General features: G+C 39.8%; 1 protein-coding gene across 1 annotated transcript; it reads right to left on the bottom strand.

The window, feature by feature from the left end:
- Positions 1 to 16766: 16766 nt before the first annotated feature.
- SLC17A6 (solute carrier family 17 member 6) lies at positions 16767 to 50638 on the bottom strand. Its single transcript, XM_058546312.1, has 12 exons — positions 50277 to 50638; positions 49965 to 50217; positions 48364 to 48482; positions 32307 to 32421; positions 31115 to 31202; positions 30501 to 30587; positions 27260 to 27402; positions 24441 to 24590; positions 20712 to 20844; positions 20176 to 20286; positions 19580 to 19707; positions 16767 to 18862 (listed from the first exon to the last, which is right to left on the bottom strand). Exons 1-12 carry the CDS (start codon positions 50636 to 50638, stop codon positions 18527 to 18529), a joined length of 2025 nt encoding a protein of 674 aa, XP_058402295.1. The 3' UTR covers positions 16767 to 18526.
- Between the last annotated feature and the right edge of the window lie 21451 nt (positions 50639 to 72089).

The raw sequence follows: 72089 nt of genomic DNA, 5'->3' as shown, positions 1-72089 counted from the left end.
CGCAGAGGCTGAGAAGCGGCAGTCCTGGCTCAGGGTCTTTCCCTTGTTTCCTCTTTCTTGGCTCCCTTTTAGATTATTTCTTTGTTTCTCTGAGTCTCCTAGCTGATGACTTTTCTCTCCGATACTTCGGCCACTGCCGCCTCAGCTCCTGCATCTGCCCGAAGCTTTGTTTGCCTAATAAGTAACATGCCTGGAATTCATAACAGGTCCATATAGTCCAACCAACTCCATCTATCCATGCACAGCGATATTCTGAAGATTTCCTTCACTCACTCAGGACTTTGCGAGTCAGCAAATCCACCCTGTGAACTTTTTTTTTTAGAAAAAAGGAAGGTCATTTTAACACAACTATATGCAATGAACTATAAATAATACCCAGTGCAGATTTAATTTACAATTTTCTTCCTTTTCCCCTGTTGTTAGTTCTGGTCCTACCCGATTCTTTCTGGATCTTTCTCTTCTCTTATTGACCAGGATCTTTCTCTGTACCTTGCATAATGCCGGTTAACTCCTCATACCCGTTCTTCCTTTTTTTTTTTGTTTAATAAGAGAAATTTTAGTTGCGTATGTGGTCACTCAGAAAAGACTACATTTTTCAGCCTCCCTTGCAGATATGTACAGCCATGTGATTAGGTTTGGGCCGATCGAATTGGATCAGAGCAGTGTGCTTAACTTCTGGAACATGCCTCTTCCTGCAGACTGGCCTGTGGAAGTGGAGGAGAACCATCTGTGAACAGGCAGATGGAGGAGATACCCTCGAGACGGAAGAACAGCCAATGAACAGGGCTCCGTCCTCAGTATCGTCAGGTCACCCTCCCAGCCGCGGACTCCTTCCTCGGAGATGAGAACCAAGTAAGCTTTGATCTTGTTTAAGCCTTTTAAATCACATGTCTGAAGTCTTATTCTTACAACACACAAGCCTACATCCCAACTACGGTTCCAGATAGCACAGAAAATCAAACGAATAAAGAAGAGCATGAAGTTTAGGTAATTTCCCAACACCCTTTCCATTCACCTTTTCTTAAAATACAGCTTCGTTTATAGTATATAACATTAGTTCATTGTCACCAAAAATTTATCTTCAATCCCACAAAAAATAATTTAAAATTGCCAATAAGCCGAGTACCATTCATAGTATTTTAGCTTGTATTTTCCTATTTTACTTCTGTTATTTTTCAAAATGAAAGTAATAATATATGCTTTTCATATTTAAAAACTAACTCAGGGGCTGGCCCAGTGGCGTAGTGGTTGGGTTTGCACGCTCCGCTTTGGTGGCCCAGAGTTTGCCAATTCAGATCCCGGGCGCGGACCTACTCACCGCTTACGAAGCCATACTGTGGCGGCATCCCATATATAAAGTGGAGGAAGATGGGCATGGATGTTAGTTAGTCCAGGACTAATCTTCCTCAGCAAAAGGAGGATTGGCAACAGATGTTAGCTCAGGGCTAATCTTCCTCACCAAAAAAAAAAAAAAAAAACTAACTCAACTGTATATTATGTGTTTTAGTCAGGGTATGCTAATTGCTGTAACAAACAACTCCAGTTGTAATGCTTAACATAACGAAGGTGTATCTCTCACTTAACTAATAGTTGAATATGGTTCAGTTGGGATATTTAATCCATTTGGTCATTTAGAGACCCAAGCTCCTTTTCATCTAGTGGCTATGCCATGTTCTGGTGCTTCAAAAGTCTTACATTAGACTCTCAGGATCTGGCAGGGAGATAAGAGTTAGCGTGAAGGAGTGGAGGATCTCATAGGAGATTTCAGGAATCAGGTTTGAAAATGGCGCCCATGACTTCTGCCTACATTCTTCTGACCAAAACTCAGACATTTGAGGACACCTAAATGCAAGAGGTGGGGAATGCAATTTGGCTGTGTGCTTAGGAAGGAAATGTCACAGTTTTGGCGAGCATCTGCTTATCTCTACAACATAGCATTTTCCCATGTAAGTAAATAGTCTTTGAAAATGTGACTTTAAATGATTACATAGCTGGTTCCTGCCTACTCCGATACTCATATCCCTGCTTCTCAGGTTGCTGACCGTATATCCCAGCTTCCATTGCTGTTTTTGGAAGTATCTCATTAAATTTCCATTTTGTCTATCTATTTCTTGGTTCTGTTCTCTTTTCTTGCTGCAGCACCTCACCATAGTGTTAGTGAAGAATTTTCTACTCTAAATCTGAGCCTGTAGAAAGCTAATTAGCTCCAAAAGTTGACGTGAATTTGGAAGAATGGGGAGCAGAATAAATATTTGGAACATGTTAACCATTCATCTTTTTGTGTTTGTGAATAGCCTCCTATTTTCTTTTGGGAAATCATGCCCTCCACTGCTCTTGGATCACGAACTTCAAATGGAGCTGACTGTACCCGTAATTCCAGGGATAAGATTTAAACCTATGTCTGGTTGTTTAGAACATCATATTCTCTTCTCCAACATAGTTACTTCAAGGAAAGGAGTCTGTGTGAGAGTAGCTGAAACTTAGAAGAAAGAAAAGTAGACAGATTCCTAATTTCAACATTTTAATTATTGGATACATCTATTCTTGAAATCTGTATACCAATGGATTTTTCTGTTTTGTATAAACAAATACATTCCAATCAGGATTCTGTCTCTTTCAACAAAGAGTTTCAACTAACAATAAATATGGAGACATGAGGAATAATTCAGGTTTTATCAGTGCAAGGAGATATCACTTAAGGCAAAGAAAACAAAGTGGCATCTAGGAAACAACAGAACATATCAAAAATGAAAAAAAAATTTAAGAAAGCATTCTTATCAAGTAACTCAGTAAACTGAAAGAGTAAAGCAAAAGAAGAAGAGAGTTTTGGAACAAATCTCTTGTAGAGAAGATGAACTTTCAAAGCAAGTTCAGTAATTAATTCCAAAAATATTGAGCATCTGTCATGGTATCCTTTTAAGCATGGCTAGGTAAGCTTCACCAGTTAAAACACAGGTGGATTCCTAAAGTGTCAAGTTAACATAGCCACTTGGTATATTTTTGTAAGATTAGGCTGCGTGTCTCAGGTTATCAAAAAAAAAAAAATTGTTTAATGGGTGTTCCAGCCCAACTTGGGCAGAGATTGAGTGTGGACTTGGCAAGAAGTTCAGCTACCGAATGCCCAGTGATTCCCCAGAGAAAGATTATGTGGAAAAGAAAAATGGATTCTCTATTGCTATCATCTCAGTGCTTAGATTCCTTCCTGGGTCCTGGGCTTAGGAAGGGTTTTCTTCTTTCACAGATTACTAGATGAAGGTTTACACTGAAAATCTGGCTGATATTACCCCTGGGATTGTTTAAACCTTGAAGGAAAAATTGTCATAACAGTTACTTTTCTATTACACAAGAGGTGGGAATTTAACTATACCTTTGTGGTAGATCATTTCTTGGTTCTTGGAAAACCACACAAATGGGTCATTCACTCATGCAACAGCTTTGTAGAGATTACAATCAGAAATAGAGGTGTCTCAGAAGCTGTGGAATTCGGGTGCTAAACTGCTTGATGCGCTAATGTGAATGTTTGTTGAAGTTGGGCATAGCTGCATCTCTAAATACCATGTTCCCTTCAGAGAAGGTTTAATTTCCAAGTATGGATTTAGAGCAGTGTGCCTCCAAAATATTTTGTGGAGTTATACGGGCTCCCTTTGGACTGCTTTGTCACAAGAGAACATTTGTCAACATCACCGACAATTTCCATGTTGCAAAATCTAAGCATTAATTTCCGTCCTTCTATAAATTACTCTCCGCAGCATTTGACAGTGTGTGGACAGTGTGGTCACCCCTTCCTTCCTGAAATGCTCTTCTCTTCTGAATTCTGCATCAACTGGAAGGCCTTGGATTGCAAGTTACTAAATGATACAAGATCTAGCTTAAGAAATAAAAAAGATTTATTGCCTTATACAAATATGAAAAGTTCAGAGGTAGCATAGGATAGATTCAGGTAGAGTTTGGCCCAGGCTCTGGGTCCATTTATACACAGTTCTTTCAACTCTGCCCTTCTTCAAGAGTCAGTATGCTCTTTGTGGTTACCAGATAGCTTCCAGCCACATCTAGGGTTAATGGCTTCCTCATTTACAACCAGGAAGACAGCTTTTCTTTAACTGTGGAAAAATAAAAACCTATGTTTCATATTGATCGGAACAGACTAGAATGGAATTCTAGAGTCAAGATAATGTCATGCACTACTTGACTCAAGCCAGGGCAACCAAACCAATTACTGCGTCAAGGAAAATGAGCTTATCCTGACCAATTCACACTAATTGGGACTTTCTATGGGGTGGAGTCAGTCCTACCCAAATTCCATAGCCACCACACCACGGAAAAGAGGTGAAATCAGTGATGGCTAATCAAATACAGGGTTAGTCAAATACTACTTTGGTGAGATAGCCTCCTGTTTCTCCATTCCCTTCTTAGTGTTCATTACTGGCTCCCCTTCCCTACCCAAGCTGTAAACATGGCATGTTCCAGAGCTTGACCCCGGGCCTTCTCTTCTCCAAACTCTCTCCCTGGCTGATCACACTTTCTCCCATAACATTAAATATCATCTATTGGTTAATGACTCTCAAATTTACGTCTATAGCCCTGACCTCACCTTGAGCTTTAGACTCATTTATCCAACTTTTTATGTAACATCTGCCCTTGAACGTTGAATAGGTATCTCAAATTTAGCATGTCCCACATAGAATTATTCATTTCCTTACTTTAAACCTTCTCCTTTTCCTGTCTACCCTATGAACCCATCTTAATTAACACCACCATCACCTAGCCAAATGCCAAAAATTCTAGAGGTCATCCCTGACTTCTCTTTTTCCCTCACCTCATAATCCAATCCATCAGGAAATCTGTCAGCTTTTCCTTCAACTCTAACAGCTTCTCATCTTTTCTATGGCTACTGGCCTAGTCCAAGCCCCATTGTCTGTCAGCTGGGCACTACAGTAACCTAACCGGTCTCTTGCCTCTATTCATGCTTCCTCTACAATATATCCTCCACAAGGGAACCTCAGCTCTTATTCTGAAATTTAACTCAGAACATGTCTCTGCTCACTTAAAATCTTATAATGAGTTTCCCATAGCACTTACAAGAAAATACATATGGGTCTTGGTTCCAGCTGCATTTTATCCCACGCTCCACAATCCAACTGAGCCCCAAAAGAATTGACCAAGCTTGTTCCCATTATGGAGAGGACACTTGTCTCTCCTGCCTGACGCACTCTTCCTGCAGATATGTGCACGACTGGCTGTTTCTTACTTCCAGGGCCAAGATCAAATATCACCCTCGATAGTGAATATGGTCGGTGCCTGCCCATATCACAGCTGTGCTGGCACACCCATCCCCAGCTGTTGGGTGTATTGGTTGTTAACAGCTCACAGCTGTCACCTTTTACAAAGAATTGCCCTCAGACCCCTTGCCTAAGAGGATATGTCCCCCCACCACCACCAGGGGAAGGACTGAAGCCAATGACTGACTGACAGGTAGATACAAGAAGCCAGCCCTCTTGCTTCAAGACGGTATCAATTTTATGGTGCTATTCATTTTCTAGAGCTCCTGGTGGGACCAGGCTTAAGAGACCTACAGCTGAGACCACATCCCTACTTCACTTTCTTTTACTACCCCCTTTTTTCCCTAGTTTCCCTTCTTCTGAGAGCATAATTTCAACAAATCAGTCAGGAATCCCCTCTCAAGCTCTGCTTCTAAGAAACTGTCCTCAGATTCCTCTCAGAGAAACTTTCTGGACAACCGGACCTAAGGTAGAACTCCATCCTCCCACCATTCTTCTCTATCTCATTACCCTCTTTTATTTTTGCCCTATCACATACCATTCTGGAATTACCTTTTATACTGATTGACTATAAAAAACCTGTCTCCTAGACAGGTAATAAACTCCATGACACACACACTTATGCTTGGAAGCGTACCAGCCTGTGTGTGGTCCCACAGCCCGTGTTTGTTGAATGAATGGAACGCAAATTTAAACTTGGATAAGGAGGGTGATGCACCCTCTCTCTGGACTTCCATCTCTCCAGCCTGGGCTCTGAAGTGGTTAGATGTTTTGAGTATAGCTGCTGGTGAAGGGTAAAAGTTGACCTCTGCCACAGAGGCATAGGCTAAGAGCAAGGCAGGGAGTTACCCCTAGAACTTGCCAGGAAATCAGGCCTGTAATGAGTGTGGGCCACCCCAGAGGAGATGCCTGAGGAATTCCCGTGTCATGTGGCCTCTAGAACTGCCAGCCCAGGGATTCCCACATGCGAGCCCGTGCGCCAGATTGGCCTGGAGACATTTTGTTTAGCTCACATTGTTGATTAAGTTGCCATTATGTTTGCCGATATTAAAGAAAAAAACAATTGTGAGATGTCACATAAATACCTGGATTTTCAGCTCCTCTTGAAAAAAGCGGTGTCATTTCCATGTAGCTACAATTAACTGGAACTGAGGGGCTGCAGCCCCCTTTCGGCTGGGTGCGAGTTTTCCCTACACCACGGCCCCACTAGCCTTCCTCCTTCCTTTGCGTAATATTCTCGGTCCCTACAAGCCTTTGAGTTCTAATCGCGGCAGTGACCAGCCTGTCTTGAGCTGTGCTGTGAGTAACTAAAGGAGAGATTAGAGACGTAAAAGAGACAGACTTGGGGAGCCACTGGGGTGGAAACCCAGCCAGAACTCTGCATGCCAAGCAAGGTACCCTGACACCAGGCAACCCAAAGGAAAGGGGTCCCTTTCAAATCTCATCTGCCTCTGTCATTCGATGGCCAAGGGCAGGCCATGTGTAGAAGCTATGGCCATGGGGGAGCAATACTCGTTTGGGCCAGCACGTTGACAGCAGGAGTTGTTCCTGCTGGAGCTTCTAGCAGTAGCATTGGCAGTGACCCGGGGGTGGGTTAGCTCTCTGGCAACAAATACAGCAAAAGCCCAGTCAGTGACACAGATGGATATGGCAGCCCAAGGGGAGCTCCCCAAAAGGAAAGTTGGACATCGAACCAGGAGTGGACTTCAGGCTTAACTGAATGGGATCTCATTAGAACCCCGAAGTAGAATGATCTAGAAGAAATTCTGGGTTTATTTGATTTTCAGGCAACTTTTTCGTTTCGTATACTCTACAGATCTCTCACTGAGATATGCAGTTGTTGATTCTTAAATAAATACTTACACCAAATGATAGCTCTGCCTTCTGCAGTGACTGGTGTTGCCATTATATTGAACAGCTTCACTGAATTTTCTGAGTGATGTTAAGCACAGACCAAGACATAAACCACCAAGTAGAAGAAATCAGGCTCTTGAGTGACTGGGGACACCAGTCACACAGCCATGTACACTTGTTTTGTGCGCTTGTCTCCAGTGCTCATTTTATTTCTTGCCCTTTGATCTAGGACTTCTGCCATTTGATCCTTGAAGGGATCAACAACATGTCTTGTCAGACCAACTCCTTGTTGGCAGACGTCGTGCAGCGTCTCTGTGATGTCTTCCTCGCTGTCCAGAGAGCGTGTTCACTCTCCCATTTCTGGCTCTGTTAATGGTGGGATCAGACGATCTCACCCCTGCACGTCTTGGAAAACATGCTGGGAAAACAACGCCCACGATAAGCTACCTGGTACAATGTTTTGCAAGAGTCTTATTACCCACAATAAAGGGGAGGAATGGACAGATTATTAAGAATAGCTGCTTTCTGGTCGCTAATCAAACAAGCTCTTAAAAACTGAGAGCCTTGTAGGTTCTCTTAAGACCAGAGGGAGGTTGTCATGGGTTGAATTGTGTCCCCCCAAATTCATATGTTGAAGTCCTAACCCCCAGTACTTCAGAATGTGACTTTATTTAGAAATAGGGTCATTGCAGATGTAATTAGTTAAGATGAGGTTGTACTAGACTCGGATGGGTCCTTAATCCAATATGACTGGTATATTTATAAAGAGAATGTCATGTGAAGAAACACACAAGCACACAGGGAGAAGAGTGCCGTGTGAAGGTTGGAGTTACGCTGCTATAAACCAAGGAACTACCCCAAACCAGGAAAGAGCCTGGGACAGACCATTGCCTAGCACCTTCAGCAAAAGCATGACCCCGTCAACAACTTGATTTCAGACTTCTGACCTCCAGAACTGTGACACAATAAACTTCTGTTGTTCTAAGCCACCCAATTTGTGGTACTTTATTATGACAGCCCTGGGAAACTAATACAGAGGTGTCTGAGTTTCCCTCCACTTGATTCTGTATTTTTTAGGTGGGAGGCATAGTTTTGGGTGCTGCAGGAACATATGAAGAGAAATAAGACATGATTCCTACCTTCAGTGAATTTCCTGGGGAGCACAAATTTAAGCACGAATAATAAGACAATAATAAATAAGGGCTACGTGGAAATAGAAGTAATGTGCTGACAGTGAGCAGAGAAAAGCATGACACACAAGCCTCCAGACCTACCCCCTTCCTCCTCAGTGCTCCCCTTGTCCTCACCCCACATGGGTTTTCCATGTAGTCACATGGCTGCCCCTGCCTGCCCCCATCCAAGGGTGTCCCTATGAACCTGGCCTTCCTGGAGAGCAGCTCTTTCCAGTTACCACCCCTCCTGGGATTGGTTTCGCTTGGGTTTATCCCATCCAAGAATGAGTCCTGTGGTGTGTCTGAGTTAGAACCAGTCCGGCTTCAGCCCCAAATTGGACAAATCAAAGACTCTCTCTGAGTCTCAATTTTTTTTATTTAAAAAAATGAGAATAACGACCCTTCTCCATTCTACTCCAAAGCATTGGTGCGAAGATGAAATCAGGGAGAATGTCTGGAAGCATTTTGAAAATCTGTAACATGTGACAGAATATTCCTCATTACCAGTGGTCTAATATGTTTACATCCACATACTTCCCTTTTCCTGGGAGCCTCTGAGAGGGCTGCTATCTCCACCCAAATGGAGGAATTTGAAATCCCCGCATTTGCTTGGCACCTTATGAAGATTTACAAAGCTTGCAAATCAAATCATCACACTTAATTTTTATCACAATTCAGTGAACTATGCATTGTTAGGCCTGTTTGCCAATGAGGACATTGAGCTCAGAGCAGTGAAGTGGTTTGCTTAGAAGTGGTTAGAGGTGTGATGTGAAGCCAAGGCCAGCACTTGTCTCATTGCATTTGGCAACCCCTAGTGAAGGGGAGGTTTGGGGTCACCCAGACCTTTCTATGTTTTTTAAAATAAATCCTTAATACAGGCAACCATAATGTCCATCATTATTGATGAAGTGCGATTTCGACCTTGAAAATCTTCTGGTGATACATCAAGTTTTCATTTATGTTTCTAAACACATCACAAAGAACCATGCTCTGTGAAGAAAAAATAAAAAAATACAATGTAACAAAAGCACAAAAAAATGATGGGGCTATGGTCAAAGGTTAAGGGGAATCTACCATTAAGATGAGTTTACTGTTCCCTGGGTTGAGCGCATCGATTACCTTGAGGAAAGAGATTAGCTTGGGGATACCTCCGGAATAAATATGCCCCTAGATATGAGACAGAAAACAAAGTGAAAATTGAGACACTTTGGCCTCTCCCTGTGTATAACCTTGAGTTTCAGACAGGATTTTGAAAGAGAAGGAAGAGAAAGAAAGAAGTATTATTCATAAATATTGTGCATGGTTCTTTCTGTCTAGAGTGGTGGAAGCCAAGGATAAGCGGACCACTCTGCCTCGGAATCATTATGCAAGGTGCAGAAAGCACGAATCATGTGTTTGTTCATATGTATTGATTATCCACATCTTGCTCTGGAGTTTGAGTTGTGAGTTCGTGGGTATGGAAGGAGTGAATATGCCAAGCTTTGGTCTTGACATCTGGAAAGACACCACGACCCCCAGGGCACACCATCTCCCCTCCATGTCTTCCTTGGCACTCTTGTAGAGAAACTGCTTCCGGTCTCTCCCCACACCTGTGCAACATTCTGCAAGACAGATCTGAGCATCTCAGGCCCCACTTCAAACTCCTTCAACTACAAGATGACATCTGAACACCTTAGTCTCACATCCAAGGCACTGCATAACCAGGTTAATCGTCCTATCCCACTCCTATCTGCTCCTAAGCACACTTGATAGTCCAACCACACTTTCTCCTCCAAACATACCATGGTAGATACACCTCTATGACCTGCTAATGGTGTGGCCTCTGCCTCTGTGCCTTTTCTCCACTTATAAGGTAGACAAACATCTACTCCACTTTCAAAGTACAGTTCTCTGTCTTCTCTGTATCTTTCTCTGACTTCCCTTCTGACAAGAAGAATTAATTTAATGGATAGGATAATATCATTCTGCCTAACTCTACAATTTTCTGTGCATATTGAATATGACCATGCATTCGTTAAGTGTTTGTTGAGTTCCTGATCTACTTTAGGCCTTGGATATAGTACAGAGAACAAAAGGTAAGCCTCATGGCATCTACGGTTTAGTGGGAGGAATGTGTTTAAGTTCTAAAAAAACAAAGAAATCTCGAATTGCAAATTGTGATAAATCATATGCAAAAGTGTTCAGGAGACTTTAAGTGATATATTTACATAAGGAATGATTGTGAATATCTGTTAACGTGCAGGATTTGCTGCCCAAATGAGAGATTCTATATACATGAAGTCCTCCTTTATTTGCTCTGATAACATTCTATATCTATTTCTATTTATATCCTTCTTCTCCTCTAAACCATGAGCTTCTCAAAAGCAGAGACCATACTTAATTCATTTTTGTATCCCATAGTGCAGTAATACTTAACTTAACAGATACTGCATGAAGTAATGATGGGCAAATAGCTCTTGAAAAAATGTTTTAGTATGATAGATTTGAGCTTAGCTGATTGGCACTTCTATATACTAAATCCCACTTGTTCTCTATGTGTACTTACTAACTCTTGGTAGTGCTAACACTAAAATACTTACCGAGTTCTTTCCTCCCTGGGGGTCTCTGAACATACCACTTCCTCTTTCTGAAACTCTCTTCCCGTCATGCTCTGCCAGGCTAACTCATACTCACCTTGAGGTCTCACGTGATGCGTCAAATCCTTGAGAAAATTTTCTTCAGCCCTTAGACTAGGTCATGTTCCCCGTCTGAACTTCTCAAAGCACCTATCCTTCTCTTTCATAGCGTCTATCACAATTGTAATTGACTTTTCTGTTCATTTGTTTACTGTCTGTCACCCGCACTGCATCAAGAGTTCTATGAAGGCAGGATCCATTTAGTCCTTTTCTCCACTGTATTCCTAGTACCTGCCACATAATACATTCTCAATAAATATTTATTACTTGACAAACTGCCTCACTTACTGAAAGAAAGAATGGTTCTTTATCTCAAAAGCACTGTTGTGAATCCCAAGATGTAGCCTCCAGGTTCCCCTCTGCCCTGATTCGTTGGGTAGACTGTGGCCAGTCACTTCACTTTTCTAGCTTCAGCTTCCCCATCGATAAAATGAAGGGGGCTGAACATGCATTTTCATCCTTTCCAGTGCCAGGGCTCTAAAAGATGTTAAACTAGTGAAAGTTGAATGTGACCTGTTATCAGAACTTCGACTCGTGTTTTTCACACAAGTATTCCAACCCACTGTAGGGTGTTAATTTGGTAAACAGTTTTAGGGAATTCCAAAATCCAGAGGTCTTCCAGAAGAGTCAGGAAGAAAGGAGCATCATGGAAAGAAGGCCATCAGGATGAACGAAGCCTCCAGTAGTGTCCATCCTGTCAACTATCAAGATGGGTAGCTAACTTAAAAAAAAAAGAAAGGCAATAGGAACATAGGCAGAAAGTAAACATTTAGTCCTATATTTAATGTGATTCTGAGAATAATTATAGTACTTCTTCAAGGTGACGAGGAACTCAGGAATTTGTCAGTGAGAATAAAGTCAGAAAATTTCAGAGCTTCAGAGCTGGGAGGATCTTTAGAAACCATCGAGGCTAACCATTTCCTTTATTTTCCAGATGTGGAAGCTACAGCTCAGAGGGCTGACATGACTTGCATTGGGTTATATAAAGGGGCAGTGGCAGGTTTAGGGTTTGAACCCAAACAATACTGCTTTTTTCTGCTGTCTCGTTGCAACTGGAATTGAGACAGTTAACATGCCTTTAGACTAATGGTGACACACTAATGTTCACTCTGCATTCACAGAGATAGACGTGTACCTCCATACCCCCTTTTTTTTTAATCTTGAGAAGCAGTTCAATAGACTCTGATGAGATCTGTCAGAAAGATGGCTTTCATCTGTGACATTTATTCTCATGCACACTTTTGTTGGCTTTGTGCAGAAGAACTTCATTTGGATTCATAAACCTGTTCATAAATGTGTATAATTCTACCTTTGCCTTGACTTTATAAAATAAAAACATTCTCCCAAAGCTGTTGCATTAAATTCTATGGCTTCAGAAAACTGTCAAATGCTCTTGAAGATCATAAGAATATCTTCATTGGCAGCCCAGAGATTAACAAAAAAAAAAAACTGGAGAGGAGTAAGACTCGTGTTCTCTGGGGAGAATATCTTATCTGGTTTGCTTGGTTTTGTATTTTACAATACCGAAAGTACCATGAAAGATATAATAAAAAGCTATCTATGAATTCCCAGAATAAACAAATATTGATATTTTCTCATATTTGCTTCAGATCTTCTTTCAAATCAAAAAAAGACAAATTTGGAATTTCTTTTATGCTTTTCCCAAGTCCATTCTCTTCCCTCCTCTCCAGGTGCACCACCATGAAAACTTTTGTGTGTATGCTTCCAATCCATGTCTTTACCTTCTGACTACACAGTATATAGTTTCTTATATTTTTATAAATATATGTATTATATTTTGCGTAGATAGCATCCTATAGTCCCTTTTGTTCTGCACTGGTTTTGTGTCACACAAAATTTACAAATTTAAGTGGAAAAATAATTTAGGTAACCAACCTGAGTAATTTAGTTACTGTAAAAATATAAATGTCTCAAGATAGTTTCCAAAATGGCCCATTTGATGAATCTGACATTGAAGTTATACTTGAAGAGTTAATGCTTTACACGTACTTAGCATTATGGGGACAGAGGAGAGGGAGGTAACATCTGTGAAACACTAATGTGCAGGATATCGTGCTAAACACTTTACATGTTATTTGATTTAATTACAAAACTAGCTACAAATTAAGTGTTGTGGTGATATATCATAGATGAAAAAACTGAGCCTCAGAGAAATTAAGTAACTTCCCAAAGTCACACAGCGATTTAGAGGCTGTGGACTGTAGTGTTGAAGAGCACAGTGTCTGAGGCCAGACGCCTTGTGTTTGCCTTCTAACCTGACTCCATTAACTGGATGACCTTGGAAAAGTTACTTAACTTCTCTGGGCCTAAGTTCCCTCATTTATAAAATGAAGTTAACTATAGCATCTACCACAGAGGGTTATGGTGAAGATTAAATGAGTTAATATATATATAAAACCCTGAGAACAGTGCCTGGCATTTCCTAAGCTCTATATAAATGATTCCTGTCATTACTATTATTGGATCCCTCATTCACTTTCTCCTCTAAAATAAAATCAAAAGTAAATAACACCTAAACAAACAAATAGAGAAAAACAGACTCTATATGAAAATGAGGTAGGAAGAGAAATATAGAAATTGAGCCAAAAAGTGTGTCTCTAACCTTCTTGAGAACGCGACAGGGTGCACCCGGGTCCTTTCACGTCTAGTTGTTGACTGTGCGCTAATGCATCGGGAAAAGCACCCCTCACATTCTCAGAAATGCAGGGATCTATCGACTGCATATCGAGTCAAGTAATAAAACATGTCTTCAAACGTGATTTAACAAAACTGGAGAGGTTTCTTCATTTTGCTTGCTCTTGGTGACAGTGGACCGTTTCATTCAGTAAAAGCTGCAGAATTTGGAGCAGGGACAGGGTAATACGTCCAGATTAGGCAGCTTTTAGGGGTCTGGCTACATTCAGGGCAAAGCTCGGAGAAGCTTGAGCCTTTTAAGGGACTGAATAGTGTATAGTAACTTTCACAAAGTATTTTTGACAGTTGCTGAATGAAAATTCAGGTTTGAGGTCTTGCACGAGGATGGAGAGAAAAAAAAGCAACCCTGCTAATTATATCACTACGGTAAGAATTAAATCTCAAGAGCTACTATTTGTGGTTAAAACGGAGGGAGGCAGTATGTAGATGAAGCAAAAAAATGGAAGGAGAAAATGTATAGGTCATTAGAAACCCAGAGCAGAAACACAAATAGAAATACGGAGGAGAACTGGAGAACGCGCTCAAGCGGTTCCGCCCGCCCATCACCCCTGCGCAGAGATGTAGGCGCTGGAGAGAGTTGACGCTGATCTCCCCCCACGGCCTGGACACCCTGCAGCGGGGGGACCTCTGAGGCTGAGCAAACCTTCCTCACCTGAAACTAAAAAAAAAAAAAAAAATTGACATGGGAAGACCTTGAACACTGCCCAACTTGCAACTTTGGGCATTTTGGGGATTAAGAAAAATCCTTTCTTGGGGAGATTAGTGAGGACCCTGTGTCCAAGAGCCTCTTCTCTCCCTCACATCTGTGTGGTCCAACTGGGCATGCTGCAGACGCCTCTGGGAGGGGACTGGACTTGAGGGTCCAGGAGAGCAGGGACTGGGTCTGTTTTCTCACCACTGTATCACCAGTGACTCCCATAGTGTCGGGGCTTCATAAACACTTACTGAGTGAATAAGTGAATTAATAAAGGAACCCCAGAAAAGCCAATTGCCAGTAGTACTCTCTGTAGACAAACACAGGAATAATAAACTACAGATAGTAACTTAAATATCCATCATGGTTATAGAGGTTAAAGGTGTGTTCATGTGACTTCGCATTTCCCAAAAACATGCACGCAAGCAGAAAGATAAAGGGAAAAGGGTGAGAAGATGAAGTGTTCGTAAATAAGATATTGGATAAATAAACAGTTTAAATATAGCTCATGTTATGTAATAGAATATCAGACTGTAGGATTCTATTATTCAAATAGGAAAATACACGTGCTATACTGTTAAATGGAAAAAGTGGTCTGCAACAGCAATCAAGTATGATTTCAAATTTGCAAATTACAAGGTATAGGATGTGAGTTTTCTGTGTGGTTTTCATAAAAAAGATTCTAGATGTGTTAACAGTGCTTGTCTCTGAATAGCAAGATTGTTGATTACCTTTATTTTCACTGTTTTTAATACCAGTCTTTACCTAATGAAGCTCCCCTCCTTTCCCTCATACTACATTTATAATCATAGGAGTAGTAAAGCCATTTAAAAGTAAAAATAAATTACTCTCTTGCTGTGGCCAGAGAGTCTGTGTTCTTGTTGTAACTCTGCCTGGGGAATCTGTAGGAAGTTAATTACACCCTCTTAGACCTGGTCCCCCTACTTGAAAACTAGAAATACTAGTATTGATATGTGGCCTTTCAACTTTACAAGGCAGATGTGTGGACAAAATGTGGTAATGCATGGAAAAGCATTTTGCAAATTGCAAAATACTAGATACGTATAACAATCCAGATGGGGGTGGGCACTGGCATGAGGAAGGAAGTGAGGAAAAAGGGAGGATGAAGAGGGGAAGGGGAAGATGCATAATTGAGATAAGAGAAAATGAGTGTGGCCAGTGGTAATATTTGGAGACATCCTTGGAACAGTTTTCTTACAGGAACTGTAAACTTTTCTGTTATGGAATTGGGAACATTATATGGTGTTAGATTCAAGACATTTTCATTGCTGCCATCAAGTTATGCAAAGATGGCACGTGAGCCTCCTTAAGGACTGGGCTGGAGCTCTGGCCATTGTTTCTCTATGCAGAGGACTGCCGGACTAGAAAAGATATTCTCTCACCTCCGTCCCCCCGCCCCAGACACACTCTGAGGTTATGTGAGCGGTGGGTATGGAGTAATGGTTGAAGAAATAAATATTCTTTAATTAATTCCTTAAACAAAAACCTGGTTAAAAAGAAAATAAAAACAAAAGTACAGCTAATCATAACAACTTCTTTACAAATCCATAATATCCTCTGTGTCCTCTTGATCAAGCCAGCTTCCCTTATTGATCTTCAGGGTCCTCATTTGTTCAATAAGGGGTGTCAACTAAATCATTGCAGAAGTCCCTTTGAGCAGTCAAGTTATATGAGTCTCAGAGTCCAGTGCTGTAGAGTTGTGGTCTCTCCCTTCTACACATCTCTGTGAAGTAGGGAATCTGAGCTACGTGATCACCTTTCCAGTGACACAGACATTCAATTGGCTGCCTTGATAAATCTTGCTCACTGCTCGCTGGTTTGGCTACCACATTATACTATAATGTCATTCTCTATTTTACCTTGGGAAAATTATTTAACTTTTCTGAGCCTCAGTTTCTTCATTTGCAATCTGAGACTAAAAAGACTACCTACTCTGGAGGGTCATTGTGGAGTCACATGAGATATTCTATATAAAATGGTTAGGGCAGTGCTCAGCATAAGGTAGGTGTGTGCAATCAAAATTAGATAGTATCATTGACCTGACAAGCTTTGAGTTTTTCCCTAAATTTTTCTTTAAGCTTAGCAGAAGTTGTGAGAATACTGTCATTGAAAGATAGAGTTTGACTGAGAGCTCTATTTCTTGATATAAAACTCTCTCTACGAAACCACATCCCCCACAATCTAAAGAATGCCATTTTCTTCGATTACATCTCAGGTGTCTAAAAAGGCTGTTATCCTTGAGCCTAGATTTGGCATCTTTGGAGCACACACATGCTAAATTCACGTGAAAGCCACAAACTAAATGAAATAAACCCAAATTAATGTATTTTTTTTTGCAAAAGGATAAATAGAGCATTTTATTAACACTTTTTTTTGCAGCAACAAAATGATAGTCCACATCTTTTCATTCAACACAGCAAAAGCTATGATCACATTACATCACTCTGAGACACAAAGCAAAAGATACTTTTATTTCCTTAAGGTCAGGAATGGTCTGCATTTTTAAAACAAACTTTATGTTTGTATTTGCAGTAGCAGGGCCTCCAGTCACTAGCACGATACAATGAAGAGATCAAATATCCAGAAGAGACAATGAAATACACCAATAATATTTTGAGTTGAATTGGGAAACGCATTATTATCATTTTAGAACATTATAAAGAGGTCTGATGTTTACTTTTTTAAAAGAAAAAAAATCGTTCCAACCACTCAAACAGCTACCACAAGCAAAAAGATGTTAATATACAGACAGGAGATTTTATGCATTGCACTTATTGCTTGGTACACAAATGTTGCAATTCCTTTTGAGTTATATTAAGAAATGACAAGCAAAATGCCTTTGCCCTATCTAAAATTCTATGACTCTAGGAAAGTAGAAATTGCAATCCCCTAACCCAACATTAGGTGTATGCTATTTTTGGTTTCTTGTGAAGACTGTTTATTATGTTTCTGTGTATGGATATGTATAAGATATACAGATATATATAGATATAATTTTAATATCATTTAGTGTCCTATATATTTAAGACAAATATCTTTTAAATGGGACTTTAAATAATAAAATTGTCTACTTACAATATCCTTATTAAGTTTATCTTTTCATATTATATATAGCTCTGTGGCACAAGTTTCATATAGTATTTAATTATTAAGGAAGAAGGATCACTAAATCATTTTCTATTTCTTTTGTTGTTAATATTGCATTTTAAGGGCTATATCTCCACAGTAAATTTCTTATTAGATTCTTTACAGTGTGTGCATCTTTTTTTTTCTAATGCAAGTTACAACCAGTACAAAGTTGTAATAAAAAATACATTGATGTCTATTTCTTTTTTATATTTTTTGCAAAAAAGTTATGTGATATGCTACATGAAAAGTCAGATTTTATTGAAATGTGAAGTATTTTATACTGTTAGGTACATGAATGGAAGAACGTGAAGCATACCCCTCCCTTTACAAGTTCTCTTTCACATATATAAGTGTTTGTGTCCAAGCATTTCATATAAAACACAGCAAGATATTCCTTTTGAGAACCAACAAAATATTCCACATTATGTAATAACAATAATTATTTAGTACACCTTGCTAGTTGCTAGCCTACAATATTCTTCTCCAATTGAGAGATATCCCAACTCCATGGTTTACACTCAATAAATGTTGCCAACACCTAATGCAGCCAACATGTTTTTTTAACAGGACTTCTGCATGATATCTTGCAATACAGTGTAACAAATATATAAGTGCATTTTGCATGATCAAGTAGCTTTGGCTTCCTAACCTTTGTAGGATGGGATGTGCCAACTGTTTTAGTTGTGCTTTGTTAAATGGTGATGAGTTTGAGTTCAGATGAATCCAATGAGTAACTACTTGCTTCTACAATTTTGACCAGTCAACCATTAAATCACAAACGCAAGAATGGATGACCTGAATGGAAATGATGGAATTTCACAACTTCTACAGATTGCACTTGATGGTAACTTCGTGAGCTTGTTTTGATTTCATTTTTACAGCAAGACTTGCTTGGTTGATATGTTTACATCACATTTTTTTAAATTTTTGTGCAATCACAATTAATTTAATCACAAACACTAAAAATAAATCCAGCAATTAGCTTTGTTATGAATAATCATCTCGGTCCTTATAGGTGTATGAGTCTTGTACTTCTTCTTGTACAAATTCCTCTTTCTTTTCCCAACCATTGGGCCAACCTCCATTGGCCTGTGTTGTGGCACCATAAGACTTGGTGGTACCATAATTTATATAATTTTGAGTAATGTCCCCTGTTTCTTCATCGAGCTCATCTTCGTGGATAAATCCACATTTTTCTTCACTTGTCTCCTCAGGGTCTGCCCAGGGTTGCTTCTCTCCTGAGGCAAATATTGCATAAAATATAACTCCACCGTAGTGGACTAGGGCAGCGATCAGGAAGACATACTGCCACTCTTCACGTGACTGCAGTGACAAAAAGTGGCATTGTGAGAATAAACTCCCCATGTTTGAAAAGCCTAACATCTTCTCTGAATGCCCCACCATCGAGATTTTCATAAAGCGCTATCTTCAGGGGAAATCCCTGTTCTGATTATACAAAGCAAACACTGTGGTAGATACTTTCTCCAGTACTATGACTTTCATTATTTAAAATTTTTTAAATTTAAAGTTCTGAACCAAGACTCCAAATATATCTACGGTATGCTAATTTTTAAAATATTCATAATCTCACATTCAATTTCCAATGATTTACTTATTTTTTTCTCACACTTCTTTTATTTATTTCTTTTTGGTAAATCATAATTTTTATGGACAAACAGCTAATAATAATATTCTTCCATCATTAACCACAGAGAAGTCTGACCTGAGGTTTATCAATCGGGCTCAGAAGACTTCTGCTTGCCTATTCCAGTAAGCTGGAAGCAAAAGGGTTTGTTGTTGTTTTGCCACACCAGGGATATCAGGAATATCAAAAGGTGTTGGAAAGAATATCGTTTATTGTTTGGAGAAGAGGGCTCCCTCAGAGTTCTTAGAGACGTTCTTCTGAGCCTCAATTACCTCCCCTACTCAGAGATATGGTGACTGGACCACAAAGAGAATGCCAAAGAGAACATACTAACGCTTTTCCCAACCATGAGAGAAAATCTTCTACAACTGATCATCTCTTTTGCTCCATCTTACCTTATTTTTTGTCATCGCACCAACAATGATAGGGCAAACCATTCCTGACAACGTGCCAACACCATTTGAAATGCCCATTAAGATACTGGCATATCTTGGAGCAATATCCAAGTGGTTAACGTTGAAACCTGAAATACACGCGTAAGCTTTGACTCAGAGAATCCTAAACCTCTTAGAAGTAGGTGACTGTAGAATCTCCTCTCCCACACTCACCTCCCTCCTTAAAAGATGCTAAGTACACAGCATGTGCTTAATAACTACTTTTTGATAACTTAGCTCAGGGCTATAATGGGAATGGAATGAGGCATGATTTCTTATCCAACCCTTAATATGTGATGATCACTCCACAGAGAGAAGGAGATGTTCTCTTAACAAACAGACAAACAAAAGTAAGAGTAAGCAGGGAAAACTGAGGAGTAAAAACTCTAAATAATGATTTCTAAATGTTCTATTATTTTTATTTTCTAGTAGAAATATGCTGATTAAACTTTCTCAACAATCAGAATATTAAAGAGGAAAGTAGAATATATATCTTTTTTATCACCAGAAAAAAATCAAGATGTTACAAGTACAAATAAAAAATATATATATCTTACCAGAAATAGCAAATCCACTGAATCCCACCGCAAGAACCAGGAACGAGATAGCTACTCCTCTAGTATGAGAATAGCCGACGACCAGAAGCAGTGTTGCTTCCATGCCAAAACCTTCAGAAACAAACACATGGAAATACTTCAGAAATTTGTATTAATTTTTCCAATGAGCCAAAACTGCTAAAAATGCTCATGCTTCCTGCTTATTTAACCTAGGAAACCACCGCAGAAAGTCTATCTTAAAAATAATAATAACAGTAATAATTTATGCACAGAGATTACTGAAGCTTTCCTTGTGTTTTAACAAAAACGTTGAAAACAACCTTAAGTTTCAATGGTGAGAAGAGTCAAGTTAGTAATGCAGCTATTTAAAATTAGGAGTCATGAAAATTTGAAGTAGTATGGGAAAATGATTATAAATGAACAATGGAGGCACAAATTTAACTTCATATTTGATATGCAGAGAACAAGTTACTCATGCATGTAGATCAGAACTTCGTGAACTAAAAACATGTCCTTAACATCACTTACATACTTACCACCACAATTCATGATCTTTCTTACTGTAGTAGTTGAAAGAATTTGCTTGCTTCTTAGAAAATCTGCAATCTGCCCTCCAATAGGCACAATAATTGTCATCACTAGGTGTGGCACAGCAGACAGCATGCCAACCTGATGAAAAACAAAGGGGAAGTACACATGACCGTAAGGAATGTGAGCAATTTAATGGTCTTGGTTTTTTGAATGCGTCATAAAATCTTTACAGACAAAGGAAGGAAAAAATACTGTCTCCAAATGACCACTTACTCATTCCTAGAATAAGCAATAACTTCCACAGAATAAATGAGAAAAGCTAAGTAAATTTACTTTGATCCCTTTTTTCTCTTCTAGAAGAGAATACTTTTTTTCTGTGTTATGAGTCAGTAAATTTTGAGTTTATGAATAAATTATCATGAATCTTAACGCAGAGTGATTCACATTTACGTGCCTATTTTATATTCTTAAATATGTTTGCCAAAATTCATCATTAGCAAGAAATGGGGAGACAAAGACAGAGATGGAGGCAAAGACAGAGAGAGCCAGAGAGAGGAGAAATACATTTGACAGACCTTGAAGGGGCTCTCCTTTAAAATTCATTTTTTAATTCATAATAAGGCTAAAACCCTCAATTGCATTTTAAATATCTATCTCATATTAGTTTTGTATTTAGGTTCTACAGATTAAAAGCCCAGAAAATGCAGATCACTTCTTCAGTTTCAGGCATTTTCTATGTCAGTTATCAATATTTGGTCACATCATCATAAGTGGTGTATAGCTTCTGTACTAATTTCATGCTAAGTGGCCCAATGTAAAACCTAAGCTGCCAGCATTAATTCAACACACACTTTTTGATCAATAATTATGTGCAAAGTACTGTTCTCTGGGCATTATGGGGGCAGAAAGAATGAATAAAATGCATTTTAATTGTGTATTACCACATACATGGACATAGTAAATTTTGAATATAAACATACAAGGAAGTTTTTACTAAGTATACTTTGAAGCACAAGTCCTGGCAAATGGTAAGTACTAGAGAAATGTTTATTTGTGTATAAATATGTCTTTCCAATTAGATTATTAAAGTTTGTAGACAAAGATTCTGTTTTATTTTACAATAGTGTATAGTGTGCTGTTAGCACCATGGACTTGGGTTGTTGTAATGATTAATCGAGATAGCAAATGACTCTAAAATAGCTTAAATGTCCAAGCTATTTAATTCTCTCTTTCACTCCCAGTGGAATCTTTTTATATTATTATTCCCATGGTGTTGATGAGGAAATTGTGACTCAGAAGGGTTAAGTGATTGTCAGAACCAGGTTTTGAGCCAGATTCTACCTGAGTCCAAAAACTGAGCTCAGCTTCATAGAAACCCCAGGTCAGCAGACGTGGCCCACTCTCCTCTTTGCTTCTCTGGGTCACAGTCTGCATTGCTCTCTCCCCATCTGTTCCATATTCTGTTCAGAGACTGGCAGTCTACCACTCAGTGAAGAGCAGCCACTCAACACTACTCTCCTCCCCACTAAATGTGAAGCTCAAAAGGAATGAGTGTCTCCTGTCACTTGGCTGGCTCTGTAATCTGAACTCCCAAAGCTGGTTAATCCAAGCACTGGCCCTCCCTTGCTATGCCATTTTTAAGGGGCTAAAAAATGTTATATATGAGCATAGCCTGAGATAGATAGATAGATAGATAGATAGATAGATAGATAGATAGATAGATAGATAGATAGACAGACAGACAGAGAGAGAGAGATAGACAGACAGATAGATAGATAATGAAGATTAAGCCATTATACTTTGTGGTTGTGTCTGTAGGACACTCGACTTAACTAAGGTTGGAGAGAGCCATCCTTCATGTAAATATTTTAGTTCATTTAAATTTTGCTGCACTTCTGTATGATGGGGTTATACCATTATTTATAGGGTAGAAAGTTGAGGCTGACAATTGTTCAAAAACTGGCCCAGGGTTATGCAGCCACAGTTTGTTGTAGAGCTTGGACTCAGAGCCATGTCAGCCTGGACCCAAAGCCCATGCTCTATTCCCTCCATCACTTCCTTTACACATTTTTCAGGTAAGTCAGAGATTTATTTTTTTTTACCAGTATAATCAAAATCTTCAGGCCAATCTGTGTGTGTAGAATTTATCCAAAATTTTAGTTAAAAATATAATAAGTGAATCAAATCAACCCATCTGGTTATTATATTTAGTTTTTGCAAAATATCCTTGCTTTTACTGAAGCATTTTCAATTAATTGGAGCTACAGGGTCAGAATGATCACACAGTTTCATTAACATCAGTTGGCTCTTCATTCTCCCCCATGAGACCTGACTTTATTAATAGCCTCTCAGTGTCATATTTGTCCTAGATTATGAAAATGGACTCACACCCCCAGCAGCCTTTGTTGAGAAGTATAACACCTCTCAGAGCTCCCAAAGGCTACCCTGCAATGTTTGATCAGCTCCAGAGAAGAGCCCTGTCTAAAGCAGCCATTCTTCTCAGGAATGGAGGAAACAGTTTCCTTAGAAACAGGGATTACAAAAGAGCTCTCAGAATAGCTACTCCTAAACTCAGGTTTTCTGCAGTTCCAGGCCTCAGATAGTCTTTCAAATAGAGACATAATATGAATAGCGGGCCCAGCTGGACTTACGTAAGGACATGAAGAGAAATGGCAAGGCCATTGCCAGCACAGACAAGTGTATTCAGGACTCAGCAAAGTACTTGGCATAGAGATGGCATTCAACAATTACTTGCTAAATGCTTAAACAAATATATGGTTTACCTGAATTTGAAAGGCGTAGTAAAGGGACTTGAAACCATAAATCAGAGGATCTGGGCTTAAACTTCATTCTGTCCTTTATTACCGGCTTGGCCTTAGGGAATTTAAATACCTTCCCTAGTTTCTGTTTCCCCATCAGTTCAATAGAAATGATGATAGTTATCCAGCTGGTCAACCAAACAAGGTTGTTCATGCATACGCAAGGACCTTGTAAATTTAAAACCCTTATATAAATATGAAGTATTTTATGTACATTTTATCCTTATAGGAAATCTCAAAATGGTTATATTTTTATAGCTATGAATAAATGTTTGTAGCATTTAGCATGCTGTGCTGTAATTGGTAACTTATTGTTTTTGTCTACACCACCAGATTGTGAACTCTTGAGGATAGGAACCACGTTTTTATTTCTGAATCTAACACAAAGCTTCATGTATCATGTTCAACAAATGCATGCTAAATGAATATATTGGATAAACAACATACAAGAATGTTTTTAGATATTTTTTGCTGTCCTCAAATCTTTTAGCCAGATGGATTTCTGAGAGCAGTGAAGAACAGTTAGATTGGTAATTATATAAATGCAAGTCCATTTCAATAAAATACTTGATCATTCACTGTTACATTGTCTCTGACCTGAGATGTACACAAAGTTATGTTTATTTACAGGGAAAAGTTTGCACTGCTGGCTACCCAACTGAGATGTAAGTTGCATGAGGGCAAAGACTAAGTTTGTTCTGTCTGTAGTCCCAGCAATAAAGAGGAGTTTCTAGCAGAAGCTGAATGCAGCAGACACTCAAAGACCTTCTTAGTCTTTGTTTCCCAGAAGTTATTTGTTGAATGAATAAATGAATAACTCACGAAATTTAGAAGATAAACTCTCGGCAAAGGAACTTAATATTCACTTAAATACAAAAATAATGCACTAGTTGAATAAGGATAGTTTTTACCTACCTTGCTGATTTCAAATCCAAAGACTTCCTCAAAATATGCTGGCTGACTAATAAGCAATAAATAAAAAGTCCAGCTTCTGCAGAAGTTTGCAACAATTATTGCATAGACTGGCATAGATGTAAAAAATTTCCTCCATGGAGTCTTGAATTTCTGAAATTCAAAAAAAAGCCATTCTGACCGTTGTAAATATTTTCTAACTTAAGTGGGAATAATAGGTGCCATAGATAAAAAATTTCTAGTGACAGTGTTATAGATGGATTCAAAAAGTGCAGATTTTTTTCTTAAAAAATTCAATGTGTTCTTGGAAAATGATACCACATGAATGTACTTATTTCATAGAAAATAAAAATGGTCAAATACAAGAATCTATATTATAGTATTATATTTGTATAATAAATAACTTCAGAATATTATTAGAAGTAAATAACCTTTTCCTGCTGGGAAGGTGTTTCTTTTATTCATACCAGGATCATCTCCACTAAGAACTTTATTCTTCAAGTCACAAAACACTTCCTCAAACGTAAAAGAAAAGTATCTAATTTTATACCTTAAAAAATTGTTGGGGGCTGTAGGAGTTACGGTATTCTGATAACATTCTGCTTATTAAACTAGCCGTTTACTTCACAGGTGTGTTTAGTTTATAAAAATTCAGCAAGCTGTTTGCTTATTATTTGTGCATTTTTCTGTATGTGTGTTATATTTAATTAATTGTTTTTGAGAAAAAAGAGAGACTTAAGAGACATTACAGTCAGCCACAATGTGTGATACTTAATTGGATCCAGACTCAAAGCATATAGCCACAAAAGACATGAATACAGACTAAGTATTAGAATTTGGACTGGGTATTAGAAATTGGAATATGATCTGGATATTACATAATGTTAGGAAATTATTTTAATTGTGTTACATATGATGATAGTACTTGGATTGTGAAGGAGAATATTCTTATTTTTCTAGAGATACATGTGAAGTATTTATGGATAAAGTGTTATGATACCTCATTTACTTTGATATCATTCAGCAAAAAGAAAAATGAAATAAATAAGGCAAGATGTTAACAACTGCTGTGTCTATGCAGTGGATACATGTGTGTTCCTGTGACTATTCTTGCTGCTTTTGCTGTATATTGAATTTGTTCACAATAAAAAGTTCCCAATAACTAAAGTACAAGTTCTGTTCCCACCTGATCTCATTTTTAAAAATTTACTTTGAAGCTACAGGAAGGTATACAATGTCAGTGAGAAGTAAAGTATTGTGTTTAGAAAAGCAGTAAGGTATAGAAAACAGGGAGTTTGAGATTATCTAGGCTTTTTTATCAACCTGCGGCTGTTCTTTTTGGGGGTCATTTCCAGAAACTGGTTTTCACTTAGACTAAATTTCTGATTGTTTTCAAGTTTATGCCTGATCTAGACACACAATCTCTCAAGAACTGGTAAATAAAATAAGTATATTTAACTAATGAAGATATAGGCTGATCGGATTATTTTTGTCTAGAAATTGATGCTAAGTTCTAACCTCTCCATAGGTCAGTCATATTCAGCTTCTGCCGGCAGTGGCTACAGCTGGTGGGCACCAGCGCACATTGCCAACACCCACCCCATCCCCACACCACCAGTTGTTTCTTGAGTAGCCACCATTAGAAAGAAATTATCAGTCCATTTACAGAAGGAAACAGGAAGGGGAAAGTTCTAATGTCGGTCTATTCAGTTCCTGGAACAACTATAATGTAAGGATTTTTTTTTTTTTTTTAAGTATGGAAGTTTAACTTCTGAATGATAACCAGCGTGGGATTTTTCTTATTGATTAAAGGCCAGGAAACACTCGGCAACAATGAGTGACAGATCTTTTCACCTAGGACGAGATGGCAAAGACAGGCCTTCTCTAACAAATGAAGTAGAGAATCAGAGCTGGAATAAAATACAGTTAGAATGGAAGGAGCAGCCTTGAAAACAAAGAGGAGAAGCTTAATGTATAAAAGGCATTGATTCCTTAGCCAGTGTGTGGTACCGCCAACTCTTAGCATAAGGAAATTGAGTTACTGATTTTGTACTGAATTACTGAAACTGTCTGAATACATTACTTCTGCTTACCAGGTTCTTTTTCTTTTTTATGGTATCAGATGGCTACTTATTAATGACTATTTGTGATATGTTAATGTCATATGGACTAAAATATCTGCATTTTTGACATAGAAATGCATTTCTCTTTCCATAGGCAAATCCTGTCTGAGAAATCAAATCAGAATCAGAAAAAGGCTTCACAACATTGTCTTTATAATACTTGATCTGCATGATAATAATCTCAAAAAATGGTAACATTTTATCAATTGTATTGAGAATATTTGTCAGCTATCTATTATTGGCATTCTAATGCTTTAGTATTTCCTAAACCACGTATAACTAAATATGCATGTATAAAATTTAAATTTGGAATATTCAATAAACAAAAAATAGCCCTTTTATGATGGTATTAGGGCATTTGGCATTTCCTGTAATCTAAAATTAACAAATATTGGCTGAATTTATTTAAATTATAGGCCATATTGAACTGTTCTTAAAAACTTGCTTAGGTTTACAGTCATAGCTGTAATCTAGGTAAAATCTGAAGACGCTTAAGATAAATAAAAAAATGAAATTGTAGATGAAGGAAGTAGCAATCATTTCTAAGTAAGTCAGGGAATATGGATGGAGTAAATGAAACAATAATGATTGATACCAAATTAGTTTTGCTGAATAGGGAATTGCAAAATAGTTTGGTTGGTCGAAGGGAGGTGAGATGGAGAATAAGAATAGGAATATACACCATAATAAAGTTCTTACTTCCATTGCACCTAAAAGATTTGCACTCTCTCCAATGCTTTCTTCTATGTACCTACGTTCTTCATCTGTAATAGTAGGATGCTTTGCAGGACTCTCGTAAGACACCAAAAGCCAAAACATGTACCAGATCATTCCAAAGCTTCCTGCAAGCAAGAGTTCAAAAGAAGGACATCAAAGAAAACCATCATAAATCCTTCCATTTAACATCATTTGCTGGAATAAAACTACAATAATCATGTGACAGACACATTCTATAGCAGGTGAATTCAAGCTTATATTTCTCCAACTGACTTTAGCCAGCTCTACCTGTCTTTTGCCACTAGACTTCCAGCTTCCTGAATGCTAATCTTGTAGTATTATCTCTTCATCACTATTAAATAATGCCGATACACAAGAAACTCACAATAAATAATTATTGAATGGTGTGGTTTGGAACATATTCATACACCCAACAACATTTACTGAGCAACTACTGTCCCAGGCACTCTGCTAAGTGAGAGAATTATGATGAACAAGATAAAATTCCTATCCTCAAAGAACTTTGCTGGGGGTGAATCCTTTTATTACTTGCCTGCCTTGAATATATAAGAGTAGTCTGTGTTTCTAGAGAAAAGAAATGCTCATTTTCCTTTCCTGTTGGCACTTCCAGATCTAGTAAACAGACTATTAAATAAAACCTGGAAGATTATTTTAGCCTAAGTGGCTATTGTACATGAAAACATGGGCTTCTGTTATTAATGCAGTAACATCTAACACCTGATGTGACTGTATACCATATTATTTTCAGCATATACTATTGCCTATTGATCATTCTTTGGGTAGATGAAAGTTATAAATTCCCATGCAAAAAATTGTTTGCATGTTCTTTTTCATCCCCCTCTTTGTTTAGCACTTTCATCACTAAAATATGCCCCTATTGTGCAATATAAATCTGGAAGCATTAATAATAGAAAGAATTTCAAGTGATTTATTCTGGTTTCTCAGCAACTGGTCATTTCACTTTTGCCTCCTACTGTTTCTTTTTCCCTTGGGTAACAATCTAAATGCCCTTGATCTCTATAATACTTTTTCTTTTGCCTGTTCAATCTCTAAGTATTCCTTAATCCCACAGCTTCTGATGTGCCATGCTCCCTGTAATTACTGACCATGACAGCAAACACTCTTTCGGGTCAGATAGTGTGTGAAAATTCAACACAGTGTAGTGATTATGGCATAGGGCTCACCCGGATTCAAATCCTGTCTGTGTCATTCATTAAGACACATGATCCGATCAGTAACTGAAGGCTTCTAAACCTCCACTATCAAATGAGATAATAATGTCTTTTTTACAAGATTGTGGCAAAGAAAAGTTAAAGGAGATAATGCATAAAACAATCATCACAGTGGATGGCACAAAATAAGCACTCAATAACTGAGAGCTCTTGTAATTATCATTACCATTAACTGAACGCATCCAAAGCACCTCAGATTATATGCGTCTTTTTTTTTTTTTTTCACTTTTATTTTTGTGTATTGCAGTAACATTGGTTTATAACATTGTAAAAATTTCAGGTCTTTTTTAACTTAAGCCATTATATAAGTCTTATCTCATTAATTTTTAAAATATCAATATTGAATGTGTGGCTCAAAGACCCAATTTTACCTACAAACTGCAAGTAGCCAAGTGCTATGATCTATTTTCAGATTATCCAATATTTAAACTTTGTACCATTCAATGATAAATATTAAATCAGATATAGCTCGAAATAATGAGACTGGCTTTCATGAGTGCTCTGTGGAAATTGGTATTCTTACTTTAAAGTCATCTTATATCTTCAACTAAGTATGGACTATGGCACACATTAGAGGATTTAACGGGTGGCCATCCCAATTTGTACTATACACCCTACAAACAAGTGCTTTAAACTTCTTTGAATTATGGACTGTTTTGAAAATCTAATGAAAGATATGGATTAAAATCTGATAAAAAGATCTCCCCAGAAAAAAAATGTACAAATGCGTGTCTGGCTTACTCTTTAGGGCATTCGTGAATCCCAAACCCATCCACGGCCTTTGATCCAAGATAAAAGCCCTGCTATAAAGTACACTTAACAACATTCTGCAAACAGATTTTGCTCCAATGAGAACATTTCAAAATGGGAATGGATCGTGGCAAATTTGGAAGAAGCCAGATACTGTTTTGTTCTACCGCATGGCTTCCTAAATCTTTCAGATTCTCATGCCCATGCCCAAAGGTGGTATTGATCAGTGAGAACATGAGCTGAAATCCATCTCTCTCATATTTCTCCTTTCCTCTTTATTAAGAAATGGTCTCTTAGAGAGGACTTTAGGGCTAATTTCAAGTGGTAAGCTTTCAGCTTCTGGTTAGAAAGTGAACAGAAAGGGAGTTTGAACTTAGGGTTTCTTGTCATTTTTTATTTCCACTTAGGGGCTTAATCTCCTTTAACTGGGGAATGAGGATTAAATGTGCTGCTGCTGCAGCTGACTGCTAAGATTCACCACGAAATCAGGTTGTTGCATCAGCACTGCTCTCACCTCCAGCTTTCTACCCACCTTCAGTCTGGAGGAGGCAGGGTCAGGGAAATGACCAGGAAAGGAGGCGCCAAGAAGAGAAGTGGGTGCTGCCTGGCTCTTTCCTCTTACTCAGCTCTGAATCAAAAGCTAGTTTGATTTTTTTCTTCATAATCAAGGATAATATATGTCATATATCACAAGGTTTCCATCAGCAATATGGTTGCTTTCTAAAACAATAAATTACAATGTGGGGGAAATCATGGAGATAGAACATTTTCCTTGATCTTCTCGGAATATAGAGAAAGGATTCTTTTTTGTGTGTGTGAGGAAGATCAGCCCTGAGCTAACATCCATGCTAATCCTCCTCTTTTTGCTGAGGAAGTCTGGCTCTGAGCTAACATCTATTGCCAATCCTCCTCCTTTTTTCGCCCAAAGCCCCAGTAGATAGTTGTATGTCATAGTTGCACATCCTTCTAGTTGCTGTATGTGGGACGCGGCCTCAGCATGGCCGGAGAAGCGGTGCGTTGGGGAGCACTCGGGGCGGAACCCGGGCCACCAGCAGCGGAGCGCACGCACTTAAACGCTAAGCCATGGGCCGGCCCAGGGAAAGGATTCTTAATGAAAAAACAAATAAATGAGTAAAGACAGAAGTATATTCAGTGATCTATTTCACTGTTTTAGTTTATGCACACTTCTTTTAACTCTATTCTGTAGAAATGCAACATACCATAGACATAGAATACGGAAGACCAGCCGGTATACTGTACGAGAATGCCAGCTAATGGCATCGCAATCACAGCTCCTGCGTAAGAACCTGAAGTAGAGGGAGGACAGGAGGAAGGGAAGGGAAGTCAATAGAAATTCTTGACTTCATCTCATTTTTCTTGGTTGGCTCACAACTTGCACACTCAGGTGCATGTGTACTCACACCCATACACCTCTAAACACATACATATGCCATGTACTGAGCCAGGAATACAGGAAAACACAAGTGGATATAACCTACTTACCCAAGACACAACAGAGGGTTAAAAATAATACAAGACAATAATAAAAAATAAATTGAAAAGACTATAATAAAAATCATTCATGAATATATTTGAAAGCCTAGATGAAACGGATGAATTAGAAAAATACAAAACACAAGAAGAAATAGAGGATTTAAGGAGACCAATAAGAATTAAAGAAATTGAAATGGCAGTGAAAAACCTTCCCTCATGTACACACACAGACACACACACCCCAGATGGTTGTACAGGTGAGCTTTACCAACTTTCAGTTCTTATCCAAGTTGTTCCTGAACTTTTACCGACCATAACTACTTCTGTGCACAGGACTCACCACAGAAGGAGGTGGTTGCCAATCTACTCCTCTCGAGAGGAGGGGCCCATTTGCTCCAGATCCCATGACATGCTGGGTAGGTGACGCCCTGTGATAGAGGAAGACATGTATCACTATTTAGGATCCAGGATCATTGGAAAAGAAGCACATTCCCTTCTCTGATGCTGTTTCCTTAGGATGGGCACAAGGAATCAGGGAAAGCTGCTACCCTTGGGTTTTTGCTGATGCCCTGAAATTCCATTTTAAGAACTTTCAGCTCAGACCAGGTAAGACATGACCTCTTTTTAGTGAACTGTTCAAATTCTCCCTACCCTTTAAGTCTTCCTTCTGCTTCAATTTTCTTGTGATTAAGGCAAAGGAAAAGACTCTATATTACTCAGTTCATCTGCAATTCTGAACAGTTTGAGAAATTTGGGAGGCTTTTTTGTGAGGCATTAAACTCAGTGGTTGCCAAAAATAGGGAATCCATACAAAGGAAGGTAAAGCTTAAATCCTTGAAGCTCACACTTCCTAAAAGTCATGTCTAGAACTTAACACCTTTAAAATAATTATCCTTTTTCTGTTATTTTGATCCTATCATTTTTCTTTCTTTTTGGAGAGAGAGGAGACTGTTTTCAGTGACTTAATACTTTATCTGATTTATCTACTCCCACCATACTCCATGGAAAGAGAAGAGGCAACAGGTAGGCCAATCTTAAGGTTTTAAATGATATTCTTTCAACGGCTATAGGTTGATGGAGCAAAAGTCAATCACTAGAGTCAGATGCCCAAAGAATATGCTCAATGAAATATTTTACTGAAAACTCAAACCATGATTCAAGGCCAACAGAGACTTCGTATAAAACTCACAAAAAGTATTAATTCAGGGTTAGCAACAGTGAAGGACGGACTCAAAAATTCTTATCACAACACATTAGCAAAAGTGCCCGTTCTTTTTTTTTTTTTTGAGTCAAATACTCACTAAACATTTCTTTATTTGCACCCGATTCTAGCGAAAAAGAGGTAAGCAGTCACAGTTGTAGTTCAGCGTCATTCAAAGACAAGATATCTGATTGCCTGACTTTCTCAATTTTTTTAACACGATGACACACAACCTAGTAAAATATATTTGTTTGTAGATCAAGACAAAGATAATCTGTTGGTTCTTGTTAACACGCCAACCTTAAGGTGATGTCATCCTGCAGTGCCATACCTCAACCAGTCCCTGCAATATCCTGACAGAGATGACACACCCATAATGCACTCTGGCTGCTGACGGGATCAGCATATTCAGGGTGGAGGTAAGAAGGATGGCAGCTCCGAAAACCCTGAAAAAGAAAAGGAGATAATAGATCTAAATTTCTCAGGTCAAGCTAATTACAAGCAATTTTAAGGTAGATTGTTTTTTCTAAAAAAAATTAAATATGTTCTGGACTTGATTGACTCGCCACTGCTAATAAACACTTGGGCCACATTGAAACGCTACGTTATTTGAAGCACAAGAAACAAAAGAAGGATCCAATAAACCTGGGTAAACTTACTTGTATTTATTTTCTTCAGAGATCTAATTACAAATTGCAACTATTTAATGAATCATTGTATATGTTTTTGGTCTATATCTCAGTCTATAATGTAAGATGCGTAAGGGCAAGAACTGGTTTTTTGGATACACTGTTACATCCTCGATACATAGCACAGTGCCTGACACTTAGGAGGTTCTTATTGAAGAGTTGTTGAAAAAATGATAAATGCCTGAATGGAGTTGTGTCTCCCATTATATAACTATTTGCAACTTCTCCAGAAGCTGCATATACATAAAAATTTTATGAACGGAATCATATTTTGAATGCCACAAGAAATCTCATGATGAGATCCCACAGCACATGTTTTTATAATAGAAATAACTATTACTTAATATATCTGTCTCAGGTTTTCTTTCTTTTTGTGTGTGGGGGTGGGTGCAGGGATTCTGTTTGAGGTCACCTCTGGCTGCATGCATATATAAAACGATTCAAGAAAGAATTGCTGAAAATATGGCACAAACACCTTTATCCATCTGCAAGTAAAAATTCCATTCCATCATTAAAAAAAATATTCCATCATGTTCATACTAAGCAAGAGAAATATCCCCTTAACTGGGTAACTTTAGAAATATTCTCTTGCAGAGAAGTTTTGGGACACACTGTCTCTAGTGAGCTAAGCTGTGTGTTCTGTGCAAGTTTTCTTAAATCGAACATTGAGTCTTGAATTCAGTCAAGATGGTTGCCTCCTAGAAGCTCTAATTCTTCCAAGCACCATTAAATGTAACTGTTAAAGACCTGAGCTTCTGAAAGGGGCCTTGATCATTATCAATCTGCTGCTGAAATCTGAGAAATGACCTTACGAAGGGCTGAAGTGGATCAGCTCTTTTTCTATGAATCATAGGTTGGGTCAAATATTTTTGTTTACTTGATGCAACCTAACATCCGCCTGTCCTCAGTGGCTTCTCTCCGCTGCGGTAAATAGTCTCTCAGGAGGTGAATGTTCTGTTCCATTCTTCCTCCGTGCTGTTTAGTGAATAGGCATCTTTGGGTTTGAGTCAACGTATAACATTTCTTAAATGTTTGGCACAAAATAGAAGCTTTCTATTTCTAGAAATGATTACTTCCTTTAAAATGCCACACACTCAGTGATACTACACTTCACCAAATATGGATTTATTTTTCAGAAAATAAATGCAAAAATCCGATAATCTGTCTTTATAAGAATCCAAAATTGTTATAAAAATTGATTTAAAATGTATTTTAATTCTTGATTATTACTTTTATCTTGAAAGAATTTTTACCCCTCTTAAGACGGAAATCTAAATGTTCTTGTGTGCAAGAACCGGAACACGTTGGAGGTTTCCCTTAGGGCTGGGAGGACACAGGAGGGAGCGTGTGGGGTACATTTCCTGGGCCGAGCGGTATATGGTGCGTGTTGCCAAAGTCCAGTGAGGCGAACACATCTTTCCACTGTGCTGGGAGTGTGCGTGTTGGACCTGTGCAACAGACAGGATGACGGCAGAAAGGGCAAGTGACACAGGAGCTTGGGTCCTACGGTAGGCTGTCTGGGTACTGGCACTTGTGTTGACTGCATCTTTCTGTAGATCCACTCACTTTGCTTATTATCCTCGATGATAATGAGACTGAGACTGCTTAAGGCTTTAAGGATAACAAGAACCAGAGCTACATATTGCTACAGGAGTTTGGAAAGTGTTTATATAAGTTATGCATCCACCCTATTCAGCCCTTTGGAATAATTCCTTCAAACTGTCGCCCATGAACCCGCTGCACCAGAATTCCCTGGAGTGCTTATTAAAAATGCGGATTTCTCACTCTAGACTTTCCAAATCAGAGTGTGCTGGGAGTGAAGCCTGGAAACTTGTGTTTTAATAAGAAGTGCAAGTGATAACTTTGCATGCTAAGGTTTGCAAAAAAACACCGTAAGGTTTTTATCCAGGTGTGTCTAATATGTGTGTCTTTTCTAATAATTTTTTTGAAGCTATGATGCATGAGGTTTATTTTCTATGACTATAACTGTCAATTATCACTTTCTTCCTTTTTGAAGGGTTTTTAAATACTGCTATCTCTAGTTAAGCTGGAGAGAGATGAATTTTACTCACTCTTTAGTTCAGAGTTGCTCAACCTCCTCGCTATCGATATTTCAGGATGAACGATTCCTTGTTGCGGGCACTGTCCTGTGTGTTATGTGATGATTAGCAGCACCACCCGGCTTTTACACACCAGATGCCAGTAGCATACGCCCCCAAGTTGTAACAACCAAAAATGTCTCCGGCAATTGCAAAATGTCCCCTGGGGGACAAAGTCAACTTTGTAAACTGAATCATTTATGCACTATTGGTTGAGTGCACACTATAGTGAGATCTAAATTTAATAAGTGCTTATCCAAATTTCTAGACACCATGCTGACACTTCACATGCCATAAAATCCACAACCGCCTGACAACCCAATGACTCAAGTATTATTAATACACCCATTTTATAGGTGAAGAAACTAAACCTGAGATAAGTGAAATCACTTGCACAAGTTGTTAACTAGTTCTAAATAGAGGAGCTCTGTTTCAAATCTAGTCTGTCTGATTCCAAGTCCAGTGGGTTTTGCCACTAGGATTTACATCTGATTATGCACATACTATGTAGTTAATAATGTGTTTCAGGATTCTAAATGTAAATTTAAATAATAGTCTTCACAAAGCTACTTGAAATCACCCTACTATTCCTGAAATAGAATGTCAATAGATCACTTTCGATGTTTCCTTTCCACTCTTGCCCTGAACAGTGTTTCTAATTATATAATCTTGTGACATTTCTAAATGCTTCCTACTTTTAAGTTTCTTAATTCCTTTAACCAAACCTTTTTTATTATTAGTGGTCATTGCATCATAAAAATGCAATTACTTTTTTCTCACTATTTAAGAATAGAATCCATCAAACTTTTCAGAACCTCATCTTCTTTTTTAATTTTATGTATTATACAAATCAATATCCATGTAATTAGAATTCTGATCATCATAATTCTGGCCCAATATGGGAAGCCTTTACACTTTTTTTTTTTTTACTGTACTACACACAGCCAAAATTGGAGCAGCCACCTCATTCAACATTCATTTGTGCATTCACACTCCAAATCTTCGTGAGACTATATTTAGGGCAGGGTACTGTGCCGAGGAGAAGGGAGCTAAAACCTACAAAGTGCTTACTACACTTTCTCCACCTATATTAATTCATTTAATCCTCACAACTGTCTGAGTTACACTTTCCTCTCATTTTACAAATAGGAAAATGGAGACAGAAAGACTGTGCGAGAAAAAAGCAAGCAGTAGAGCTGAGATTTGGAGCCAGGGCTCTCTGACCTGAACACCTGTGCTCTTTCATCTATACAATGCTACCAGGCACTCAGAGGAAGACCAGGATGGCCCCTAGTGTAGTAGGAGAGAGAAAGAGAGAGACAAGCAGCCAAGAGGCAATTTATGCCAAAGGCCATAACAGGGGTACAAATGGAAAGCAAAGGAGGGAAAAATCCATTCTAGCTGGGTGACCAGGAAGCAAACCTTTCATAGGGAAACTTTCAAGTTGGGCCTTGGAAGATGAATATAAAAAAGAAGGAAGAAATTCCAAAAAGAGGAAATGGATCAGCAAAGGTTCAAAAAACAGAAGAGATTACATTATATGTCAGAAACCAGGGCTGGACATGGTGGTACAGGTGAGCAGGAGAAGTAAGAACATTGGGAAGGGGATGATGAACCAGGAAGGTGTGAGGAGGGTTTGAGGAAATGCAGAGTGGACAAGGAAGGGCAGGGCAGAGGCCATAAGTCCACGACATCTTGGAGATGATGGAGTTTAGGGCGATCATAGAGGATAATCGATGATTATGCCCCTAAAGGGAAGTAAATATGCAGCTTACTAGAATGTAGGACGAGGGATCTGCGAGGCCAGCAAGACAGAAGGTGATCAGGATTCACGTAACGTCAGGCAAGATGATGGTTTGCAGAGGACCGAGGAGCCAAAGGCACTAACGGTGGTACAGAAAAAAAGGTGGGCGGGGGGGCGACATAAATATGGTACAGAAATCTTTGAAAGACTCTAGCTTTGTCATTTAATAACTACATGACTGGCAAGTTAACCTCTCTAGGCTTCTGATTCCTTGTCCATAAAAAGGGCAGTGCTGTGTGATGTCAAGAGCATGCTTTCTGGGCCAGATGGCGTAGGCTCAAAGTTCGCTTCTGTCACTTGTTACTTGAGTGATGTTAAGCCGTTTATTTTAATATCTAAGCCTCATTCCTCATCTACAAAATGAGGATATTAACGGAACCTATGAGTTATAACACATAAAGCACCCAGAAGAATGTCTGGCACACTCTAAGCATTTAAGCAGTGTTAGGACTTGTATAATGACGAAATAAATATATTACATTTCATAGGATTTCTGTGATGCTAAGTGAAATAATGCACCTAAAGGCTTGGTCTGGTGTCTGGCACATAAAAATAAATCCACAAATGTGAGTCAGTCAAAAAGAAACAATACTAGCCAATGATTATTGAATCGCTAGTGTGTGCCAGTCACTGTTCTAGACTTTCATTTGAAACTCAGAGCAACAATATTAGAAAGCTACTACTGCTATCCTTACGTCATAGATAGAATAACCAACTCCCAGCGAGTTTAAGTAATTTGCTAAGGTCACATAGACATTGAGGGGACAACTATGGTTTATATTGACTCAGTCTGGTTGTGGATCCTAGGTACTTAACCACTAAGCGCTACTGTACTTTCATAGCAGCATGACTAAGACCAGCACTAACAGTGCCAGCAGCAGCAGATAAAAGAACAAAAACTTTGAAAGACAAAAACACTATTGAAAGATGGATGGTCACAGCAGTGGGGGGTGAGAGCAGGACTCTCCCCATCCCTCCTACATTCTGAAGTAAGCAGTTAAATGGAGAGGCTCATTCAGGGAGGGTTTTGTCTTTTTACGCACAAAGTTTAGGTTTCAAAAAAGAAATGGAAGAAATAGTAGAACCAAATACACAAAAGTGCCAGAATATAAAATGGATTACTGCAGTGATTTCCAGACTTTATCATGCATGATAATCACCTTAGGGGGCTTGTTCAAACACAGACTGCTGATTGGGGAGGTTAGTGGGGTAACTAGGGGTCTGCATTTCTAACAAGTTCCCGGGTGAGGCTGATTTTACTTTTCCTGACTTGAGAACCGTTGGTTTGGTAGTACCATGCTAGATATTCCTCCTACGCATCACAAAAGGGACAGATCTAGGGCGGGGGGAGTGGTCCTAGAAGGAACAGAGCTACACAGGGCTTACCTCTTATTACGGGGGAGCGGCAAGGGTAGAATGGAAACACCTGCTAAAAGGGACAAAATCCTTGACAAAACACAAACGGTAATGAGATCATTTGATCAAGGCCCGAAGTGAAGCTCTCTGGCCTGGTTTTGACTGTCCTCATTGATCAACTTGACTGAGCAGGTGCCATATTTTTCTTGGGGACAGATCAACAGCATGACACAATATTAATTAGGAATACACTATCTGTGGTTACACTGTATGAATTCAAATTCCAACTCTAATTTCTTACTAGGCATGACCCTGGGCAAGTTGTGGTGACTTAAATTCTCTAAGCCTCACTTTCTCCAACTGTAAAACGGAGGCAAGTTTTCACACATCAAAGGATTTTCATGAAGATTAAATGAATCGATTATGAAAGTGGACAGTGTCCGGTTCATAGTGAATGGATTATAAATATCAGCTATCGTTATACAGAAATTTCCTAACATTCAATAGCGTTTTCAGAGAATTGTTATTCTTTTGTCCTTTCTTCCAGAATGTTTTTGCCCTGATTAAATATGCTATTTCTGTGATGATGGATTCAGAGGTGTTCCATGTCATCCTGAAATTCTAGCAGCTTAAAGTTCATGAAGACATAGAGGCAGAATTCTATCCCCATTCTGAATTCATGGAATTAAACAAAACGCATCAGCCTCTTGATCTGTGCCTGAATAGTCCAACTAAAATATCTGACAGGAAACAAAAAATAAAATTGACAGCCTTCTGTAAACCAATTATACCTGTTTTGCTATCTCCCCACCCTTACTCTAAATACCTACCCACCACACACACACACACACACACACACACACACACACATCCCTCTCTTTTCCAGCTAATCTCCTCTCTCAGACGTTCCTCAAGCACCATAGAGCACTTTTACAAGACGTAACCCAGGAGATCAGGTGTTCTCCCATCCCCTGCCTTATTTGTGTCTCTTGGAGAATACAGTCCAGGTCTTTATTGCACTTCTTCAAACCCCGTGATGCTAGCAGGATGTTTTGTGTACAGCAGGCTCTTAAGAGATGACCACGCAGTTACTTTTCATAAAGACTTTGAATAGAGGGCAAGGGTGACTTTCCTTCCTGAGGTATATGTAGGTGACAACAGATCTTTCTTCTTTGAACCTTCATTATCCTGATATCCTTGTCAGTCAATTAACTGTTCATATGTTTTTGAGCTTTTGATGGGGACAAACTGCTATTCTGGGAATCCTAATAATCCTAGGAAGCTGAGTGATGGTCATAGAATACCTGTAGGATGGCAGCTATGGACTAGAATTTACAGTACTCCTGTGGATAAATCCTCACTTGAGATAGTGGCTGAGTTCAAGTACATGGCCCAGTCTGGCCTCATCCTTAAGCTTCCAAACAACACAGTAGAATCTCCTGAAACCAATTGCCATTACACTTGCTGTTCATCACAGCATCTTCATGAGCCTCTGAAACCACTGTCTCTGAACCTCTACTTTTAAAATTAAATTAGGTGGTAATGCCTCAGGTGATATATAGTCCTCTTAAAGAATCTCACTGTTTATCAATACTTAACACAGTTGTGTATATTGTATTATGATTGGCAGTCATCATTCTTGTTTACCCTGATGTTACAAAAACAAACATAAGCACTGAATATATTTTTGATATCTCCACAGACAGAAGGAAATAGATTATATACCAAGAAACATTTCATAATCATGTGAGTTTCATTATCTGGAGCACTGGTCTCAACTTTGACACGTAATTGCATTTCACATCACTGCTGCCCTGAAAACAATACCTGCCATGATGTGTTTTTCAAGTTTATCTTCTGATCAAAAGACTTGTCTAAAAGTTGAAATTATGAAAATAAATAAATCTTTTCAATTATTCTATAGCCATGCTCTTTCCTATTGACCGATCTTAGCACTAAATAATACAGTGATTTTTTTTTTTAAAACACACACAGTAAAGCTATTCAATAGGAGAAATGTGCTTAGAAAAGAAGCACATCATCTGAAATCAGACATACCAGGCTTCATAGCCCAGCTCTTCCTCCTACCAGCTAGTGATCTTTGGGAAAATAACTCGGCTCTTCTGTGTTCAGTTCTCTCACAGGTAAAAAGTGTGAGAATGTTTGCCCGATAGAGTCACTATGAGGAAGGAAGATGATGTACTATATAAAAAGGTTAGTAATACATAAATTTATTATTCTATTCAATTCTAATTTCATCTGCCTTTCGAAATGGAGAACTAAGGCAATTATGAAGACAATTTAGGATTCATATCCTCTCTCTTCCCATCTCCAATACAAATGTACTATTTAGGGAAAGGTGGAAATTTTATCCCTGAAGGATCTACTTCAAATGGATTGAAAAGCCCTCCTGATATTCACTCACTCCTCTCCACTTCACAAGGGTGGAGCATCTCTTCTCTGTTTCCACTTAGTTGAGATGGCTTTCCATTTTTCCCCATTTTAATCTAAAAGCTAGATTTCTAGACTCTTGTTAACTGCAGGAAGGAGAAAGCTGTTGTCCACTCCATCATATATAATTAAGTGACCACATGTTACGGCTTGACTTCAGTAGGCCTGAAGAGAACATTTGTGCTGTTTCTTCACTTCATTTTTACAACCTTTTTGTCTTTTGAAATTCCAGTGTAGACTTTTTCACGTGCATTTTCACTGTTTCTCCATAGGCTAAATGTTAAATTTTATAACATATCAAATAAGAATGTAGTTTATCTGAGAATGTTTTAATGAATTGGCGACTATAGAATAGAAATTTAAGACTCTATTCAATACAATTAACCAATTACACATTTGTAAAATTAATCTGACTTCTGATTTATATTCTGAGTTTTTGTTTTATTTTAGTTTTTGCTTTATAATCCATTTCACTTAGGAAACTCACTCAAGTTCTGATCACCACTTCTTCCAAGTAAAGGTGAATAATGTGTGAGAAAATAAAGAAATACTATACACAAAAAGACATTTTCTAGAAATAAACAAATTTCCCCAAGTAAATATTTCCCCATTTTTTTACTTTCTGAATTGTCAATCTAGGGTGTCTGTAATATCAGGCAGTGTTTATATCAGTATATTCATGTTTATATCAGTACTATATGTAAAAGTAAACCACCAATGAAAATTCCAGCAAATTACACAAATTTTTTCAGCAACAAAATACATTATTGCTTTTACTGAACAAATCATCAGACTATATAGTTACTAATTAGATAAATATTGATGAACTTGAAGTTCCAAATAGTAAGTTGAATCTCAGATAGAATGATATTTCATTTTGCTTAAAGTCCTTCTCCTTATAATTGGCATCTAAAGAGCTACCTTAAAAACCCACTCCTGGTCTGACTATAAGTCAGAGATGGGCCATTAGTAATTGGGTTGAGAAAAAATAAAAGCAAAAAAGTGTGCAAACTAAATGTAAAAAGTCTTAATTTTTCTATGCCTTAAGAACAGAATTAGAAACTGATGGGTACTCTTGATTTCTCAAAGAACATCATTATAATCTCTGTGACAGAAAATAAGGGCCATTTGCTTATTAAGATTGCTTTTCAAAATGATAAACCACATGAAAGCTACTTAAAATTGTTGTTTTCCTCATGATTTCCTCCACAGCAAATGACATACTAAAATGAATTCAATATGCTTATTTTTAAGTTAAAATCTAATTTCTACTTGTTTTTCCACTGCTTGTTACACACACACACACATACATACACTTCTTTCCTCCTTTTTGTCTTATAGTCTGAAATGATTATATTATCTTACATAGAATCACTTTAAGAATACTGGTGTGTGTGTGTGTGTGTGTGTGTGTGTGTGTGTGTGTGTGTGGTAGGAGGTTCTATATTACTAAACAGATTGCCAAAACTGAGAGGCATATAGTATCCCTGATATAGAAATATTTGGAAAAACAAATGCAGTTGCTGAACGCCTGCCTCACCCCACCTCAAGATTAACATCCGGTGTGGGCCCGAGTGACTTAGCTGTGAGATTCCCAGTCATGCTCTTTTTCTATGACCCACAGCCACAAACACCCTCACTTGTCAAGCCCACTCCACAAGGATTTGCCTGGAAGAGGTGACAGAAACACTGGTGACTTGTCACTTCTACAGATGATACCCATTTTCCCTGAATCAATCAATCAGTTTCCATTTGGGCAGTGGCTCGTCACCTAAGAGGGAACCAGTGTTCCTCACCTTGGGTGCAGCACTAATCCCCTCCTAGAGGGTCTGTAGGAAGAGACTGGTTCAGGCTGGTTAATCTGTTTAATCTAATCAAGTCTGGGCTCAGGCACCTCCCTTTGTCACATCTGATGCCCCCACTCCCATATTAAAAAAGGAATACACAGGCACAAGCCAGCCCTCTGGGTCCCTTGGTACATTATTAAGTTGTAAAAATGACTTCATCACTCATGACAGAGAAATGAGACAGCCCCAACAGTGGCATATGGCAGCGGGAGAATCATTCTACCAGCTGCCCACCTGACTCTCTCCTCCCTCAAAATCATGTCCCTCCCCTCCAGAGGCTGCCCCTGCATTGCATAGTAGGACGTGGCAGCCTCGGGGGAAGCCAGAGCTAGCAAGGGGTGAGAGGAGAGGAGGGGGGAAAGAGAGAGAAGCTAGTGTCAGCACACCACGTGCAAGCCCTTGGGGACCCCTCCCCCTCACGATCCATCTATTCATCCTGTGGAAAGGGTATTTTCTTTTGTCAGAAAAAGGAAAGCCTCTTCTGCATTGCCCTAGATACCTACCCTATAGGGCCCACAATGGGAAGGCAGCTAGATGTTTGATAGGCTGCTAGAGGGGTGAAATAGAGATAGTCACCTCTGGCCCTAAAAGACTGGATGCTATAAACGGTTTTTCCGTCATAGCAGGATGGTGGTCCCTTGCAGCAGGCTTTATGTTCATAGCCCGAATTCTTTTCTCACACAAAAGGAATTTGCAAATGTTTCTTACTGGAAGGGTTAAGGAACCCCTGCTTGCAATGGATGTTGCAATGGATAGGTAAGTAGAGAGGAAAAAAAAGATGACAGATGATTGATAGATAGATAGATAGATAGACAGACAGATAGATGATAGAGTATATTTGTGTGTGTGTCTGTGTGGTGATGAGACTTAAGAATTCACTTCCAATGCTTATTCCAATAAATAAAGCACATCCTCATTGTTTTATTTCTGGGAAGAAAAAAGACAGAATAGCGCCGGTAAAATCATTTCTTCCTGGGCTTAAAATATGAAGTTGTTGTGTTTAAAATATCTATGTACCTCTCTTTCTGAAAATCATTCTCACAAGAGGATTTTTCATAATCAGGCAAGCCAGGATATTTACCTAAAGTATATCAAATTTCATTTTTATAAATGCAAATATACATTAGTAACAGTTTTAAAATCCATGCATTTGAATTTGTTCATTTTTAAGTATAAATTACTCTCTCTTTTATATGAGTAGTATGAATTGAATAGTTTCAATCAAAATCCCAAGGAAGAGACCTTCTCCTTTGCAGACAAAAGATCTAAACCAGACCCAGTCATGCTCAAACCTCTGCAATCTTCCAGGAGCCCAAACTGCCAAAGAAAAAGTTCTCAATACTATGTTTTCTTCTACAGAAAATCACACTCTTCATTTAAGTCATTATCAAGTTTGGATTTTGCCTTTTGCAGAGAAGGGAACAGAATCACTCATGCTGTGGCCAAATATTTTGGGAGGCAGTACACACACAAAAATACAGTATGTTTCTCCTGCCACAAAAATCTAAGGATCCCTTGGGCCTGCGAAAGGCTTCTCTCTCTAATTCATGGACTTCTGTCCCAGATTTGGAGCATGATATGTTGTAGGCACTCACTCCTAGAGCAGATGGCTCAGCCTGCTGCTGAAAGTGAACTTCGGATGAAGTGCATAAGACCAGGCAGAGATGTTCAGTTTCACTGGAGAGAGAACCTGTGGTCACGTCTTACAGGACACCTGAGTTTTAGTCACAGTCTCTTTGTGACCTTGGGCAAGTCACCACCTCCCTGATTCTCTGTTTCCTTTCCTGGTCTGTAAAAAGGGAGGATTGGATTAGACGAGCCCTGTCCAGCTCTAACATAGGTTCTTCTTGTTACAGGGGGTTCATTCTATGCTACAGACACATGTGACTCTCAGTCTCTTATTCAAAGAAAGAACTATTTTTCTTTAGCAAAAATCAAGTTAGAAACTCAAGAAATACCTGAAAAGACAAAATGTTGCACTAGGAACTCAACCCTCTTTAAATAAAGGGTAGGGTAGGGGGATGTAAATGGTAACTTGCAGCAGAGAAATCTAACCTCAAGCTCAAACATATTTCTCTAAGAGTGTTTACAATACCTGGCTAGAATTCAAAGATTGCATGCACTGAATTACCAGCACTCTCTATACGCTGGGCTAAAAATATTTTTTAAGACAGCTCTTTAAAAGCCTTCAAATGAGACTTATGGCAATAGCAGTGAACAATAATTTTAATTGTGAATAATGTGTATGGGAAAATAATTTTAAAGGCAGAAATCTGACGTGAAAAGAGGCATTTTTTATCACAACGGAAATCATCCTTTTGCATTACTAATACTGAAGGCAAATTTAAACACAAGTAATGCCAAATGGTCATAGGAGTTTTTTCTTTCCATTTTTTTTCTGAATTTAAGATTTTATTAATAAGAAATGATAACAGCCAACAATTATTGAGTGCCAGGCACTTCTAAGAACTCTACACACACTCTTATTTAGCTGTTGTGACAGCCATATTAGGCAGGCACTTGGATTATTCCCCTTTTATAGAAATATAAACTGAGGCTCAGAGAGGCAAAATAATGTTTATGTCATTCACTTATTAAGTAGCACATTCAGGTGTCTGAACCCACACAGCTTTGCTGCAGAGTCTCTATCTTAACCACTGTGCCATCCTGCCTTTTATAAAAAGCCCAAAAAGCTTTGTTGTGATGTTCACATTATTTCTTCAACAAGCCTCTACCCTGGGCCAGGCACTCTTTGAGATGCTAGGGATACAGCAGCGATAACAACGTGGACAAAAGCCGCCTGCAGTTCTGGAGCGAGCATTTCACTGGAGAAAGGCAGACACTCAACAAACAGGTAAACAAGTAAAATATTGGTACGACAGGTTGCAATAAGTGCCATGTAAAAAATTAAAGCAGGATTGGGAAATCAGGAGGACAGGAGCACGATAGGGAAAATGTTTCAGCAGGGTTTAAGTAAAATTGCCACCTAGACAGAGGCAGGAATAGTCTTTGTGAATACAATGTCATCATTAACATAATGTTGACCGAACTTCCTTTGGTAAATCTGACCTTCTTTGGTTATGCCCTTTGCAAAAATTCTGTTGTTTCTCCATTAAATACTTGCCCAGGCTCCTCATCACTCTCTAAACTCGAGGTAAAAATAGACCTTAGCAATTTCAGATTTGTAAATATCTGGATTACTGTAAGCCCCATGTCCTGTATTGTTTAAAGCCCCCAACACCTTTTTATCACCTTATTACACCTTATTCAATACGTTCTCATATGAAAACATTACAGGTTTTGTGAGGAGTCTTCCTTTGATTCCACCCTGAAGCCCTCCATGGAGGTGACTAAATTCCCCAGCCCAGGAGTTGCAATAGCCCTTTAAGGAAAGACAAAGGAAAAAAGGATACAACAGCTCTCCTCAGGACTGAGTTTCCTCCCCCAACCCCTCCCTTCAATGAGCAGGAAAGCAAGAATATTTAGACTTTGACCAGAAAAAGGACCAAGATTCTGTATTCTGACCGAGAGTGGGGCTGTTTTTGCTTAATCCATAAAATGGAAAAGCCCAACCCTCGCTGTTTGTTTTTCACTGAGAAATTTGGCAGGAGGTGTAGCCAGGACCCCTTCTCTCCTGAGGCTCTTTCCACACCCCTTAGGTCCTCTACTCAGTTCTGCCCAGAACAGTGGTGGCAGACACTTTCCAAAGTGAGTGTCCCCAGGACCAACCCAAGGGAGATCTTGTTCTGAACTGAATGATCTATGGAGAGAGGCTTATTCGAATGGGCGTACAATACTTGTAGGTGGAAAACTGGTCTTGCTGTGTTGCTTTTACTGTTTTTGAAAAAGGATCATAATAGGAAATATACATCTTTCAAATCAATTCTAAAAATCTCTCAGATTTTGTGTTAAAAAAGCCTTCTAAGATAAAATTCTATGTAGCATGTATAGGACTAATTGGACATTCACCAACATGTTAATAATAGATGTCTCTGGGTAATTAAATTATAATTTTTATTATCCTTTTTTTAATATATTTTTCTTATTTAGTATTTAATACTTTTATAATCAGAAAAGTGCATGTCATAAATTTTCAAAACCTGTTTTCACAGGTGGCTTCAATAGTATTTGTAATGTTTTGTTATATTTTAAAACATGAAGCGAATATGTCAAAATCCTAAGATGTGATAAGAGAGTTAGTCTATAATCTTTTATTTGTTCATATCTTTTACCATAAATTTTAACTTAATTTTCTCTGCCTTGTAGCACAAAAAACATTGTGTGTGAAAATATTAAGTCTCTCTACCTTGAAAATCCATTTAAAGGTAAGGTGAATTTGGATCCAAGTAAGAGTTCTAAAATTCAGAAATTTTTCCTTTGAGGAAAATCTACCAAATAAATTAGAACCTGAGTCAGTATCAGTCTTCTCTTTACTAAACATTACACAAATGATAGCAATGAGCTTTGCTTTTTTTTTTTTTAAACCAGGAAAACCTGTTTACTGACCTCCCAGTGCTACAGAGAGGGAAGGCTGGGGCATCCCTGGTGGTTTTTGCTGGCAGGAAAATGTTACCATTTTAACATTTGGCAAGCTGAAGGTTTTGACTGCGAAGAAAAGTTAAAGGCACAGCGTTATAATTTCATTTCACATTATATTGAGTTTCTTGTATCATTTGTGGTTTTTGGTGAATTTTTGGATGTTTTCTGCCTGAAGTAAAAATATTTTATATATGTATATTTGGAGTATCTTTCTGGGAAGTTTATTTTGTTTTAGAAAATATTTTTCGGGAACAAAAAGATTCAAGACACTATGCATTAGGGACATGCAAGTCAAAACTGTAACTGTTCATTACTAGTAATATTTAAGGGAATATTTCCTTTACATTTTTCTGCCTAATATCAATTTTTTCTTTGATTTATTCCATCTGTAAAATTGGGTTCTCTACACAATTAATGATTTTCATTTTAAACTGATTCCTTTTTAAAAAGAATATTTTGCCTCCTGTTGGGTCAGAGTGCTAACCATAGTGGTGTCAGAGTAGAGATGATGTTCAAAAGGCACTATCCCTCACCTACTGCACTCTCCTCTTGATATTTTGAAGGACTGTCCAAAAAATCCTCACCCTAGAATCGTTAAGCCTAAAACACATTTCCAAGAATTCCTCCCTGGGCCTTGGCGACGACTGAGAAACCTTGGGCGGGAATGGGATCGTCGGTGACAGAAGTCCCCGGAAGGGGCCTGGGAGATTTCGCCGAGACATGAGGAGGGACCAATTTACAAAGCCGGGGAGGAGATCAAGACTAGAGAGGTGCCCAGTTCTAGATCTCTTCCTGCAAAAATTTGAAAATTTAGGGGGAAGGGAAGGGGTGAAGTCGTAGGTACAAGGTCTGAAGGAAGACCCGAAGTCTTTATTTGGGATCTCTTTGCAGCAATACCTGGAAGGCGAGCGCATATGTTCTTTCTCAGCTTAACAAAGACTTAAGGAGCATTTACCTTCATTTGTCATAGTGCACACGGTTAAGTAAATGAGCTGCCTCTCACCCGCCGGGGGTGGCCAGGCTGTGCTCCTTGACACCCCCACCCTATCCGTCTTTATGCTCATACTTCCGGGAGCCTCTGCAGGTGGCGCTGGGCACACTCCTGGGGGCTGGCGCTAGGACCTCGGCTGCAGCCACCGCAGCAGGGCTGGAGGCCGCTGGACGCAGCTGAGCGCCCTCCCCACCCCCGCCCCTGCTCAGCAGAGCTCATTAACAGGTGGAATCGCACCCCAGGCGCCTGAAATCCCGCCTGCCTCCATAGAAACAAATCCTTCAGACCCAGAGCACCATCTGGGCGGGCTCCCGGGCCGGGCTTTCGACGCGCCCTGGGAGCCGGGCCCCCCGCGGGACGCGCAGGCGAGAGCGCAGCACGGGCCGCCCCACCCTCGGTGCACCCGGCGCCCTGTCCCTGCCCGGCCGCTCCCCGGCCTCAGCTCCCACCTGGCTGTACCGCACGTCGACCATTTCACGAAAAGTGGGTTCAGCCCGCGCAGAGAGGGCGCGGCCGCCCCAGAGCCCAAACCCTGGGAGGACTCGCCCAGGAGTCCCGCCGCTGCCCCAGCTCTGCTGCCCCTTCTGAGGGTCCAAACCCACGACCTGTTACCTGTTGGCTGCCAGCCGAGACGCGATGTAGCCGCCCGGAATCTGGGTGATGATGTAGCCCCAAAAGAAGGACCCGTGGATCATCCCCACGGTTTCCGGGTCCCAGTTGAATTTGGCTTTCTACGGGAGGAGGAGGAAAACGGGGGGAGAAAGACAGCAGTCAGTGCTTGGGCCGAAGACGCACGTGCAGGAGTTCTCGGGCCAAAGAGCCTTCAACCCCCGGGCGACTCCCCGCATTCCGGAGTGGGGCCGCTTAATTGTCGTTCCCTAACGGAATTGAAGCTATACCTTCTTACAGAAAATTGAAAAACAGTGCCCATTTGAAGGGTATTGTGACTAATAGCGAATGTGGGCGCCCTGGCTTTGCTCCCCGATACTGTCCGGCAGATGGGACCCCCGCGATGAATGCGGCATCGTCAGGGCTCCAGTTTGGGGAATCAGGACCCTCCAGGAAGAGATTCCGTTAGCCGCCTGGCCGGGCTCCATTGAGCCGACGCCGGGACGAGGGTGCGGAGGTCGGAAGAGCTGGGGGCAAAAGACGGTCCCTGCAAAATGGCAGTGGGCATGGGCCGAAAGATGTGGAGTAGCCGGGGGAATCTGGGGGAGTCGGTGGAGAGGGCGGGGTTGCTCAGGGGTGGTTCTGAGAGCCGTTGAGGGGTGTGTCTGAAGGGCGAGGCCTAACTCCGCCCTCGCCAGCCTGGGCGGCCCCACAAGGTGAGCCTCGAAGGAAACTGGGGCGAAACGTCTACATCGCAGACGTGCAAGAGCGCGAATCCGCGTGGGGAACTGGAGATGCTTTTTCCCCCTTCGAATAAAATTTTGAAACCAAAATTTTGAAGCCTGAACTTTGCAGGGTCTCCGGGAACCTCCAGGGCCCCGTGGCACTCACTGCTTCCCATCCACCGCCGGTTCCCTGATTTTTCCTCCCAACCCTTGCTCGGCCTGGCTTACGGTCACTCAGCTCCCGAAACGCAAGTCCGGACCCACGGGTTTCTGTGACCTTGACGTTGACCCTCCTCCCCCCGGGCATCTCCCCACACACAACCCACAGACTGAGAGACTGGACTCCCCGTGACCCCGAAACTCCTGCGCTGCGGGTCCTCTCCCGGCCAGTTAGGTGGTCCGCCCCTAAAGGCCCCTGGGCGGAAACTGCCCATATGCGCACAGTTGATTTGACTTGTTTTCTATTTTGTTTCATTTTGATTATTAAGAATATTTGGCGGGAATTGGAGGAAGTCTGGGGGGTGGGCATTATAATTGATATGCTACTCTACTCCTCCGAGTAAAAGAAACCTATTTCCATTTAGATTTAGCGGACATTATTAGGCACCAACTCCTTGTATGAAGTCACTCTTCACAAATACCTAGTGAGCTAGAGGCTATTTTCCACTTTGCAGGTGAGAAAGGAAGGCCCAGGGAGCAGAAGCGACTTGCTCCAGGAGCGAAAAGGGAGGCGGTGCTACGACCGCGGCGCATTCTAAAAGGTCAGTGCGGAAGGGGCCAAGGGAGCATCCTCACCCAGGCCTTCCTCATCCCCAGGGGAAATGTGCTCAAACAGGCGACGTGGCTCTGCGGAACCACGGCCAGCGAGCGGGCGCCCACCTCCTTGACGACCTTGCCCCCGCGGTGGATGGTGCTGTTGTTGACCATGTCCACGATGGCCACGCCCAGGTTGCAGCGGATGCCGAAGGAGATGCAGAAGCCCAGGCCGCTCATGATGGCGATGATGTAGCGACGCGGCAGGCCGAAGCACGTGCAGTCGCACATGGGCGCCTTCTTCTCGGGTACCTCCAGGGGCTTCCCATCTTCCGTCAGCTCGATGGTCTCCCCGGTCTCTTGCTTCTTTTCCAGCACCCTGCGCAGCAGAGCCGGGGCAGGCAAGGACGCCGCGGGTTAGGCACCCCCGACGCCCGCCTGTTCCCAATTCCCGGGTCAGGCCTGGGGGGAGGGGCGCTGACCTCTCCCCCTCCCTCGGGGTTCAGGGTGCTAGGGACCCCTGGCTCAGCCCATTCCCCCCCTCCAGGCTCTCCAGCCTTCGGCCAGTGCCCCTCCCCGCGGCGGCCTCTCTTCAACTTGAATACCTTGTGGCCTACGGCGTGCAGTCCCCATTCCCTCGGGATCCTCCCGCTGCGCCCGGGCTCATCTGCACCGCTTGGGCCTAACTTTCCTGCAGGTCTGCAGTGTGCGAGGGAAGGGGTTACCCGAGCAGGCCTCCTCAGCACCTGTGTAGACGCCTCCCACCTGCAGGGCTTTGCCCCGGCGACAGGCGGTTTCATCCAGCCGCCCAGCCTCCCGCGGGCCCTCCGGTGCCGGCAGGCTCAGCCGCAGCCCTGCCCCGCGGCCCCTTCCTTCCTCCCGGGAGGGGACGCCGCGATCCTGCCCCGCAGCGGAGCGCGGGCCACGGGGACTAAGGCCTCCGGAGTCCGGCGACCGCGCGGAGAGGGTCTGCGAACGCCCTCTGAGGGGGTCACACACTCGACCTCCCCTCCTCCAGCCCCGGGCGCCAGTGCGACGTTTACTCTCCGGTTACGCCTCTCACTTTTTTCCTCCTTGTTACTCGAGTTTGAAACAAAGGCCTCCGCAACATATGGCCGACACCTAAGCTTCCTACCGCCAGAACATGAATAATTAATTATTCACGATCTTGCGTCATTACTATCTCGGTTACAAACGCTGAAAAATGTCATGGGCCCATTTCCAAAGACATAAAATGCAACTCCCAGATATACAAACGCGCCCCCAAATCAACTCTGATAAGATACTCCACACCAGGGTAGAAGATCTCACATTTGGTTTTAGTTTTGTATTTTAATTTGCATAATATTTCACAAGATTCCACCCATCTGCTTCAATTCCTTTTAGGTTTTTGTCCTTGGTGGAAGGGGGAAGGGAGGAGGGGAGAGCGGAGAGGTAGAATGGTTTTACTAAAAGCTGGTAGTGTTGCTCTAGTCCACAATATATCCGTGAAATTTCTGTTAAAGAAGAAGGTGAGCGGTAACATCACCGTGGACCCTTGAGATACAGACTTTCGATATTTAAACAAAGAACCTCTCTGTTTACAATTTGCACATGTTTTCCAGTCCACCATGTAATTTATTTTTATGTGTGCCCTTTTAAATGATATATCCACACGCAGTTGTTTTCATTCCCACGGTAAAGCAAATGAAATTTTAAGATCCATTCCAAAAATGCACAGTTCGGGAGATGGTTGTCAAGCAATTTGAGGCTACCAGAAAAAAATGTCAGACTTCCAAATTCTGCAAAATAGCACCTGGGGAATAGGTCATAAAGGTATTTGCGGCTATGTTAATGCTTATTCCTAAAGCTCAATCCCAGCGTTAGAAAACATGGCAACCGATTTATTCTGGGAGAGAAAAATTCAACTGTTGCGATTTTTTTCTTTTTGAATATTGGCCCGTATGCTCATATATGCAAAGTTGAACTCTGCTCCTGAACTCCCCACCTGATGGCAGCTGGGCTGGGCAAGAACAGCTTTTTCGAGGGCAGCCGCGGGACTGCAGGGCCCTTGCGGTATGTACTGCCGCATAGGTGCATGATCGTGCCTACACGAAGCCCACCAGAACCGCAGAGATCTGGAAAAGGGGGAGGCGCATTGGTCATTTTCTTTACATTTTTGCGGGCTTCAATTTCCCGAATGTGAAAATTAGCGGTCTCTTGCAATCGTTTATCCTTTTGTTTCTGCCCTCTCTTCTTGATTTTGCTCATGTTATTAAGAAAAGGTGTATTCATGTAATGTTCTTGAACGGATTTAAAGTTGTGAAATCTAAGGCATTATTAGTACAGTGACTACAGGGAGGATAAAAAATTTAAATCATTTCTAGTACTTTCAAAGTCATTTTGCTGGTTATTTATGGTTTTTCTCATAAGCACTGTGACATTTCCCATGCAAGAAATAGACTTCTAGGAGAGGTCAAATAGCTAAAAATACATATACATGGTTTCAGATTCAGAGAGAGAAATTGCTTCAACATCAATTATTGATATATTTTGATTCTTCTTCCTTCAGTACAGAGGAAGAGTCCACTGGGGGATTCTCTACTCTAGTGGTTTTGAAGCTGAGATCTAAATTTCTTTTTGCCGTTATTCTTTGGAATTTCTAGGCTAATTTTTTAAAGGATTGTATTTTTTTATTCATTTGTCTGCATCAAAGGGATTTAATTTGGTGTCACTATAAGCACCAAAAGAAAGGTTCTTTGAACAGGTGCTGGTCATTTCTCAATTGTAAGGAAGATAAATCCTGGGTAAGAAAGGATGAGAATCTGCAGGTACCAAAACCAAAGTCACACACACACATACACAAAGAGGACAGGTTCATTTAGTACAACATTCCTGAATTGATAAGCAGGTTTCCAGAGCAGCCCCACTCCAGCAAAGAGCAACAAAAAAAGACTTTCTGATCGTATTACAATCTCTCTAAGCAACCAGGGTTCACGGAAATAGCCCTGCAGATTTTTTCATGCTGAGCCCCAGGCAAACATGGGTTTGCTTTCTCTTACCTGTAGATCTGGCCAAGGGATTTGCCGGCAAAATTCTTTAGCCCCTCTTTTCCTGGGGTCAAAATCCTTTGTTTTACCGACTCCATTCTGGCAAAGACTGGTGTCAGCTCTTGCCAGATTTGAATAGTGATCGCTATGAAAGGCGAGAGTTGCGCATATTGCCTTAATCGCTTAAGGTAGTTGTAGGCTTTTTCTTCTCAGCAGAGTGGTATTGGTGTGCCTCCAGCAAGAGTGTGAGTGAGAGAGGGGAGGGAGAGTGAGAACAAGAATACAACAGAATAGCTGCATGCAACCCACGGGTTTCCTAATAGGAGAGTTGGCAGACACAATCAGAAAGTCTCATTGGAAGGGGAGGATCCGGTGGCGAAGGGCGCACGCCGTGCCATGGTATTCGGGCGGGTGCAGATGAGTCCTTGTCCTGGAAGTCAGTCCACTGAAAATGTAAATTCTCGGTTTTGAAAGCCTTGTTGCTGTCAAATCTTCTGGCTTTTAAACGGAGGGGCGGAAATATCACAGAACGTTTGCGTAAGGGCAAAGTCAAAAGAAGAGTACTTTTTAAAATGGTGTCTTTGCTGTAAGGAACGGACTGGCTTCCAAAACTCACGGGAGCATCTTAGGTCTCAGGTGAGCAATGCTGCTGTTAGTTTTTCCTCCTTGCCTGTGATCCCCTCCCATCACGCCGGCGCAAGTCTGCTCTGCAGTAGAGTCGAATTAAGATGGAGAAAGCTAGCTGCTCTTTGAGGACGTGAGTAAATAGCAGATACACTGCTCTGATTTGGGCAGCGTCAGGAAAGATTTTTTCAGCACGGCTGACAGCGCCCATCTGGGCGCGTCTCTGCAGATTGGTTCAGCACCACGGACAGAGTAAGTTTCAGGAAAAGGGGATGCTTCTTTGAGCTGGCCAGGTTTCCAACTTTCTAGGGGAGCTGGGCGGATCGCCCTGACCAAGGACCATCCTGGAGATCTTCAGGAATGGATGCTATGGAAACCAAATGGGAAGATGTCATCATCGTCAGAGTTTGTAGGGAGAGTGGTGCATTTAGCTCTGCAAGGAAAAAAGACTTTATTAAAAATTGACAAGTTACTTCTAGTTTCATACGTTTTGCCCAGCACGCTGATGCCAGCTCTGACAGTGTCGCAGGGAAGGATGATTACAACATATTTCACTTATGTTTGTGGTATTCTGGGGCACCTGGGGCCCCTTGGATATAAAATATATGTACACAAAATGCATAATTATATTGTTGATGTGTTTTGTTTTAATCCCCCATGAAAAAAAGAGAGAGAGACAGAGAGAGAAAGAGAGAGAGAGAGGAAGGAAGGAAAGAAGGAAGGAAGGAAGGAAGGAAGGAAGGGAGGGAGGGAGGGAGGGAGGAAAGGAGCGAGGAAGGGAGGGAGGAAGGAAGGAAGGAGGGAGGGAGAGAGGAGAGAAAGAGAGAAAAGAATAGCTGTAACCTCAGTGCCCTTGGCTAAATAAAAGACAGATAGTTTAATATAAATTCCTTGGAATTTTATGATTCTTCACCTGACTATTTTACATCACACTACTGAAATATCAATATACTGATGAAATTTGTGGCTATACCTTGTGCTTGTCAACAAATTACCACTGATCATATTTTCAAGATTTATTTTAAATTACTTATATTCCTTTAAAATGTGATTTTTTCTTTGTACTATCTTCTCCTAAAGCAGAATTATATAGAAGACATTCATGTAAGACTTCTGTTTTCACATATATAGGTATAACATCAGTGAATCTATTTCACTAATCAAAGCAAGAAAACTATACTATCTTAATGTTAATTATTAATGCATTTGACATGAATCACAAACCTTTTAGATGCAATTCAGGGAAATGATTACGAAACAGATTGCCCTTGAACCACATTCTCAAGGTCAAATCCTTGGATTTTACTTAAGCCAACAAGGGGAGTAAATTTTTCTTGAGGATCCTGGGATCAAATCTCAGAAGTATGGATCTAAATACAGAATCATGTAAGAATGTTCCCTGAATTGGCCAAACAATACAATGTATACTCTGAACGGATAGCTGAAAAAATTATCAAAAGTAGTTAAAACTGTCGGCCATTATTTAATTTGATAGTTATTATGTCATATTTCATTATAAATTGTGATAAAGAAAATGACACTGGAGGTGTCTTTCTCTTTTTTTGATAAATAAGTTTTAAAATATGTATCTCCTATAAAACACTGAACCAGATTTTTCTAAAACTCTAGTATGCCGCAAAATAATTTCTAGCCCCAAAGGTGATCAAGTATGAAGAGGAGAAAAACAACACATAAAATGACCCCCTTCCAAACAAAAGTTTCAAGTTAGTCAGGACTTGACTCATTTGGGTACTTTTGAAAATATCTATGTTTTTCAACTCTTTGGTAACCAAATTCATTAAATTTAATTCATTTAGGGATATCCATGATTTTTAAATTCTAAAAAGTTATACAAAAAATAAAAGTTAAATAAGTAACTGTGAAGCTGGGTTGATGACATAAAAATGATTCTCCTAAGCACTCCTGCTTAAGTGTCACCCCAAATAACTGGAGACCTAAACCACCAGGAAACCTGACTGCGAAGTCTGCACTGTATGTATCTGAAGGGGCACACAAGCGGTACAAATCCAACACGACAGCGTTGTTTCTGGAGTAAAACCATCACATTCACCTTTGTCGAAATAAACATCATCTGGCTCTCTCTTCCATTCTCTTGCTAACAAGGTGAGTGCTTGAATCAGAATTACTGCTAATATTGATTAATTCATGATAAAAATATTCATTTAGTGCCAAGAATTGCACTAGGTTCTGGGAATGTCCCCTAAAAGATCTCACAAGCTACGTGAGAAATAGACACATAAATACAATTACGAATAATTACGGGTGAAATTGGACAAGTTAAATAACCCAGCCTGGAAGTAAAAGTGTACAGAAAGAATTTCAGGAGGTGATGTTTCCTTGTCTGTCTTGATACTTTAAGAGAAACTTAGCTCGATGAAGATGGTGGCAGCCCAGTGGAATTGGGGGGGAGGGATGATGTTACTTGGAGAGCATCTCAGCCAGAGGGGACATCTTGGGCAAAGTCATAAACAAGGGAAAAATGTTGTATGTGGAAAATTACGAGAATTGTTACTAGGCCGCCTGAGACCAAAGAATGCCATTTAGGCTGTTCTTAAATTAATAGCTACTCCCAATATAAGAGACATGTATTCAGACACTATTTACTAATCCAACAGATTTTCTTCATGTGAAGTCCCAAAATCCAAACACCAAGTACATACTTTTGTGACCTAGTTCACCAGATTTATCTTTAGGCAAGGAACTATTAGTAGTTATATATACGGTGTTAATTTAGTGATACTGAAAAAGCCTTCCTTTCTCTGGACACCCTCCCTTGCCCCCTATATCTTCCATCCAATTTTAGCAGTGCCTTAAATTGAATTATTAGACGACTCTTCCTATAGGAGAAGAATTGCCCCCCTTCCCAAGCAGTCTTAAAAATAAAAGGAGAAGGTTTCATTTAACATGTTTTTAATGTGTGTAGCATATTACAATTTATGAATGATTTTCATTTACATGATATCATTTATCCTTATAGTTATTTTTCAAACTAAGCCCATTTTATTGAGGAGGAAAATGACATTTAATGAGTTGCCTGAAGACATGCAACCAGTGATGAAGCAGCAAGGGTTAGAGTAGTTGCTCACAATTTAATATCTTGTTAAAAAGACAGATTCTGATTCAAGAGGTCTAGAGTGGAGCCCAAGATTCAGCAATTCTAACAAGTTTCTAGGACCACTTTGCCCATGGTTCACGCTTTGAATATCAGTGGTGTAAAGTATGAAATGTGAAATCAGCTGACCTGGATCTGGGTCCTGATTCTGCTGATTATCATCCCGGTGATTGAATCAATCACTTTAATAACTTCAGTTTCCTTACTTGCACAACTGAAAGCTTATAGTATGCGATCTCTATTATCTCTTCCACTTGTAAAATTTTATGAATTTTTCATTAATTTATTCACTGATGTAAAACCACTTTGTCTCTATTTACTCTACCCTAAGATTATTTCACTGTATCTGAGCTAAATGGTTAAAAATGAACTGAAAAAAATGCCAATAATATAGAGATATGCTCCGTTCTGCAAGTTCTATCTTCTTGTATAATTAAAGAAGAGTAAATTTGTTGCTTATGTTTTACTAAGAGTAGCTATGAGTTTTATATGCAGTAGTTTAAATAATTGTCCTCATAGTAGTCTTTGAAATTTGCATAAGATGCTACCCAGTAGCAATGTGATAGGTTTGCATTTGTTTATATCCTTGTGTGAGGAAATGCTTTTGAGAGATCATTTAAATGTCTTGCAAATGTTGCCCTCTGGTGGAAGGATATGTTATTATTTTAGAAGCAAGTGTAGTCCTTAATTATGTAATTAAAACTACTGTATTCTTCGCACTTTCTTTTTTTCCCTTTGTACTTGTTAAATTAATAACTACACCTAAAAATATGAAGTCTTATTGTAGGCAATACATTTGCAATTGCCTGACCAGGTAATAAATGTCTTTAGAAATAAGTTGATTGAGAATCTCTCAGTTAACCAAAGAGTTATTATAAGGAAACTTAACTCCATCAAGATTTAGAAATGGTATCACATAGGGAAAAATGGGTTAAAATTTCTAATTCCAATAGAACAAATTGTGATAATTTTATAAATATTTTGAAACAGTAATATAAGTTTGATAAGTTTCCTTCTTTATTACCAAAAAAAAATATTTAAAGGCATCATATTTAATGCTACTCATAAATCATTGCTAGGGTGTTTTCAAAGCAAATTTATTTCAAAAAAATACTTCAAAGTGTATAATTCTGAGGTTATTTTAAATGCAACATTTTCTATTTATTATTTCAACAAATATTCACTCAACAGATAATTTGCACCTCTTGTGGGCTAGGCCCTTTTCTGGGATTTAATAAACCAACGAACTCGGGACAGTTTTATAGCTTTTTATAGCAGATGTAGAGTGCACGTTCTTAAAGAGAAAAGTGCTTTGAAGGTTTTTCACAGTATCACTTCATTTGATTTTGAATTCCTAAATCAACGTTCACTCTAATAATTACACACTTCTTCTTTGAGGCTATACAAATAAGCTCGAGGATTCACCTGTGACTTTTTTCTTATCAAGGGTTTTTAAGTGGACTGTTTTTAGTTCAGCTTTATTTGACTTGACTTTGCAGTGTTAGCCTCAGAGACATTTCCAAGAAATTGTGATTATACAATTTCTTGAGCCAGAGACAGAAGAAATAATTTAGTTTGTCTTCCTCACATCTGTGTACACAACCCAATTCTCTGCACTGCTATATTTAATGGCCTAGTATAAAATATCTTTTGATTTCTCTGTGACTTGTCCGATTAAAAACCTGGAAGTTGGGGCCGGCCCCGTGGCTTAGCGGTTAAGTGCGCCCCTCTGCTACCGGTGGCCCGGGTTCGGATCCCGGGCGTGCACTGATGCACCGCTTCTCTGGCCATGCTGAGGCAGCATCCCACATACAGCAACTAGAAGGATGTGCAACTATGACATACAACTATCTACTGGGACTTTGGGGAGAAAAAGGAAAAAAAAGGAGAAGAATTGGCAATAGATGTTAGCTCAGGGCCGGTCTTCCTCAGCAAAAAGAGGAGGATTGGCATGGATGTTAGCTCAGGACTGATCTTCCTCACGAAAAAAAAAAAAAAAACCCGGAAGCAAAAAGTTTTAAATAAAGTCCATTGTAATCTTAAATATATATTTTAACTACCAAAAATGCATGTACGGTATATAACCATATGTGCAGTGTGTCCTTTTTGTGTGTCTTACTCTGTATAATTTGCCATGAGAAAGATTTATATATCTTATTCCAGTTGTTTCTTTCTGTACTCAAGAAAAAAAAATCCTTATTCACTACATGCCATTGTGCCTTGGGAAACCTCAAGTTTTAAAGTGAATGGAGAGCAAATACTGTTCCTCTAATGCCAGAAAAGCATTTCTAATTCTGAACCCTGCACTATATACCTACAGTAATGTGATAAATTACAGAAGGACTTTAATAGTATTAGCTTCTTTAAACTCTCAGAAAATATTTTCTTAAAGTAAAAAGTATGATTGTACAAGGGAATATTGGAAAAAATTAAGAACAGAAAAGAGATGCATCTTGTAAAGAGAATAAAAGAAATATATACTTCAATATGAAGGAGACCAAGGCAGAGAGCACCATGACTTAAGGTATTTTACAGATAAATAAATAGATTCAGTGACAAGTACTATGTAATATTCTTCGAGTCTGATGAAATCTTACCTAATGGAAACGTCTCTCTCAATCTGGGTCCTATCAGGATCCTGTTCAGCTTGCCTCCTCCTGGGTTACTGAGCCCTTCCTTTGGGTACCATGTTTGTCATTCCAGATTGTGGGATATTATCTTCCTTGAAGGAAAGCATCTAACATTATTGAACTCTCCCATTTGGCTGCAAACACCTGGAGATTTTCTATTTAACTTCTTCACACTATTTTCTAAGTTACTTAAGCTATTAGAGGCAGAAGGTGAGGGATTTCACTTCCAGAATATTTAGAGTGACATTTTCAAAAGTAAAGATCTGGATACATAGTTTGGTAATAGGACAGAATATTTAAAATACCGAATATTTCACTGCTGTAAGCATACTCTAATCATGATTTTGGAGAAGTAAAATCAATAACAACAACAACAAAAATGTAATGAAATACAGTGGAGTCTATAAATGTTTTCTAACTGCTTCCCTCTAGTGGTGAAAAAAGAAAAAGATTTCTTCGAGTTACAAAGGCTAACCTAAAGCAGGTTGATTTAAATTATTCTAAAATCAGTGGATAAACATGTTTCAAATAATATTCATATAATAAGCGTGGATTTTTCCCTAGCACAGGCAATGAAAGGGCATTGATAAATCATAATTTAAAATTGTACCACAACTTACACAGTTTTTTTATGCCTCCCTGTGGGATTATAAAAGTGGTAAAGACACCATTATACTGTGGTGAGAACCATGGTGGGTAAATTTTATTGTGTAAAATGAGAGGCTGGGGTCATTCACTGAGACTCTTTGGATACTCAGTGTCAACACCTTCAGTCATTCATTGTGAAGAAACAGAGTCAGAGATCTGATCAAACAACACCTGAAACCTGCTATCTAACTGGACTGATTTTCCAAATTTTTGACCAAATGAATCTCATCTAATTAATATTTAAGCCAGTTTGAGTTGGAGTTTCTATTACTTCCAACTGACAGATTCTTGATATAGCACCTTAAAAGTATTTTATGGATGGATAAATGATATGAATGGAACAAAGGAGAGACGGACCCAAGGTTTAGAAAATAATTTAGAGCACTGGCAGGAGTGAAGGGTCATGTAAGAGTAATCACAGAACAAAATACTAGAAAAGCAGAATAGAGTAAGACAAAAGAAAGCCTTAAATTTCAAGCTAATTCAATTAAATTTCAACTTAACATTTCTAAGTTACGACAATGTTCCAGGTCTTTTGCTGGATACCAGGGAAACAGAGATAAATAAGACACAGATCTTGCTCTCAGAGGGCTCAGATTTTAACCTAGAAATTTAGATTTTTTTCTTATGGATGATTGGTAAAATAATTTCTTAATTATGAGCAAAGAAATGATTTGATCAAGCACAGTAACATTCTTAAAAGTTTAATCAGACAATAATGTGACAAATTTGTGGAGAGAAGATGGAGGTAGGGGTCTCAGTTCAGGAGACAATAGTCTATTGCAATGGTCTGTGTGTCAGCTGATAAAATATTTTTAAAATTAGTCTTCTTTCCCATATGATGATCAGGCTTTCAACTCATTCAGAGACACACAGATAGTACACAAGAGCCAGAATTAGGACTATTGCTTATATCAGTTCGAAAATTATTGATTCAAATGACATTAGGAGATTGCTTCTGTGGGATAACTTAATTTCTAGGAAGGATATTTCATTTATCCTTAGCCTACTCTCCCGTTTCATCATTGTATAGCCCCAGATATTTAAAAAGAAAAAATAAGCACATTGGTTTAGTGAGTGGACAAGAGGAAATGCAATGGCAAATGGCATCACTCTTCCTACCCTTGGGCCCCAGGTAGATGTTCACCATCTAAAACATCCTACTCAGGACAGCTGGCCGTGGATCTGATGTGACTGACTCCTCTTAGATGAAGTTGACTTGGAAGCAAATGGACCTCCATTTTCCGGCCATTTGTATTTTTCTATTGGGAATGCCTACAAGGTTGAAATGGGTCTTGAAAAAATATCAGAATATGCAAAATGGGTACCATAGCAGGCCCACCATTTGAATAGAGCTCAGATTTCTTATAGTGCTTCCCATCCCAGAGGCTGCAACATCAGAGGGAGTTGAGTGTGGGGATAGTAATTTTCAACAGCTCAGTACTTCATATTCTAGGGAGGCAACACTTTGGTAATGACAAAAATTAAAGCACTTTTCTATCTTAGCAAGTAAGATGATACAAAAATGTCTCTAATCCACTACATACTTTATATTTAATTTAGCTTTTATTTTATCAAAGTGATATATGTACTTAGATTTAAAAGTTAAATCATTTTTTTAAAGCAGGAATCCTTTGACCTATTTCATCTACTGACAATTCTTGCTACTAGGTGGCACTACTTTTGAGAAGATTAGATGTGTGTGTGTGTGTGTGTGTGTGTGCATGTCTTAAAGGATGAAGGAGTTTTTCGGGCATAGAATAAGCACTATATGTGTCAGCTATTATAATCATTATACTACCGTTGGCTGATTTTTAATTTTTGACATGTTTATTGACATCCTCTTATGAAAGATGAGGAATTAATTTTAATTCTGATTCTCCTTCTCTCTCTCTTTCTCACATGCACACACACACATACACACACACACAGGCTTACTATCCCTCATCCTCTGACTGATTTTATTTAAATAAAAATGTGATGTTTATATAGCAACCATCATAATACTGTGAAACAACTCTCCCACGGTCACACAATTCAGTGGCAGAGTTAGAACTGCAACTCAAGCAATTCTCCTCGTATTTCTCATAGCCAGACTGGAAGGTGACTTTGCTTTCATTTCCTTTCTTAAATAGCATTCTTTTCCCTAGGGTCGTAATTGCACCCTTCTATTTGTTGATGCTATTTTCTTATGTTTCTATGTTCCTGTTATTGATCCATCTCAAAACATTCTGAGAGAACTGTAAAATTCCCTTGATATAATCAAACTCATCAGGTACCCTATCAATTCCACGTTTTTCCTGGATACATTTCTCCTGGAGCTCTCTGCCCCTCTACTTCAGTGTCAACTAGATGCTCTCCAATTCTCTTATACAGATGCCAACCTGGAGTCCTCTGTCACCCCCATTCTGGCAGGTCCTTCCACCTCTCTTTTGTGTCACCTTCTTGTTTTCTGGATCCCTTGTCTTTCCTGGATTACATACTCTTGCAGTTTCCTAAAAAGAGGCCTATTTATTTATTAATAAAAAAGTCTTATTATTTGAAAATCTGCCTATCCAAAAATTGAATTTTTTTCTGCCTTCACACTTGATGGATAGTTGTGCTTCTATGAATTCTAAGCACGGTAATTCTCCCTGATAATTTTGATGGCATTGCCCCACTGCTTTCTATCTTCTAGTGTTTCTATTGGACAGACCGATACCATTCTGATTCCTGAAGCATTATGTTTGCTTTTAAAACATTCTTCTCTGGAAGCTTTATGGTACTCTATGTCTAGTGTTATGGAAATTTATGACACATATTAATAAGGGATCTTTTTTGTAGTCTTTGTCTTGTCCCTCAGAGGCAAACCTTTTTATGTCCTGCAAGTCTGGAAATGTTCTTGTTCAATATTCTTCATAATTTCTTCTCCTCCAATTTCTCTATTCTTTCTGGAAACCCTGTTAGTTGGATATTAGCCATCCTGAGTTGACCCTTATTGTTTAGAATCTTTTTCTCTCCAACTGTTTATTTATTTACATTTTTTTCATAGATTTCCTTCTTTTTTCTTCCAACCTATCAATTAATTTTTAAAGCTTTTGCTGCTATATTTTTGACTTTTAAGAGCCCTTTATTCTCGGAATCTTCCTTTTTTCCAATAGCATCTTATTCTTGTTTTAAGGAGGCGCTATTTTCTCCCTCTGAAAATATTATTTTTATCTGTTTTAGTTTTCCTCTGGTCCCTATTTCTAAGTTCCTCTTTTCTGGTTTGTTTTAGAGTCTTTTGTCAAACATCTAGTAGTCCTCGCCATCCATTTGTATTCGAGAGTTAAGGCTCTGTGGGGATGAGGCTCGCCCACTAAGATTAATCAAACAAGAACTCCTCCTTCAACTGTGGGCCCCAGAATAAAGTCTTTTTTCTTCAGTTGATGAGCTTCTCTGTAGAGGAGTCCTCCAATCTCTTTCCTGGAGAAGATTATACATCTGGCAAGCAACATTCTAGAAGCTGAGTAGAGAAAGGAGCTGAGGATAAAGTCTCGCTATTGAGGATGCAAACTGCCATTTTTCCTCCTGACTGGAGAGTCAGGCCTCTCACTCCAGACCTCAGCTATGCCTGCTGTCCTTGAGGCCTCGGTCTACATGATTCACCCTCCAGGGATGAATGTCCGTGTTCTGCCATGATAGGTGAGGTCTATTTGCCTGTCTGTATATGCTGGGGTAGGTCAAAGTCCTCTTTGCATAGAATTGCAACAAACCATCTGCTTTTAGCCCCAGGCCCACAACCCTGCTTCCAGAGTTACCTGCTCCTTTCAACTCACAAGCTTCTCTAGGGTCCATGCACGAATTAGAGTGCTCCTTGTGGGCTTCCAGCTGAAAGGCATTTAGATTTCATCCTCCCCACTCTCTAGGTCACCTTCCCTTGTCCATTAGCTTTCCATCTCCTAAATTCTTGTTGACATCTTCTAAATATTGTGGCCTCATGCCCTATTCTTTCTATCTTTGAAGGTTTACAGCTTTTAAAAAACTGCTTTCCTATCATTTTAGTGAGGTCTCAAGAGAAAGTGGACATAAACCATATATTCAATAATCCAGATTTAATTGGAAATCTGTGCCCATTTTATATTTAAAACAAAACTCAATTGAAAACTTATGTCCACACAAAAACCTGCACATGGATGTTTTTAGTAGCTTTATTCATAATTGCTAAAACTTGGAAGCAACCAAGAAGCAACTGTCCTTCCGTGAATAAATGGACAAATAAACTGTGGTCCATCCAGACAGTGGAATATTATTCAGCACTAAAAAGAAATGAGCTATCAAGCCATGAAAAGACACGGAGGCACGTTAAATGCATATGATTAAGTGACAGAAGCCAGTCTGAAAAGGCTACAGACTGTATGATTCCAATTACATACCATTCTGGAAAAGGCAAAACTATGGAGACAATAAAAACATCAGTGGTTACCAGGGGTGTGTTGGGGGTTGCTGGTGGGGAGGGATAAATACGTGGAGCACAGAGGATTTTTAGAGCAGTGAAAATGTTACTATATTGATGGATACACCTCATTATACATTTGTCCAAACCCATAGAATGTACAACACCAAGAGTGAACCCTAATGTAAACTATGGACTTTGGGTGATTTTGATGGGACAGTACAGGTTCACCAATATAACAAATGTACCCTTTGGTAAGGGATGTTGATAATGGGGGAGGCTGTGTGTGTGCGGGGGCAGGGAATATGTGAGAAACCCTGTACCTTCCCCTTAATTTTGCTTTGAACCTTAAACTTCTCTAAAAAAATAAAGTCTTAATTTTTTAAAGAGTAACTATCTGTACTGTGTAAACTTTGAAGCAGGGCCCATGTTTCTCTTTTTCAGGGACAGAGAAAACATAACAACATTCACCACAGAAAAAATTCTACTATTTGAGCTTATACCAGTTTTAAATTTCCTCACTGTGACCAAGGTTAGATGATTACACACAAAATTTTAAAGCATTTCCTCTCCGGTGAAGCCTACTCTCCATCTTCCTCTCAACTGTTCTCATTCCTGCTCTGTACACACCATCAACACAGGCCAAGTGTGTTCTTGTGTCGGGCCTTTTCATTGGCTCACTATCATATTATCTTTTTTAAAATTGTCTTCATTCTAGATCATATCGTTACCTAAAAATATCTTATTTTTCTGCTTACTATCTGTCTTAGTTTCCTGTTGCTCCCAAAACAAATGAACACAAGCTTAGTGGCTTGAAACACAATTATATTATCTTGGAGTTCTGTAGGTTAAAAGTCTGACACGGGTCTCACTGAGCTAAAATCAAGGTGTAGGCAGGGCTGCATTCTTGTCTACGCTCTGGGAGAGAATCCATTCCTTGCCTTTTCCAGCTTCTAGAAGCTTCCTGCATTCCTTGGTTTGTAGCCTCCTGTCACCGATCAAATCATTCAGACATCTGTTTCCTCTATCACATCTCCTTCTCTGACTTTGCTGCCTCCCTCTTTCATTCATAAGGACCCTTATGATTACATGGGGCTCACCTGGATCATCACTTACCACATTGCAAGATCCTTAACTTAATCACATCTGCAAAATCCCCTTTGCCACATAAGACATATTCACAGGTGCTGTGGATTTTCATGAGAACATCTTTGTCTATTCTGTCTATCACAGTGTTTGTACGTTCTTTGTTTTTTCTGTATTGTATCTTTCCAAGCCAACTAGAGAAAACTCCTAAATGGCAGAAACTGTGCCTATCTTATTCTCAATTCTATTCCCAACACCTAGAATACTCTCTGCTACAAAGAAGGTGCTCAATAGGTTTTGTTGTTGTTGTTTTAAAGAAATGATGTTTATTTTCAGTCAATCATATATCCATTTTTCTGTGTAAGAGCCCGTGGAAGACCAGTTTAAGACCACTCAGTGGTGTTTCCTACCCACTCAGTGGCCTGAGCAGTGGGAGCTGCAGACCAGTCCTCGGTGGCAGGCCGAGTGCTCCAGTCTTCAGTAGGGAACTGCTGGATAGGCACAGTGGGCACTCATGCACCTTCAGACCAGTCTGCAACCTCGGGTTGAGGAGCAGTAAACTCAGGAGCTGGGCAGTCCACTTACTCTGAAATTCCTCCTTGGTCACAGCCTTTTCAGCAGAGCCTGGCTCTTCCTTTTCCATCTCTTCAGGATCTCTGTAGAAAGGCACGACCTCTCACAGGTGCTCACATGGTAACACATGTGCACAGAACTTCCTGAGCCAGCATCCACCACCTCAGACCCATTGTTGTTGCACAGGATGCCACGTCCACATAGCGCAGAGGATATCTATGGTACATAGAACGATGGTAGACAGGTTAACATAGGACAGCTCTGTGAGAGGCTAGGGGTCAGCTCTGGGATCAGTAACCACCAGAAGACATGAATCCTGGATCTGGATAGTGAAGGTTCCAGAAGCAAAGCAGCTAGCAATAAGAGTGGCGCCAGTAGCAGGAGCAAACTTCAGCCCAGCCCCCTGGCCAGTATTCCTGGAGGATATGACACTGATTTTCAATCGTGTGACAATGATTGAACAATGGCACAAGCCATCAGCAGAAGCTTATCCCAGGTTCTCTTCAGATTTATGATGTAGAAGCCGTCACTTATTTCCTTTCGTAGCTGGATGGTTATTTGAAAGTCAACATTGGCCACCTAAGTGGGTTCCTGTTGCAAGAAATTTGAGGACATCCTCCTCCTTCATTTGCAAGATACCAAGGGCTCCAGACTTTGTGAAAGTTTTCCTTTAAGTTATGATGAGAACCCAGGACACTGCTGATGGATCTTTGTTTGGGTAGCACAAAAAGGCTCAACGGATATTTTTGAACAAGTGAGTAATTGGGGTTTGGACTTAGAGTTGTTTTCTGAGGAATGTGAGTGGATTTCGCCCCTCTCTCTTATGACATTTGGCTCCTAAATGGATCTTCATGGTTCTCAGTCTCTCCCAGCCTCCAGTGCATTCCTCACACCCCTGGGGGATTCATGTCCCTGAAGCAACACTCAGGTCATTCCACTTGTTTTAGCAAAATCTTTCCGAACCTCAATCTCTTTAAAGAATAATTTCCCAGCTCCTCCTGACACAGTCCTTGGTCAACAACTGGTCGGAACTTACCCTTCCAAACTGATTTCCCACTTTTCCTCCTTAGTGTTCTACACACTCTAACAACGTGGAGCACTCGATTACTCACAAATCCCCATCATCTGCTCCTCTGCCCTCATGCTGACTGTCACTCTCACCCCTAATGCCCTCTCCCCTGCCCTCCATTCACCAGGGCCCAGCGTCATTCATCATTCAAGACCCAGATCAAAGACATGCTCTTTAATGAAGTCCGTTCCTTTATCCCCCACCGGAAATTGAGATCCAGCCCTGTCATTGGCAGAAATGTACAACATTGAAGAAGGTAAGTAAACTTCATCATGCCTCAGTTTCTTTATCTGCTAAATAGAAAGAGTTATATCTACCTTTTGCAGATTATATTAAATAACGCATGTAAGCCACCTCTCACATATTAAATAACGCATGTAAGCCACCTCTCACAGTGCCTGGCACATAAGTACTTAATATATGAGAGCAATGATTATGATGAAGATGATTAGTATTATTATTAATCTATACTTCTTATTTGACACTTGTCACTTTCTACCTTGCAGTCTTTGAAAATAGAGTCTGTATTTGCATCATGTGCATTTTTCATAATTCTTGCCAAAATATCTGACAAACAGTACAAACAGTGAATAAAGTGGAATAAATAAATCCTCCTAAACTTTATTACTAAGCTCCCCTTGTGGCAAGGGGTATTGTATTAGTTTCCTAGGGCTGCCATAACAAATTACCACATATTGGAGAATAAACACAAGTTTACAGTTTAGAAGGCTAGAAGTCCAAACTCTAGGTGTCAGCAGGGTTAGTTCCTTCTGTGAGGGGGAAGTTGTCCCATGTCTCTCTCTTAGCCTCTAGTGGTTAGTGGTGATTCTCTTTGCTTCTAGTTCATTCGTCTGTAGATGTGTCAATCAGATCTCTGCCTCTATCTTCACATTGCTTTCTTCTCTGTGTCTCTGTGTCATCTCTCCTTACAAGGAAATTGGTCAATGGATTCAGGCCCACCCTAAATCCATAATGATTTAATCTCAAGGCCCAAACAAGGTCACATTCTGAGGCCCAGGTAGACACAAATTTTGTGGAGACACTATTTAACCCATTGCAAGTATGTACAAGGCTCCCTCCCACTTATAACAGATTGTGATTAAGAATATAAATTCTAGCTAGACTGCATGGGTCCAGGTCCTGTCCCACCCTTACAAGAGGTGTAGCTTTGGTTACGTGACTTAGCTATACCCTGTTCCAGTCTCTGCATAGGTGAAATGAAGATTATAATAATAATATCTACCTTAAAGAGTTTCTGTGTGGATTAAAAGAGATAAACCTTATAAAGGGCTTAGTATAGCCTGGTTGTTATTAGTCAGTCAATAAATCTTGGCCCCTTCTTTTATCTATTTTTTCTTTTTCTAGGGCAGGTCTCTGCCTGGAGAGCTCACCACCCCTCCCACTTTTACCTGACTCACTCCTTCTAGACATTTCTGTCTCAGCTGAGGTGCCACTTCCTTGGGGAGGCATTCTCTGACATCTCAATAGACTCTGATAGTCCTCAGTCCATTTTTTCAGTCCTATCACAACTGCATAATGATTGATTAATTATTACAATCAAATGATAATTGAATGCACTTTAGTAATTAACATTTACTATCTGGCTCCCTGTGGAGGTATCAGCTCCATGGGAACAAGAACTGTGTTTAGTCTGATGTGGATTCAGACTGCCTGGGATTGAATCTGGCCCCTTCACTCTTCCTCCGTGAGTGAATTCCTGAATCTGCTCAAGTCCGGGTTTCATCATACAAAATGGCTATAATAACATTACTCACCTCCAGCAATTGTCGTGAGGATTAAATGAGATCCTGTATGTGATATGCAGAGCTCACAGTGCCTGGCACATCCTAAAGTGCTTACAAATTGCTAAACAGTATGAACATTTTTTTCAGCTCCTGGCATCTATTTGGTTAAGTGAGTGAATGAATGCTGAATGAACGAGCCAGGTTACTGGCCAAATCTAGGAATGCAATTTGTGCCACAGAATAGTTTGGTAACTCAATAGGTTCTAATGACCTTGTCTTCATTAAGGATTTCCTCTAACCACAGGAGCTAGAAAGCCCAAGGGAAGAGCTGCCTGACACCACTGCCCCCAAATAATTTCCTCTATTGGAGACTTCACAATCCCATTAGAACCAGAATTAAAAAAAAAAAAAAAGGTTCAGAGAATCCAATTTGTTTCTAGCCGCAGGGTGGTATTTGGAGACGGAGCAAGGCTTCTGGGAGGGCAGTGGGAAGCTCAGGCCAGGGCGAGTCTGACTCCTCAGCAGGTGAAGTGTGGCTGGAGGCACCAACGCTGCAGCCGGAGGAGGGAGAGAAAGCCATCAGCACTCTGCAGCCTCTAACGTGTTTCTCGACAGTCTAGGGACAAAACAATGCTGCGTGAACATTAAAAGGCAGCTTCAAAATTTAAAAGAAAATTATTCGCTACCTAAGAATAAATTGGTGTTCTGGGGATAAATATGCCCAGTGAAGAGCATGTAACATTTCTTTCTTCCTTGCCCATACAGCAGGAGAGACAAGTTAGCGGCACAGCGTTGCCATCAGACTGACCCGGTTTAAAACTCTGGTGGAAATGTCACTTTCTTTTTAAAGTGAATCACGAATCACACAGGTTTTCATTCTACTTCGGGGGGCTGATGGTTTGATGGCTGAAGTCATTTATGCTTCCTTAAACAGAGGGAGCTGAGACAATGATAATTTTTGCTGAGACACATAATTTTAGAACTTAAAGATTATTTAATTCCAAAGCCCTTAGTTCACAAATGATAAAACTGAGGAGCAGAGAGGTTAGGCGATTTGCCCAGGGTCACACTGCAATTTGGTATTTTGGATTCAGAATTCAAAACTAGGTCTATCCCACCGTTTGCAGAGACCTCTCCTCCCATCCCCCTTGGCTCACCTGCTAGGGGAAGCTGTTCCGTTTAAGGTCCAGGTGCAGCATCATGCGACTCCTGGACTAGGCGGGCTCTGAGGATTTATTTCATCTGCTTACTGAGTTTCAAGGTCACAGTTCTATTATCCCCACAGGTCAGAGTCCCTCCTTGGATTCCATTTGTAACATGACCCAGGAAAGAAGCTGGACTCTTGCTCTCTTAGTAACAGACTATGTTTAATAACTGGGAAGGATGTGTGAGTATAAACAAAAATGGCTTCACTTATAAACAAACAAAAAATAGATATAAAAGTTTTTATGTATATATTTTAAGGAGGCCTTCTTTTGCTCCACAAAGTGGATTTGACCCTCTCGTCTCCTCTGTTTTGACTTTCTCCCTTCATGTGGCTGTACAGAGCTTGGTACAATTTCAAAAACTAAATCGAGGGGAAGGTACCATTTGTCATTTAGATCACAAGCTCCAGACGCATGTTCCATCTCAGAGGTCTGTACCGGGGTGCAGTTATAATAAAACTTATAAACACTTGTAATAAAACTTATAATAAAGGAGTCCTTTGGTTCATCTTTGGAATCCTTACGTATAAAGTCTCCTTAGCGAACTCACAAAGGAGGAAAAACATGATTGACAGGGCAAAATCTAGACATTTTTGGATTCCTCAATGTATTTCCATCATAATTCAATTCATTCATTTATTCAAAAAATATTTATGAAGCATGTGCTATGTACCAGACTCTATTCCCGATACTAGGGATAAAGGGGTGAACAAGACAGATAATTTCCCATCCTGATGGAGTTTTGTTCTTGTTGGAAAGACAAAACACAGCAATATGTAACCCCAATTTCTGGAAGCATTACATATCATTGACCATTTATCGAGGTCTAGGTACCATTTGAAATGCTTTATAAAGTGTATTTCTTTTAATCTTTATTGTAACTCTATGAAGTAGGTGTGTAACATTATATAACATGATATAAGATGATATAATATTTCATAGTATAATAATGCAGTATGTTGCAGATGAGAAAAGTACAAAAACCCAAGGTCCCACAGTTCTTCAGTGTCTGAGGTAGGACCTAAACTCAGATTCATCTGAAACAAGATGCACATATATGCACTTATGCTGTTCATCCTTTCATTCACTAATATTATTAAGTAATTACAGTCTCTCGGGTGCTATGCTAAATACTAAAATTATAAAGATAAATAAGACTGTCTTTACCATCTAGAAACATCCAGTTGGTAGAAGAGACAGACATAAAAATAAACTCCTGCATGAAATGTGATGGGAACACGGGCAGACAACTGCGGAAGGAGCAGTGAACTAGAGAGAAAGTTCTCTTCTATCTAGATCAGGAGGAAATGGCACTTGAGTGGCATCCGTCACCGTGTAGAATTCCCTTCCACTTCTGGGTGCCATCACATTGAGCAAGGCGGCTACGGACTCAGTGGTAGAAGGAGACTGGGAAGGAGACAAATCACCAATGTTCTAGGTCAGACTGTGTTCCTAATTCACAATGTGTGAAAAACAGCTGAAATTTCTGATATTCTCTTTTTTCATAAATGTAATGGAGTTAACGGTACCTGCTCCATCCCTATGGTGGAGGTGCTTGTGAGCTCTAATTAGGATAAGAAGAGAGGGATGACTTTATAAAAGATAATGTCTGATGAAAATGTGAAGCAGCATGTTTATTAACATTAATAACTATGATCAAGCCATTCCTCACTTTCTACCTTTCCCTTTTGTAGGCCAAACTATCTGAAGTCCATTGTGTGTCTTCACACGGCTTGGTGGCAGCCCTTTCTACTCAACCTGCTTGGGGCCTCCCCCACCGCTCTTGCATTGTGTCACCAGAATATGGAGTTTGGCATCATTCCCATAAAGTCTTCCTGTTCTGCTTCCACTTGTCATGTTATTCCTATATTCATTCGTTACTTCACTCTTTCTTTCATTTTGTTTCCAGCAAATTATGTGTTTTTGTTTGATTCTTCCTTTTTAAATTTAAAAACAGCTTTAAAAAATTGTTCTTGTTCATTTGAAAATTTCAAACAGTAAAACAAGAACAAGAAATTTTAAATTCATCTAAAATCCTATCACCCAGATATAACTTTCCTTTATGTTCTGGGAAATGTGTCTCTATATCGGCAGT

This window comes from Diceros bicornis, chromosome 7 (genome assembly GCF_020826845.1).
Source record: "Diceros bicornis minor isolate mBicDic1 chromosome 7, mDicBic1.mat.cur, whole genome shotgun sequence".
Lineage (NCBI taxonomy): Eukaryota > Metazoa > Chordata > Mammalia > Perissodactyla > Rhinocerotidae > Diceros > Diceros bicornis.
This window is presented reverse-complemented; position numbering and strand designations above follow the sequence as displayed.

Coding starts and splice junctions, on each gene's coding strand:
- SLC17A6 (XM_058546312.1), bottom strand. CDS start 50,638: ATGAAACCGCCTGTCGCCGGGGCAAAGCCCTGCAGGTGGGAGGCGTCT. Junction 19,708..20,175: donor CAGTGGATTTGCTATTTCTG/GTAAGATATATA, acceptor CGTGTATTTCAG/GTTTCAACGTTAACCACTTG. Junction 18,863..19,579: donor GTGCGATGACAAAAAATAAG/GTAAGATGGAGC, acceptor TTGTCACTGCAG/TCACGTGAAGAGTGGCAGTA.